This window comes from Canis lupus, chromosome 33 (assembly GCF_048164855.1).
Source record: "Canis lupus baileyi chromosome 33, mCanLup2.hap1, whole genome shotgun sequence".
Lineage (NCBI taxonomy): Eukaryota > Metazoa > Chordata > Mammalia > Carnivora > Canidae > Canis > Canis lupus.
This window is the reverse complement of record NC_132870.1, coordinates 8,187,792-8,259,880: the sequence shown is the minus strand read 5'-3', so window position 1 is coordinate 8,259,880 and position 72,089 is coordinate 8,187,792. Positions and strand designations below refer to the sequence as shown.

Below are 72,089 nucleotides of genomic sequence, written 5' to 3'. Positions count from 1 at the left end.
AGAAATAGTTATGATACCAGGGAACAGTAAGATATTTAAAACTCCATCAGTTTAAAATTCCAAATCCCTTCATTGTTCGACTGAGACTGCCTTTCCATTACACTGTCCCTGAGGTACTTTTGATACCTGGCTATAGGGGAGTTGAATTGGGAAATTATTTAGTCTGAATTTTAGTAGGATACATGTTGAGATTCAGAATAACCTGCATGCAGAATTAAGTTATTCTTGGCAGTCTTGGGATAGGAAAGGATTCCAGGGATACTCCTATAGCCAATTACGTGGATATACTTGGTGATGGGAACATCACCAAGAGATCATATGTCAGTATGATCATATGGCAGTATGATGTCAGAACACATCTTAAACAGATCCTGCATCTGAAAGTATGTGGGTAGTGAGGGAGAAAGAAAAGTTAAAATGTGCAGAACCAGAGGTCAGTTTACGGAAATTCTTCCAATCATCGGTTATGTAAAAATCTAAGTGAGAGTCTGGTTCTCATCAGTGCCCAAAGTGGAAGTTCTCCCTTATCAGAAATGTGTTCAATAATACAGTGCTTACAATTATAAACACATGGGGACGCCTGGGTGGCTCAGCAGTTTAGCCTTTGGCCCAGGGCGTGATCCTGGAGACCCGGGATCGAGTCCTGCGTCGGGCTCCCTGGATGAAGCCTGCTTCTCCCTCTGCCTGTGTCTCTGCCTCTCTCTCTCTGTGTCTCTCATGAATAAATAAATAAAATCTTAAAAAAAAAACAATGATAAACACACCATGAGAGAGATACATTTTTTGATGGTAATTGCGAAAAATAGTTTTTCACAGAATTCTTGTGTTATGCAGTTATAAACTGTAGGAAAACTACAGGCAGCAGTACCTATGCGTGTGAAGTAACATGTTTTATGCCTCCCCCCCATTGATTGGATCGTGTCTTAGCATATGTCACGCATCTTGTTGTAACAAAGTCTGTTGGTTCCAGGTTAAATGACACACAAAATAGCTATCAGGAAAACAGCCCAATGCTTTTAAAATATCGTCTCAATAAAAATATAGACTTCAAAAAAAGAGGTCCAGCAGTTTTTATTAGTGCGATTCCTAGATATTTTATACTTTGGGTCACCGTTATACGTTGGTTTGTAAACTGGTCCCTGTGTACAGAAGGCAAGGAGGGACAAAGGCAAGAGGCAGCCGGCCCCAGTCTAGTGGTGGCAGCTTTAATGTGCAAGGGAACTTGCGAGGCTTGTTTTGGGTGGCAGCAGGTCCTACAGATCTCTGCACCCCCCTGCCAGAACCATAAATGTTTATACAGAGGCCTGGACCAGGGCTTCAGTCACGTATACTGTACAGATGGTCTGAGCAACGCAGGACCCTCTCAAGGCTGCATCCTTGGCAACAATCCCCACCATGGGAATGATGGGCAGAGCCTAGAGCCCGAGGCCAGGCGGAGCGGTGCGCCCAGCAGACTGCCCAGGTCCGGCCGAGGCTCCACCAGTGCTGGTCTCTTCTCTGTGACCTCAACCAGTATGGTGTCTTTTTTTTTTTTTTTTTTTCCTGACTCGGTGGTCTCCCCTTCTGCACGGCTCCAGTTTGCCTTCTGCAGTTTTGGTTGCCCGCGGTCAACCGTGGCAGGCAGCAGAGGATTCTGACCAACCGGCTGAAATCCGGCAGTGGCCTGTGGCCGGGGCTGCCCTCGCGGCCTGGGCGCTCCATCAGCTCCCGGCGCCGGAGGGGTGAGCACCAACCACAGCGTGTTTAGAGAGAACACATGACATGCCTTAGAGTGTATTGTTATAATTATTATCTTTTACTATTAGTTGCTGTTCATCTCTTACTGAGCCTAATTTAGCAATTGGACTGTATCATGGGTACCTCCATGCAGGACCCCCCCTCCAGGATACATAGGGTTTGGCACTCTGTGCTTTCAGGCATCCACAGGGGGTCCTGGAATGCGTCCCCTGTGGATAAGGGGAAATACTGTGCTTACCAGATGTTTATTGTTAAGACACCAGCAATACTAATTTTTTTTTAATATCTAGCTACTTTACCGAACTCTCAAACTGATGTACCATTTTTTTCCCAATTGATTTTCTTAGGTTTTGTAAGTATTCACACTATTGTTACTTGTACATGGTAGTGATTTTGCTTCCCACCTCTGCCTTTCAAATGGTTATAGTATTTAGTTCTCTTTCACACACGATTATTGGTGGTGACAAGGGCTAGATTTATATGGCTAAGTGAAAGATAATTAAAATTTAAAACTGATCTTAGTCTAATTTGTAAAGCTGTCTGCCAAAATCTTTTATAACAAATAAACAAGCAATTAATTGTTTTGTGTTTTGTCTTTCACCTCATTTTCTCTGCCTAAGATAGAGGTTTTTTTTTTTTCTTTTTTTTCTTTAGAGGTTTGGACAGAAGAGAGAGAGTTGGAATCAAAATCATAGGGGGAGAGACAGAATCAGCAGTGCAATGGCACTGTGCTTTTATCTCATAGCTCATATATTTTCTTTGTTGTATTGAAGTTATTCGTGAATATGTCTCACCTTTCTTACCAGACTGTTAGATTTTCAAAGACTCCAGCCATATCATGTTTATCTCCTGTTTCCTGCTACGTCCAGCAAAGCATTTTGCACAAATAATGGGTTTATTGAATAGACTTTGTTTTCTTCCAGCTGCTGCCATTTACTATGTTTTTCCTTCCTTGTCCCCTGCCACTGTGGGTAAATTGCATAGCTTTTTTAAAAAAATGTTTTCAGTTTAAAAGTTTTTTTTGATTGTTCAGTTATAAGAACACTAATTTTTAGAAAGCCTGGTCTGGCACAACACTAGAACTTTCATTTCAGATCCAATCCAAAACTTGTCCATTTCTCCTTGCTCAGCCTGACTTGTGGCATGGGCACCTGGGTGAGGAAGAGAGACTGGCATATTATTTCACTGTTCATCCTGGCCCTGTCACTCCATCTCTAATCCTGGTGCTGCTACTGCTTCTTCCGGGGTTGGATGGAGAGCAGGGAAGAAAGATAAAAGGAGCACAGGTGTGGGTAAGGGTCTGGTGGTATAATTTTGTCATGGAGTCCTGGAGTACCCACATGCTGTGTCTCTCCCTGGGTGCATTGTGGGCTCTTTGGAAGCCTTCTATGGGGGATCTACCCATTTCTCTGATGGGAACTAAGTACTTCCAGGCATATTTCTTGTGGCTTTCCCTTCAATTCCTGCTCCAAAGTTAAATCCCTGCAAGGGCCTCTTCTGGAATCTGCTCACCCAAAGAGGCCATGCATAAACACAACTTCCTTTTTTGGCATCCACTTGGCTTATAGGAAATATAACATCTTTTGCCATGTAAAACCCTAGGCGTGTAGCTTGCCCAATTGCTGCTTCCCTTCCTTTCTTTGCTATAGTTGGCATGTGTTGATTACTTTCTCCCTTCCAAATTCACCAGGTGAGAAGCAGATATCAATCTCAAAATTTGCAATTCCTTAAACATGCTAATTTCTTCTTAGAACTTTCTTAGTGACTTTCTTTTACTCCTGTGTCGCTGCTGAGGCTAAAAATTTTGTACCTGGTAAACATTTCTATGAGTGAGAGTAGGTTGTTCTAGTGACAGGGATTGATAGTATTGGCTGATAGGAGCTTTTAGTAAGACTGGCCTTGGTAATGATTGTTCTTCTTTTTAGATTAGTAGGGTACTTATTGCCTATTTTTAACTTTGGGGCTCCAGTTAAAATTTCATGACGACAGAGATTAATCTACTGAATGTTCTTCTATATACAATATTCATTCAATTCATTCAATCAATAAGGAAATTACTTAATTGGCTAAAACTTAGGTGGTTTTTTTATTTGGGAAAGCCTGGTTGTCTGTTTGTGGCTGGTTGTTCTTAGGTTTCATTTTCTTGAATTGGAGTGCATTGACTCTGCCCTTAAGTTTTGATTTGCTTATGTAGACCACCAAAGCATCAGAGCCACTTCAGTCCAATTTCTTCCTTGTTTAATTACATTAACAGATCTGTACATGTGAAAACAAACAGAGAATAAAGCTTCACCGAGTCTCATGGTCTATACAAGCTAAGTGAATTGCTGTACCTTAGTCCCTCAACAAAGTCTGATTCAAATGCTTGCTTTAGCAAAACTTTGAATCATTATAGATATTAGACTGGTAATAGTTCTAAAAATAGTCAAAACCACAATTCTCAAAGTTGCTAATGTTGAAGTGAATTTATTTGGTGAGTCTACTATTTTTTTTATAATTCCTTTCAAAAAGATAGTGTAGTGGACCATTTATTACAAGAATGTAATTTGTAGAAAACAGATTTTCCATAATTAAACTCCTTCTTAAACAACCTTATATTTTGTCTTTTTTTTTTTTAAAAGATTTTATTTATTTATTTGAGAGACAGAGCGAGGCAGAGTGAGCATGGTGGGGGCAGTGTGTGCAGAGGGAGAGGAGGAAGCAGACTCCCCACTGAGCAGAGAGCCCCATGTGGGGCTTTATATCATGGTCATGACCTGAGCCAAAGTCTTAAGCAACTAAGCCACCAGCCAGGTGCCCCGTTTATATTTTATCTTAATAGGAACAGCCAATTGGTCAAAAATTGTAAGGCAAATGCAGATGATTTTGAAAGGTTGTTAACAATGAATCCAATGAAGTGTTAGAACAGTCCTGGAAGGAATTTTCTTTTTAAAAGATTTTATTTATTGGGACGCCTGGGTGGCTCAGCCATTGAGCTGAGCTGCCTTTGGCTCAGGGTGTGAGCAGGATCCAGGATGAGTCCCACATTGGGCTCCTTGCAGAGCCTGCTTCTCCCTTTGCCTATGTCTCTGCCTCTCTCTCTCTGTGTCTTTCATGAAGAAATAAATAAATCTTAAAAAAAGATTTTATTTATTTATTTATTTATTTATTATTTATTTATTTATTTAGAGTGTAAGCAGTAGGGAGGGGGACGGGGAGGAGGAGAGGGAGAGGGAGAGAGAGAATTTCAAGGAGGCTCCATGTGTAGCCCAATGCCAGACTGGATCCCAAGGAGATCATGACCTGAGCGGAAATCAAGAGGTGGATGCTCAACCAACTGAGCCACTTAGGCACCCCATGGTCAGAAATATTTAGATATATCTTTTTAACATTCCTCAAATCATATTAAGTTGTCATGGGCTGTATGGGTTTTGCTGTTCCTTGGAGCTGTCAGGCAAGAAACTGTAGATATTTTTGCATTTAAAACTATTTTTAAAGATTTATTTATTTATTTTAGAGGGGGAGGGGCAGAAGGAGGGGGAGAAAGAATCTCAAGCAGACTCCCCACTGAGTGTGGAGCCCAACACAGGGGGGTACTTGACAGGATGACTCATGACTTTCTTTTCTTTTTTCTTTTACTTGACTTTCTCATGACTCTGAGATGATGACCTGAACCAAAATCAAGAGTTGGATGCTTAACTGAATGAGCCACCCAGGTGCCCCCCAAACTATTGTTTTTTAAAGTAGCTTAAAATTCAGTTGTTTTCTTCATGAGAATTTTGCCCATGGATAACTACCGACTGCCATTAGGCCAAGAGAGCTTCATATACAATAGGAAATGAAGATCTTTTGAATCAAATCCAACTCTTAAGTAGTTTTGGCTCTTTAGGCCCTTTATTCAACAAGTTAAACAAATATATTTATTGAATGCTTATAAATATTAGCATTTTTTTTAAAGATTTCATTCATTTATTTGAGAGAGAGAGTGAGAGAGCACAGGCAGGGGGTGGGGCAGAGGGAGAAGCAGATTCCCCACCGAGAAGTGTGCCTGTTATGGGCACTTGATCCCAGGACCCCGGGATCATGACTCAAGCCAAAGGCAGCTGCTTAACCAACTGAGCCAGCCAGGTGCCTCTACATATTAATATTTTTATCAATTCCTGGGACAAAGCATGGATATCACCTTGACTTATTGCTAGGATTATTATATTTTATAACTTGGGAAGAAGGATTTTTCAACCTTACGTGCTGATTTCCTAAAATTATCTACTTGTTTTTTTAAATATATTTTTTATTGAAGTTCGATTTGCCAACATACAGTATAACACCCAGTGCTCATCCTGTCAAGTACCCCCCTCAGTGCCCGTCACCCAGTCACCAAATTATCCACTTGTCACCCAAAGTTTCCATTGGCCTGACTGATATTCTCCCCAGTTGTTCCTGCAAAAAAAAGAGAACAGCCATAGCCTTCTTCAGTCATTCTATCATTTCCTTTTTGATAGCATGATTTCAGCCCCTCAATTTTATTGCCCTACAAATATTTGTAAATTAACAAGTGAAAACAAAAAAATTAGGACTTCAGTTTTGAACCTGATGGCCACGTACTCCAACCACTAGGAGGAGCTCCATATTCCCAACATTTTACACACACACACACACACACACACACACACACACAGTCAAAAATACAGTTAGGCAGTTGGGATTTTTAGTAGAAATGATGAAAGTATTATATATAAACTTGAAAGTAGGCTATACCCTCTTCTTGGACCTCTCTTTGAAATTCTCTTTTCTCTTAGCCCCATGAAACTTGTGGGTTAAGGTAGAGTTTCTAGGCATCTTTCACTTGGGGAATGCCTCTACTCTTAGAAGACTAAGCTAGGACAGTCTGGGGCTCAGAGAGAAGAACATATTGAGAAGATGCTTTGGCATTTCCAACACTAGACCTTTGGAAAAAGGGATAATGCTGATTTGTTCACCTACCTTCTTACAATGTTACAGGTGGATTGGCCAAGATAAGCTATGTGGGTATGGGTGAAATTGGGCAAGAAAATGGTTCTATGTTCTGTTTTTGGTCTAAGTCTTAAGCTAAAGTGACAGAATAAATCTGCAGGCTCCTACATGGTCCAGCCTAGTTCAGCATAATTAGAACCTAAAGGCTTTGTCCAAGACTCTAACTGGTAATAAGTATCATGCACATACTCAGATTACCTTTTGTCCTCTACAGCTCTCCTCCACCTACTGTAGTAGAAGACAACTGTTCAGTTGTGGAGTGTTCTATCCTAGCATCTTCTCTTGTTAGGAAACCCAAATAACAGAACTCCTGTGCATTCGATTGAGCAATGATGTTCAATCATACAGGTGTAGATGGATAGCTAGTCTAGTTTATGTTAGCAATATAACATCAGGATATAAAAAAGGATAAAAAGTGTATAATAAATAATAATAAATGCCTGAGAAGCACATAATGATTAAACCATGGGCTTGCTCCTTTATAATTTATTCTAGTTGCAAAGGTAAAAATGGTGCTGTAAATAATTTAGACAATTTAGAAATGTTATAAAAAATAAATGACTTCCATAATTTTAATTTTTACAAAAATAATCATTATTCACAATTTGATATATGTATACACATATATAAAATATATTATATATGAAAAAATAACAATGTTAATAATATATCTTTTCATATAAGTATACATGGACCTGCATCATTTTTTCTAATAACTGCAGAGTATTCCATGATATGTAATTAATTTCCCAATCATTGTCTTAAAAACATTTTATTGCAAATTTTTTGGTACCATTAAATATATATATTTGTGCACATATATTTAAGTATATTTATATGATTAACTATTAGAAATAAAATCACTGAGAGGTCAAAGGGTTAGCATATTTAAAGTTTTAATACATTTAACCAAATTTCTTTCCAAATGGAAATGTAAAAATGTTTAGTTTTTCTAACCCACAACTGCATGGGCAATTTATTTTTGACAAAGCAGGAGAGAATATCCAATGGGAAAAAGATAATCTCTTTAACAAATGGTGTTGGAAAAACTGGACAGCAACATGCAAAAGAATGAAGCTGGACCACTTTCTTACACCATACACAAAAATAAGTTCAAAATGGATTAAAGACCTAAATATGAGACCTGAAACCATAAAAATCCTAGAGGAAAACACAGGCAGTAACCTCTTTGACATTGGCTATAGCAATTTCCTTCTAGATACGTCTCCTGAGGCAAGGGAAACAAAAGCAAAAATAAACTATTGGGACTACATCAAAATAAGAAGCATCTGAACAGCAAAGGGAACAATCAACAAAACTAAAAGGTGACGTATTGAATGGGAGAAGAGATTTGCAAATGATGTATCCAATAAAGGGTTAGTAACCAAAATATATAAAGAACTTTTCAAATTCAACACGCCAAAAACAAATAATCCAAATGGGGGGGGGGGAAAGAAAAAAAAAGAAAAAAAGAAAGGGCAGAAGACACAGACATTTCTCCAAAGAAAGCATACAGTTGGCCGACAGACACATTTCAAGATGGTGGAAATGCAAACTGGTGTAGCCATTGTGGAAAACAGCATGGAGTTTCCTTAAAAAGTTAAAAATAGAACCACCCTATGATCCAGCAATTGCACTACTGGGTGTTGACTCAGAGAATACAAAAATACTAATTCAATGGGATACTTGCACCTTGATGCTAATAGCAGCATTGTCTACAATAGCCAAATTATGGAAATAATGCAAGTGTCCATCAATTGATGAATGGATAAAGAAGATGTGGTATATATACAATGGAATATTATTCATCCATAAAAAGGAGTAAAATCTTGCTATTTGCAATGACATAGGTGGAACTCAGATTATTATTCTAAGTGAAATAAGCCAGAGAAAGACAAATACCATATACTTTCACTCATTTGTGGAATTTAAGAAACAAAGCACATGAGCAAAGGGAAAAAAGAGAGAGAGGCAAACCAAGAAACAGGCTCTCAACTTTAGAGAACAAACTGATGGTTACAAGAAGGGAGGCGGGTGGGAGGTTAGGTTAGATAGATGATAGGTATTAAGGAGTGCACTTGTTTTGATCAGCACCCAGTGTTGTATGAAAATGTTCAATCACTATATCATATACCTGAAACTAATATTACACTGGATATTAACTACTGGAATTTAAATACAAATGCAACAAAACAAAAACAAAAATGAAAATGTATACCTTTTCTGATAGCAAATGAACATTTTCTCATACCCTTAGACATTCTAAAACTTAGAAAATTTAAAAATATTTTAAATAAAAACTCAAGTATTTGTTTTAATTTACATTTAAGTGGGGTTGAGCCATGTTAATTGACTGTAGATCATTCTCTGAGACTTTTCCTGGTTATGTCCTTTGTCCACTTACCCATTTTGTTTTATCTTATTTGTATTGTTTTTTTTTAAAGATTTTATTTATTTATTCATGAGAGACAGACAGAGAGAGAGGCAGAGACACAGGTAGAGGAAGAAGCAGGCTCCACGCAGGGAGCCTGACGTGGGACTCGATCCCGGGTCTCCAGGATCAGGCCCTGGGCTGAAAGGCAGCACTAAACTGCTGAGCCACCCACGCTGCCCATTTGTATTTTTTTGTACTAGGATGCTTACTCTTTGCTGTGTGTATTAAATAGTTTTTCTCCAAATTGTCATTTATCTTTTGGATTTGTTTATTTTGTTATTGCCATTGTTGTTATTTTGTTATCAATTCAAGAATTTTACTCTATTCTTAAATCTGTCAGTCTTTTATCATTTTGATAGACATGTCAGGCTTTTATTATTTTTAGCTTTCATGAAATGTGTATAAAAAGACTTTCCTTATCATTCTAAGATTATGAGTTTACAATATTTTATCCTATTATTTTTATGATTTTATTTTTTGTGTTTCAATCTTTGATTCAGTCCAGAGAGCAAGTTCCAGGAGAGCAGGACTCTTGTTTCTTTTGTTTGCCTCTATATCTCTAGTGCTTAGTTGTCAAGTGATGCATGAATGAGTTTTGTGGAAAAATAAATCAGCTTTGGAAAATGAACTTTATGGAAATATGAAAGGTTTAGAAAGATTCTACTTTTATATTTCTTTTTTTTTTCAAAGATTTTATTTATTTATTCATGAGAGACACAGAGAGAGAGAGAGGAAGAGACATAGGCAGAGGGAGAAACAGGCTCCCTGCGGGGAGTGTGATGTGGGACTCGATCCCAGGACCCTGGGATCATGACCTGAGCCAAAGGCAGATGCTCAGCCATTGAGCCACCAAGGTGCCCCACCTTTATATTTCTGAAAAAATTTTTTATGTGATCAAGAAACATAGTCTTTAAGGAGTACAGAAAATAGGATAAATTACTGAATTACTGATAGCTTGAGAAGGAGGGACATCAACACGGATACTGTACTTTTTCTCTGAGGGACTGAGTACAGGTTCTGAAGCCTTATGATTTCTTGATCCAGGACTCAAAACTGTTCCTGAGGTATTCTTTGATGGGCATATAAATGGTGGGGGTATGACCACTGGTTTGAAACTAAGGCTGCTCTTCTTTTCTCCAAAGTTTATGGCTCATTCTTTGGATGTACATTAATGTAAAGTATTTGTGTAGAGAAAGATGCATGAAAAGCTGAAGTTTGATGACTCATGCTTTAGCCTTCATAGAGGACACTGGGTCATTTCTGTGGGAATTTGTGTTTCCCTCTGTGGATAACACTTTGAGTAATTTAGGCATATTTGTATGTCTCAAAGGGAAAATGGGGGCTGCTTAGTGTCCCAGTGAGAGCTGGAAACAGTATTCTCTCATATGGATGGATTTCAAACTTGGGATATTACTCAGGAACAAGAATCAAGGCATAGTTGTTAATTTTATTTTCTATTCCATCCGTGCTAAAATTAGAAGGACCCAAGACCTTGACAGTACACTTGATATAGCTATAGCTGGCTTGAACCAACACAAGTGCTTTCCTTCCCTGTTTTCTCCAGTTTTGCTGGTATTCTAGGAGTTGCACAATGATCCTTTTTGATGACATTTCTCTTTCTCTCTTGTTGTTGTAGATCCCATAGTTTCTATTTCTCCTGATTTTTCACAAAAGCAAACTTCTTCACAATGTTCTTTGTATTTTCTCTCCACCCCTACAAAAAAACCCAAAAGGCTATCTCTACTTATTTCCTCACATCATTTTAATTGTCTTTATTTTCATTTGTTAGTAGAAAAATTGCCTCTTTGCTGGGATGTGGGCAGCTGGAGGATGAGGTGGCTTAGGAGGACGAGCTGGGCTGGAGGACCTCTTGGCTGTAATAAACCAGAAGGCAAACAATTGGCCCCAAAGGAGTGAACAGAGCTAGAGTGGATTAAGTAAGTATAGACAGGAAGAGATTCAACTGGGAGAAATCAACTAAATTGGAAAGGCCATTCCATAGTTGTAGGTTTTAGGGTCTAGGAGATCAGAGTTTCAAAAGTAGTGATGCCTGTCTTCTCCCTCAAATCTTCCCATGACTCATTCTTTCACACCATTTGGGTTTTAGCTGGGAGACCTCCCCAATCACTTATTTAAAACAACTCTCCTCATCTCCCACAGTCTAAATCTCTTACTTTGCTTTATTATTCTAATTATCACTGGCCACTACCAGAAATCACTTGATTTGCTAACTTAGTCAGTGTCCTACTAAATATGACATACATGAAGGTAGCAGCTATGTTTTGTTCACTGGTGTCACCACAACACATACAATTGTGTGTACGCAGAGTAGACATTGGATGCATGTTTGTTTCATGTGTGAATGAGGGAATGAATAAATACAATGCTGTGTCTTCTTTAAAAGGAAGTTGCCTAATCTTTGATAACCTGTACAACATATTATCTTGAAGGTAGAGTACACTAATTATTATTTATTTTGTACAGTGGTATATAAGTTGCAGGAGTACAATATAGTGATTCAGCAGTTCCTTACAACATTCAGTGCTCATTACAACAAGTGCAGTCCTTAATCCCCATCACCTATTTAACCTCCCACCCACCTTCCCTTTGGTAACTATCAGTTCTCTATAATAGTCTGTTTCACTCTTTTCCCTTTGCTCATTTGTTTCTTAACTTCTATATATGAGTGAAATCATATGGTATTTGTCTTTGACTGACTTATTTTGCTTAGCATTATACTCTAGCTCCATCCATGTCATTGCAGTTTAAATTCTTACCAACAGTGCAAGAGAGTTCCCCTTTCTCCATATCCTTTCCAACACCTGTTGTTTCTTGTGTTGTTGATTTTTAGCCATTCTGACAGCTGCGAGGTAATATTTCATTGTAGTTTTGATTTCCGTTTCCCTAATGGTATGTGGTGATGAGCATCATTTCATTTAACTGTTGGCCATCTAGGTGTTTTCTTTGGAGAAATTTCTGTTAATGTCTTCTGCCCTTTTTAAAAAATGGATTGTTTTTGAGGTGTTGATTTTGAAAAGTCCTTTATATATTTTGGTTACTAACCCTTTATTGGATATGTTATTTGCAAGTCCCTTCTCCCATTCAGTAGGTCATCTTTTAGTTTTGTTCATTGTTCTTTTTGCTGTTTAGATCCTTCTTATTTTGATGTAGTCCCAATAGTTTATTTTTGCTTTGGTTTCCCTTGCCTCAGGTGACATATCTAGAAGGAAGTTGCTATAGCCAATGTCAAAGAGGTTACTGCCTTTTTTTTCCTCTAGGAATTTTATGGTTTCAGGTCTCATATTTAGGTCTTTAATCCATTTTGAACTTATTTTTGTGTATGGTGTAAGAAAGTGGTCCAGCTTCATTCTTTTGCATGTTGCTGTCCAGTTTTTCCAACACCATTTGTTAAAGAGATAATCTTTTTCCCATTGGATATTCTCTCCTGCTTTGTCAAAAATAAATCGCCCATGTAGTTGTGGGTTTATTTCTATGATTTCTGTTCTGTTCCATTGAATTATGTGTTGTTTTTGTGCCAATACCATACTGTTTTGATTACTACAGCTTTGTAATATAACTTGAAGTCTAGAATCACAATGCCTTCAGCTTTTCTTTTCTTTTTTTTTGAGATTGCTTTAAGCTATTTGGGGTCTTTTTTAGTTCCATACACATTTTAGGATTGTTTATTCTAGCTCTGTGAAACATGCTATTGGTATTTTGATAGGGATTTTATCAAATGTGTAGATTGCTTTGGGTTACGAGTTATTTTTTATAATAGGCTTAATGGACCACAGTTTTTTGTATTCAATATAACTATTCTATCCTGTTGGTCACAGACTGGTGGAAAGGTGAGAATGGATGATACAAATTCTGGAATCCTTCATGCTGAGGAAGACCTTCGAGTTATCTGGGAATGATTAAAGAGTTAAACCAAAGAAGTTTCTTTTGAATTGACTGGAAAGAGCTTTACAGGAGTAGGTCCATAATGTCTTGGTGGATAACCTGCAAATGGGAGAGTGCATGAAAGAAAGGCTCTTGAGCTAGCTGACAATTGGAAGAAATAATTTTCTCTGGGAGGGATTATGGGTAGTATCCTATTCATGACTGTAGATACCCTCTGGTAATACCTCATTCTGAGTAATATAATAGAAAGCAGCTTAATGGTTGAGAAAAGACACTTGAAATAGAATTAGAAGATTGATGTCCTAATTCCAATTTTGCTCTTTAGCAGCTTGTAACTTTAGGCAAATTAACCTCCTCATGCCTCAGTTTCTTCATTTGTAAAATATGAAAAAATAATTTCTTTCTCACGGGATTGTCAAGACTAAATGGTTTAGTTGTTGCAAGATTCTTAGGGAATTTCAATAAATACTGTCACTTGGGGAGCTTGGGTCATTATTTCACTTCTCTGAGCCCACAGCTGTTCCTTTTTCTTTTTTTCTTAAAAAAATGTGTTTCTTATTTATTTTTGTTTATTTATAAAACTAATATGTTTTGGCTATAGGGAATTTGAAACTATAGAAATACATAAAGGAAAAAATAAATATCAGCCACTGAAAAAGAATTACTCTTAATTTAGTTTTATTTCTTTTTAGCTACTTCTCTTGGCATGTATATGTACTTATTTTTTAACACACTTGAAATTTTTTTACTACTGTTGGAGAAGGTAATCAAAAGGACATGACCGCCAATTGACCTGTGAGCTGGACCCAGGCAGAGGCTCCTCACTCCCTCCCCTTTTCTTGGAATGTGTATTCTACATGTCTTCCCCATGCCAGAAGCTGCCCCAAGGACACAGTCTTAAGAGAGCAATGTGTTGTTGAGACCATCTGGACAATATATGTGACTAAACACTGTTAGGGCCCCTATATAAACTTTTAAGATTCTGGCAGACGAGTATAGAGATCTATTTGTCTTGCAGCAGCCTAAGGGGAGCCTCGTAAGTAAGTTCCCTTGCCTGTTAACCAGCTACCTACCAATCTGGAGTGGTCTCCCTGCCTTTCATGATTGGGGGCCAATTTAAGAAGCAACAACCACATATATAGATTTTTAACCTTATTGCTTCTAGGAGTATTATATCATTATCACTTATTAATGTTGGTAAGTATTCTTCAAACAATCATTTTTAATGCCTACATAATATTTCACAACACAAACATACCATAGTTTATTTGGAAAGTTCCCTATTTGGGGGGATTTAAGTTTTCAGCATTTTGCTTTTTCAGTAATACTTCAATGTTTAGCCTGTACATAAATCTCTTTCCCATTTCTAATTATTTCCTTAGGATAAATTGTGGAATTATTGGAGCAAAGGGAATAAACATTTTCAATTCAATCAAAAGTTTTTCTTCACAATGTCTTCAGCTGAAAAAAAAGGATAACGATATTCGTCCTGTTGACTTAACTGGTGTTGCCAGATGGTTTAAACTAATGTATGTAAAAGTGCTTTGTAAAACATATGGTGCTGTGCAAATACCAAGTATGTTTTTTTTTTTATTGTAATGTATATAGGTGTTGCTCTCAGAAGTACCATAAAACACTTTTTTGGAGGCTAGGCACCTTTGGATTATGTGGAGAAAAAGAATATATTTTCATTTAGGCATGTAACTGTGAAATAGTAAGGGAAGTATGGATATTTTGTTCAAAGTGTCAAAATGTTGATAATGTGTTATATAATGATATTCTAAAGTGAACACCTTATCCAGAATTCTTTCTCCCACTTACTCTTTTTAGTGCATCTGTACCAGACTGTAGACTTCCCTGAAGGTCTTAATGAGTGAATCACTAGCTATTTGGTAGGCATTTGGAAAGCTCTGGAATGAAAGGGTGTGGAGTTGCCAAAATAAGCTGATTATAATCAATGCTCTGTAATTAATGCAGGGACATGTTCTTTCATTCTTTTTGGTATTGATGGGAGGTCATGCTTAGTAATTGGAGAGATGGATGAACCTCTTTAGGTGCTTCTCTTGGTGGTGTCATAGATATTTCTAATTTCTGGTTATGCCCCTAGCTTGACATAGCAACATATTCCTGAAGTTTTCCCTGTTAGGTAACTAAGCAAAGTGACAGAAAAATTCTTCACTTTGCTAGATTGCACCACCAGTGTCTAATGACAGTACTTAAAAGCCATCCTTTTTTTTTTTTTTAAAGATTTATTTATTTATGATAGAAAGAGAGAGAGAGAGAGAGAGAGAGAGAGAGAGAGAGAGAGAGAGAGAGAAGCAGGCTCCATGCAGGGAGCCCGATGTGGGACCCGATCCCCGGTCTCCAGGATCGCGCCCTGGGCTGAAGGCGGCGCTAAACCGCTGAGCCACCCGGGCTGCCCCAAGAGCCATCCTTAATCTCTCTATTTCCTGCACTCTTATTAGACATCTTCAACTCTTGTCAGCTCTAATTCCAAAACCTGGAATCTGTCTACTTCTTTTTACTCTACTGTCATTGCCCTAGTCAAAATGGCCTCATTTCTACCTGGCCATGGCTGTAGCCTTGTCTTGTCTTCCTGATCCCACATTTATTCCCTTATAATCCATTCTCTACTCATTTGTTGTGACTGATCCTTTAAAAACATGAAACAGATCACATCATCCTCCTGCTTAAAACCTTTGGTGATTTCTCATTACTATCCAAATGAAACCAAATTTTATAAAATGGCCTGCAAGATCCTGGATGCTCTAGCACCAGTTTTCCTCTGCAACCTCATTTCATACCTCTTTTTACCTTCCTCAATGTACCTCACTTCCACACTGGCCTGTCTTCTGGTCCTCTGACCCCTTGGCTCTTTTGGGTCATGAGACTTTTCTGCATGCTATTCCCTCAACCTGCAACACTCTTTTCCAGCTTATTGTATGTTTATTTATCTTCACATTTCACTTCAGCTTGAATGACACCTACTTAAGAGAGTTTTCTCTGACCACCCAATGTAAATTGATTTCTCTTAATGACTGCCTCATGACTGACAACACTTATCTTCATAGCACTTACCATGATGTATAATTCTACTTAAATTTTTTGTTTACTTGATAATTCCTTTCTCCTCTACTGGAATATAAATGCATGAAGACAGGTCTGTCATACTCATGGTGCTGACCCTAATGCTTAGTAAAGTACATGGCACATAGTAAAATGCTCAATGATTGAATAAATTAAGTTCTAATGTCTTTTATTCAACCAGTTAACTTTGTTGAATGGGGAGTAATAATAAAAGCAATAATAAGTGATAATTAGCTAGAATTGATGAGAAAAAAATTTGGAGAAGTAGACAGTTTTGTGGATAGATTTGAGCTCTTGTTTATAGTCCAGGCTCTGTCACTAATAAACTTTGTGACTTCTCTAAACCCAACATTTTGTATCTGGAAAATGGTTTCTAACATGTCTTCAAGCTCTGATACTTATAAGATTTTTTAAATATTTTTTAAAGGAATTTATTTATTTATTTATTTATTTATTTATTTATTTATTTATTTATGAGAGAGACACACAGAGAGCATGAGCAGGGGGCAGGGCAGAGGGAAAGGGACAAGCAGACTCCTGGCTGAGCAGGGAGCCCAAAGTGGGGTTTGAACCCTGGACCCTGAGATCATGACCTGAGCCCAAGTCAGACACTTAACCAACTTAGTCACCCAGGTACCCTTAAGGTTTTTCAGATACCTTAGGGGAAATCTACCTGATTTAGATACCTTAGGAGAGAGTCTCAAAGCTCTTAAGCTTTTGCAAAGAGGATACCCTTAAGTTTTATGGTGGCCAGTCTGTGGCCTTTAGACAGGGAATCCTTTCCAAAAATCAAGAAGTATAATATAAAGACTGGGACTGGTGATTTCTAAATATTATTTCCAACTTTAGTCCTTTAGTGATTGTGAAGAAGAGATGTCCCTGTGAATTATTCAGGGATTCTGAGGAATGAGAGTTACACATGCTAAAGGGGAATGGAGGGATTGCCTAGAAATTTGGTTGTCTTTTTGGCTGACTTTCTTAGTGTACATCTAGAGAGTTTTCAACAAATTTCTTAAGATAAGTGATCTGTGAAAGAATTTAGAACCATTTTGTTTGTGTAGTGTGGAATTTGAGTGTGAAGAAGGGAGACATCCTCTTCTGGCATTCTTGATAGAGACACATCTTATATGATGAATTTCAGGAAAAAAAGTTGAAATATATAGTATCCTGGGAATATCTCTGAAGGGTATATCGGAATAATATTTTAGGAATATTTGTATGTTCTTGCTTTGCCAATTTTGCTCTCATTAGAAATGTAAATGTTATTTCTTTATCATTCTAGTTTAGATTTAATAAACTCTTTGAAAACAACTCAAACTGATGGCAAATAATTTCATTACGGCAACTGTGGTATTAATAAGTAACTAGACATTTTATGGTGACTTTATGATGATTGGGAAGGGATTGGTACATTATATATAAAACTGGTCCCAAATATTTAATTGCCCATTCTTTGCTAGATCTTTCATTATCCCATATCTACTAGTGTTTCCCCTGGGCTAATAAATTCTTAGATTACTAACATTAGCTGTAATGCTGATAATAATGTTAATTAGAGGCAACTTAAAGTCTCAAAGCAAGTTTCAGTCTCCAGAATAGATCTTAACAAAATCAGTGACTTAATTCTGTTGCTCCCACTCTATGAAAGAAGAAATTGAGGCAAAAAGAAGAGATGTGACTTTGTCATGCTCTTTAGAATATCAGTAATAGAGTGGGAGACAAGAAGTTAGCGCCACTAGTCCCCTGGGTGACTGAGTTGCTCTTATCAGACCTCAGATGTCTTACACTCATACAGTGAGGAATTAATTTTTTCACCAGGGAAGACTATTGTTTTAGATTTGTGGTCAGGACCAAGAGATGGAGGAAGAGAAGGCATGGGCAATGGTGTTCTGCTTCAAACAGGTATGATTAATCTTGGAGATGAGTCCAGAGGAAATTGTTAAAGAAGAAGTAGAGGAAGATGAAATAAAGCTTGAGGGGTGCACAAGAGTCCTTTTTTTTTTTAAAAAAGATTTTATTTATTCATGAAAGACACACAGAGAGAGGCAGAGACACAGGCAGAGGGAGAAGCAGGCTCCATGCAGGGAGCCCAACGTGGGACTCAACCCCAGGACTTCAGGATCACGTCCTGGGCAGAAGGCAGGCGCTAAACCGCTGAGCCACCCAGGGATTTCCACAAGAGCCCTTCTTAATAACAGCTTTGGATTTCTGGGTTGTAGTATAAAAGCTGTACATGCATGCACCTCCTCAAATACACATACTCCCTTCTGAACTCTTCAGGGGTTTCTTTTCCTGTTCTTTACTCATTTCAGTATGTTTTTGCCTCCTTAGCTAGTTGATGTGTACCCAGAGGGGTCTATGATTGTCATAATGTAGATGCCAAATACATGTTGCACTATAGAAAGGATAGAAGTCCCTCAACAGGCCCAAGACTTAAATAGTTTTTACTGGTTCCTTTGGAGATAATACAGCCAGATTAAATAACTTGATCTGTTTAAGAAAAAAAACTACCTCTACCCATTACCATGGCTATTAATAAAAAAAAAATCAGAAAATAACAAGTGTTGGTGAGGATGTGGAGAATTTGGAGCCCTTGTGCGCTGCTGTGGTAATGTAAAATGGTGCAGAGGCTATGGAAAATGGTGTGTTTCCTCAAAAAATTAAAAATGGCATTCCTTATGACCTAAAAATTCTACTTCTGGGAAAATGCCTCAAAAAATTGAAAACTGGGAATTTACAAGGAGATAAGACATTTATGTAATGAAAACTAAGACATTGATGAGAGACATTGAAGAAGACACAAATAAAGAGAAAGATACTCTGTGTTCATGGATTAGAAGAATTAATATTGTTAAAAGACTACTCAAAGTGATACACAGATTCAGTGCAATGGCATTTAAAAATATAGAAATAGAATCCTAAAATTTTTATGGAACTGCTATGGCTACCATGAGTAGCCAGATCAGTCTGAGAAAGAACAAATCTAGAGGCTTCACATTTCCTGGTTTCACACTATATCACAAAGCTACAGTAATCAAAACCAGTATGATATTGCATAAAAACAGACACATAGATCAATTGGACAGAATAGAGAGCCCAGAAATAAACTCATACATGTATGGTCAATTAATTTAAGACAAAGGAGCCCACAATATACAATGGGGGAACAGATAGTCTCTTCAGTAAATCATGTCAGGAAAACTGGGCAGCAAAAGAATGAAACTGTACCGCTACCTTATACTATACAAAAATTAATTGAAAATGGATAAAAAGTGAATGTAAGACCCCAAAATGCATAAAACTTGTAAAAGAAAACAGGGGTTAATTCCTTGATATCGGTCTTGGCAATGATTTTTTTGGATTTCACAGCAAAAGTAAAGGCAACAAAAGCAACAATAAACAAGTGAGACTACATCAAAAATTTCTGCACAATGAAGGAAACCACCAACAAAATTAAAAGACGATCTATGAATGGGAGAAAATGTTTACAAACTATATATCTAGTAAAGGGTTAATATCCAAGCTATACAAGGAACTCATACAAATCAATAGCAAAAAATCCAAACTCAATTAAAAAAATGGGCAAAGCACCTGAACAGACTTTTTTCCAAAGAAGACATGGAAATGGCCAAGAGGTATATGAAAAGGCGCTCAACATCACTAATTATGAGTGAAATGGAAACAAAAAACAATGAGATACTACCTCACACCTGTGAGGATGTCTATTATTAAAAAGACAAGAAATAACAAATGATGGCAAGGATGTGGAGAAAAGGAAACTCTTGTGCTTTGTTGATGGGAATGTAAATTGATATAGCCACTATGGAAAACAGTATGGAGGTTCCTCAAGAAATTAAAAATAGAACTACCATATGATCCAATTCAGAAAACTCACTTCTGCCTGTATATCCAAAAGAAACAAAATCATCTTGGAGATCTGTATTCCAATGTTTGTTGCAGTATTAGCCACAAAAGGCACGATATGGAAACAACTTAAGTGTCTGTTGATGGATGAATAGAAGAAAATAGGATTATTTTCTTGATTATGATATATATGTACATACATACATACGTATATAATAAAATATTATTAAGGCTTAAAAAAAAGAAATCTCTATCATTTGTGACAACTTAGATGAACCCGGAGGCATTATGCTAAGTGTAATAACTCAGAGAAAGAGAGACAAATACTGCACGGTATCACTTATGTATGGAATCTTAAAAAAAAAAAAAAGTTGAATTCAGAAACAGTAGAAAAGTCGTTGCCTGGAGCAGGAGAGTAGGAGAAATAGAGGTTAGTAAAAGGGCATAAACTTTCAGTAATGAGTAAAATCTGAGGTTCTAATGTAAAAAACATGGTGGCTAGAGTTGATAATGTCTTATTGGGTAACTGAAATTTGTTAAGAAAGTAAATGTAAACATTCTCCCCACCAAGCCCCTGCTGCCAAAAAAAGGTAACTTATGTGAGGTGATTGATGTGTTAATTAACTTGATGAGGGGAATCCTTTCACAATGTATATGTGTACTAAATCATCACAATGAGCACTTTAAATATCTTTCAGCTTTGTCAGTTATACCCTAATATAGTGGAAGAAAAGAATTGAAAGCAGGGATTTGAATAGATATTTGTATATACCTACTTTCATAGTAGCATTATTCATAGTAGTCAAAAGATAAAAGTAACCCAACTGTCCTCCAACGATGAATGGATAAACAAAATGTGGTGTATACATACAATAGAATATTGTTCAACCTTAAATAGGAAGGAAATTCTGACACATGCAACAACATGGAAGAACCGTTATGCTAAGTAAAAAGGAAAAATATTGAATGATTACACTAATATGTGTTCCACAGAGGTCAAATTCATAGAGACAAAAGTAAAATGGTTTCCCAGGGATGAGGGTAGAGAGGAATAAGGAGTTGTTCAATGGGCATGGTCTTTCAGTTTTGAAGGATGAAAAGTTCTGGAAATGAATGATGGTAATGGTTGCATGACAATATGAATGTACTTAATGCCACTGAATTGTACACTTAAAAATGGTTGAAATGGTAAATTTTATGTTATGTACATTTTACTAAATTAAAAAAAGAAAAATAAAAAAAATAAAAGCAGCTGGTGTGAGAGGGGCTGTTTACCTCTCCTTTTTAGGCTTCACATTTGATTACCTTCATAGTGGCAAGGGACTGGCATACTTACTAGAGGGATAATGATAAGTGTGTGAGAAGAGCTGCACTTCGAGAACTGATGTTATTCATTTTTGTTTCTGAAGAGTGATCTTGTTCTGGGTATTCAATTGTCATCCATGTTATGGTAAAAATCTCTCCCCAGTGTGCTTAAAATTGATCATAACACTCAAACCCATCATGATATCTATCACTCTTGCCCTGACAAAATCTGCCCTTACAATATTATTAGAGAAAGTGGTGATTTTTAGATCTTTTGTTTTTTTTTGTTTCTTTTTTTCTCTCTTTCATTTGCCAACAAAAGAGTTGTCAAAAGTAATGTTTATAATAATTTAACGGATTATTTGCGTATTAGATATTAATCATTCTGCTGTGCCTAGGGCCCATGCTGGTGCTTTGCTGCTAGAACAGTGATTCTGATCTCAATTAGATTATGTCTCTCTCCTTTACCTCCCCATAAATCATTCCGGCAAACTGAAATTAACAGCTACTGGAGCGCATTAATAATCTGCCTCACACATTGGAAAATGCATTAGCCGGAACCCTCCCATCGCTCTGACTGTTAAGCACATCATTTTGTTTATGAAATATAAACATTTCATGGAAGAGCTCTCCCACATTTCTCTGGGCCTGTGACAGCTAAAATGATTGCACACAATTGCCAGTCAGTCATGCGCCCAAATAAAGTTTGTTTAAAGTCATGGTTCTGTGACTGCCCCATTTTCTCAGGCATTTAAAAACCTACATTTAAAAAAAAAAATCCCCTGTGATCATGAAAATAATAATAAAAATACTTTAAAATTGATACCTCACATGTCTACAGTCCTTTGCATAGTTTACAAAGCGCTTTCACTTTGTTTTGCCCGTGATCTAGTAGGATGCTATCATTATTCACATTTTATTTTCTCCTATAGGGAAACTAAGGCTGAGAGGTGATTTGATCAAGGTCACATAGCAAGCATTGGATGGAGGTCTAGAATCCAGGATTTGACTGTAAGTCTCATGTTCTTTTCAATGTTGTACATACTTTTACTATAAGCCACACTCTTTGTATGTCTATGTTTACTCTATTTCTGTATGTTAAATATGTAATGCAGCCAAGTGTCCTTTCCAGAGAGATAAGTGATCTGCCTCTGTTCTTGCAGATTAAAGAGCAGAATGAAGAAAAGGCGGAGGTAAATGGACCATTTTCTTTATTTTAATTTACTGCAATTATTTATTTCTTCTGTTCTATCCTGCTGCACAATTTAGTGATGATGTACACAGGCAGAGTAACATGGAGATCAGACATGTTTTAAACAGCAATTTTTACTCTATAAATAGCCTCTCTCGATGATTCAAGCACTCAAACACCCTCTTTACCTCAATAGCAAATCTCTTGGTCTTAATTTACTTTGATGACAGGAAAAGCCAGATGACAGTAAAGTTGATCTGTACTTTTTGTTGTTGTAATGCCCAAGCAGTCTTACTGTGAAGTTAAACTGATTACTAGTCAAGCAGTAGCTAAGATCATCAGAAATATTGACTGCTGTGTGTTTTGGTTGGTTTAATTGTGGCAGGTGAATGACAGTCTCAGCTACTGAAAGGAAGAAACAAAAATATAAGTATATTGGAATGGTAAAAAGATTTGTTGGCAATCCAAACTTCAGAGAGATTTGCATTTAAACCCGATTATTATTATATCTTATTGTTTCTAGACTCCTGACTAGTCCCAGAATTGTCACTTCCTAACTGTGTGCCTAACCTCTCCAAACTTCAATTTATCTTGAAAAAAAGGGATAATACGCAACCTATCTCAGACATAGTGTGAAGATCAAATGGGGAAAAGTATGTAAAAATGCATTGTAACTAGAAAATTCTTCAGGATTATATATCATTTTTAGCAATTATGTCATGGTTAAGCAGTTGAACAGATTCTCACAAGATGTATTTTTTTCTTCCTAAGGAGTTCAGATAGCTGAGAAAACATACAGTCTCTTGACAGGTTATTGACTGACGTTACAGCCACCTTTCTCCTTTTGTTTGAACCCTTCCAAAGATTCACTCATTCAGTTATTTGTTGAACAGAAACAAGAACCGAAGTGTCTTTTGTCTAAATCTCATAGTGTCACGAGTACATATTATAGGTTAATGTGCATATGATTAAGTTTGAATATTAACTTAAAAGGACAAAAATTTATTGATTGTAAGCCATAAAATCTTTGAGAACATGACCAGTATCACCAGTTGGTGATCTCAACACCCAGCACAGTATTTGGCCTGCAGTAGGCATGTAATATTTATTTCATGAGTTGAAAAAAAGTCATGCATTCCCATCATGCTTCCATTCCAAAAAACATTTTTCCATACTACCTTTTTTATATTGTTTTCAGCTTGGGCTTAAGGGTCACAGGAAAAAAAGAATAAACCTCAAAACCAAACCAGTTTCATTGGCTATGGCCAAACCAACGCTCTTATGCTAGCTTTATTCACAAGTCTTGACTACTAATGTCTTTGTTTTAAAGGAGATTGTCTAAAATAGTCCCTATACTTGTGGTGAGCATAGCATAAATGTATAGAGTTGAATCACTACACTGTACACCTGAAACTAATATAAGATTGTGTGTCATCTATATTCAAATAAAGAAATTAAAAAATATTTTGTCGACTCCTAAAAGGATTTGGATTTGTCATAGAGATCATATTCAGATAACTTTATAAAAGCTTTTTGATCACACATCCTAAACACATCTTGTAAATGTATGTATTTTTATCAGCATTTTCATTAAGGGAAAGAAATACCATGTAAGTGAGAGTGAGAATGAATTAAATTTTATTTTAAAAAATGAGCCTATCCCGGTGCATGGAGCCTGCTTCTCCCTCTGCCTGTGTCTCTGCCTCCCTCTCTCTCTCTGTGTGACTATCATAAATAAATAAAAATTAAAAAAAAATGAGCCTATTTAGACTTCCTTGAAATCTGTATGTTTTCAAATACATTGTAGAGCATGTGGAACATAATATCCTCATTGAGTGAAACTACAATGGTTCATTCCGTGAGTGCTTATTAAATATTATTCTGATCTTAATTATTTTCTTTTATGCCTCTGGACCCTGCAAAGAGTTACCATTGTGGTTTTCCAAAAGTCTTCAGTGGCCAGGTATTTAAGCTCTTTCATCTAATATTAATTTGGAAATAAATAATTACTTTTAAAATAATGCATGAAATTCAGTAATTTTTGCCTAATCTATGCTACTCTTCAAGCAATCTTTAATGAGTGCAATATAATAAAACAATAATTGAATTGGTAGTATATTTGTCATTCCTGTTAAAAGCTATTTCCTCCTCCTAGCAATAGGAGAGGGTCAATTTGGAAAGTGGGTATTAAGTATGCGTGATACATACAATATTGCACAGTACTGCCAAGTATCTTTTGGAGAAGCAGCTTCTATGCATGTGTAATAACCAATCTTTAAATGTCAAAGTTGCAGCCATTTTAAGAAAGAAATCCATATTTTGGACTAAATGTCATTTCAGATAACCACGCTATTTGAAAGCTCCATGAGGGTTTTAAAAAAGGAGAAAAAAGCCAGATCCCTGTAAGCTTTGACTTATTTATTTTTGCATTTCCATAACTTGATAATGACCAAACCAAACTTCCTAGAAAACTGAAAGCAAAATTGTGCTTTGAGCTGGGACCTGGTGATTCTTGTTTCACCCTGAAGGAAATCTTCAGTTTAGTTATAAATCCCTGAAAATCAGGTTTTATAATGGAAATGCTGAGAGGCTCTCTGCCATTTTAACAGCCAGAGCTAGGACTGCTTTAAAAGGATGTATATGCATATTATACGGGAGGTTGTCCCTTTTCTACCAGCAATAAAATATAATAGCAGTCATAGAAATTAGTTTCATATAGTGCATGTGGAACAAAGTTTACCTGTTTTTCTTTAGACTGACTTACCTACTAAGGAGGAGGAAACAAACTGTTTTCTTTTGTACCCAGGAATAAAACTCTATGGGCAGTGTCTGTGACTCTCCTGACTTGTTTTTATTTCATAGAGCATTTTATTAGATACCTAAAAATATCAATGCAGACTAGGACTCAGCGTCTTTTTTTCTTTGCTTTATTCAACAATAATTGCTTGGTATTTATGAATGAAAGCTTACATAATTTTTTCTTAGTGTACATTCAGTACAAGCCCATATACAATATGGCTCATATGTGTGGCAGATTTATGCACACTACATTTAAAGAGGAGGCCAGTCTAGTGACAGGGACTATTGACAGTGTGGAAAGGAAACTTCACATAGGGAGAGGATTTGACTTTTAAATGTATCAGCTCCTATTGCCCGACAACATAACTACTGTTTGCTTTTGTCTCCAAATTTTATTTAATATTGTAGAGAAAGATTCACTGTATTTTGGGACCGAAAAGAATTAAGAATCTGGTCAAGTAAAGCTTTCCTTTAAAGATGGGAAATGGGAAAAAAAAACCCTATTATTTTTTATTTCTAGTACATCCCTTTTCCTTTTCAGAAGAGGCAATAAATCTTTGCTCCCCAAATGAACACAAAGGGGAAAAATAATGTTATGAGTGCCTACAACTTGTCAAATCAAATGTTAGTGAATCATATCTTTGAAGGAAATGATTTGCTGGAGAAGAGCTTCTTTTCTTTCTTTCTTTCTTTCTTTCTTTCTTTCTTTCTTTCTTTCTTCTTTCTTTCTTCTTTCTTTCTTTCTTTCTTTCTTTCTTTCTTTCTTTCTTTCTTTCTTTCTTTCTTTCTTTCTTTCTTTCTTTCTTTCTTTCTCATCTCTACCCCCTCCTTCCTTCCTCCCTCCCTCCCTCCCTCCCTTTCTTTTTCTATCCTGCTTGTTTTAAGGGACTGCAGAATAACAGTCATCAATTGTCATGTTGTTTATGAATGTCATACTTCTCCCCCTCCCCGGTCTTCTAACATATAGACAATGCTTGGGGATTACAGACAAGTGGCTTCTTGGGGGAGTTAGGAACAGGCATAATGACTGTGTGATACTGGCTGTGTGCCATGTATCTTTATGATGTCTCTAGAATCTTGTGCCTTCTGAGCAGAAAACAAAGTCATGATGGGACTTGGTATTTTTTCCCCTTTATTACTTCATGAACATTATCTTCATTAACTAAATAACATAACCCATTACTTCAAATGGTCCAAGATATGGGGACTTATATGCTTTGAAATTCAATTTTTCCATTTCCTTGCAATGCAGACAACCCATTTTATTTTTTCATAAAGAAAGGGATGCCTGAAGGTGAATGATGGATGAATCTTAAATGGGTGGTGTCCAGTTTGAAAAAGCACCTGGAAGTTGGGCTGTTTCACTGCATTCCTACAGATGTTTATTATTACTTAGCATTCATACAGCACTTGGTATTTGCAAAGGGTTTCGCACTCATTTTTATAAGCTATTCTTCATACCGATCCTGAGGGGCAGGTTCATTTTCCTCAATATGTGGCTGAAGAGACTTGGCAGAGGAATAATTAGCCTATTGCATTAAGGCGTATGCCACCCTAAAATCTGCAGGGTGTAGGACTGGGTACTCTACATCATTGTATTATTAGGGTGTATTGGCAAGTGCTTATTTTCATAGTTGAATTTACTCATAAAGAATATTTTAATTTTACTAAGGCACAGCTTCCAGGGAAGGAAAGGTTGATAAATTGGATATTGTACTATGGCAAAGAAGGCATCATTTCCTTGGAATATTCAAGGATCTCAGATATTTAATGCTTTACTTCGAGCTTAAAGAGTACTGGGAAACAATGTAGCTGAAACAGGTTTTAAAGCACATCATCCGGGATCCCTGGGTGGCGCAGCGGTTTGGCGCCTGCCTTTGGCCCAGGGCGCGATCCTGGAGACCCGGGATCGAATCCCACGTCAGGCTCCCGGTGCATGGAGCTTGCTTCTCCCTCGGCCTGTGTCTCTGCCTCTCTCTCTCTCTGTGACTATCATAAAAAAAAAAAAAAAAAAAAAAAAAAGCACATCATCCTTTTATCTCCCCCCTCTCCTTGTTTCCCCCCACCTTTTTTCTTCTTTCCCTATTTCTCTCTCTTTCCAGTCATTACCTTGTGGTTTGAACCAAATCATTAATTCCTCATTTCTAAAATGTTGTAAAGTCCTGCCTGAGGTAGCCCTGGTAAAATGCCTGGTAGGTTTATTGGCACACAGTAAATTGACATGTCTCATTATGTTGGTGATATTATGCGTTCTAGGATCAGTGTTATTTTCAAATTTCTGGTCCAAATTAGGCTTTAAGCAACAATGTGTATGCAAGATTTACACAAAAATAAATGGAAGACAGGGTGACCATCCTGGTAGCTTCCTTTTCAGTTATCTAGGTGATTTAGGCAAAAATCACTGCTAGACATTTCCATGAATTAATATATTTTGGGGGTGGAGGTGGTTTTCTAGAGAGAGGAAGGCTGAATTACCTTTGGCATTATGGAGTAAAGAATGAAGTCTGGATGTGAAGCAAGCATCTTATAATGCGGCTTCTAATACATCCATTGCTTTTCTGTCCATACATTCAGCATAAATTTTATCAAGTGGCCATTGATCAGTACTTACTTTTCCTTCTCCCAATCCACACTGTAACAGGAAGCTTTTGAGAAATGACCTACAATTTATGATGCTTTATCAATGTTTTTACTCACTATGGAGGAAAGTGTGAGGAACATATTTCATGATGAAGTGGGTTTCTAGTTAACAGGACAAAATGAAAGCAAAGTCATAGATCAGTGTAGTATGTCAAGCATGGAAAGGATTCAATTTATTGTAAATAATACCCAAGTTGCAAAAGAAATACAGCAACAGAAATCAGTTTATTCTATATGTGAAAAAGGAAAATTACCAGTAAGAGGTAATAGGCTCCATTAATCCCTTGACAGAAATTCGTATTGTTTGTGCTTATCCCCTTGGGAGATCAAGGACTCTATCTGTCTTTGGGATTTTAGAAGGGGGGCAAACATATTAGACTTCCTGTGGCAAAGTTGTAATAACTAGCACCTTTACATTCAAAACATTTTGATATACTTTCGTATATCGCAGAGCATTCTGACATTTATGATATGTTTCCCAAAGACTGGCTTCAAGTCTGTGTGCGCTGGAATCTTCCATAGAGTAACTTAAAAAGTAAGATTTTCTGACCCCATGATAGTACTATCAAATTTACATTGTAAACATCCACATAATGCTTATTTCTAGGATTGCTAGCTACATTTAGCAAACAAACAAAAAACCCACAGAAAACCCCAGGATACTGGGGCACCTGGGTGGCTCAGTCAGTTAAGCAGCTGCCTTCAGCTCAGGTCATGATCTTGGAGTTTAAAAAAACCCAGGATACTCAGTTCAATTTGAATTTCAGACAAACAACATTTACTTCTTAAAAGATTTTATTTATTTATCTGACATAGAGAGAGCACAGCAAGGGGAGCAGGAGAGGGAGAAGCAGACTCCCTGTTGAGCAAGGGAGTCCTGTCCAGGGCTCAATTCCAGGACCCTAAGATCATGACCTGACTGAGCCACCCAGGTGCCCCCAAACAATATTTTAAAGGATAAGTATATCCCATGTAATTTTTGGAACTTATTTGTACTAAAACACTATTGTTGATCTGAAATTCAAATAGAGCTGAGCATCCTGTCTTTTCTTTGGCAATCTAATTTTAGACACGTTGAGGTTTGAGAAATACTGATTTAGGGGGTTTCCCTATATTCTGAACTAGTGCAAAGCTCTGGCTCCAGCTGAAAACTTTTTGGGAAGATGAAGAGTGGCAGGGTTTTTTGCTGATCTGACCCTGACTGCCTCAGCAGCTTTGTAAACTCCTAAAGTGTGCACACATGGGGTCAATGAAGCCTTGCCTATCCTGTTTTACAAGGCAAGTATTTTCCCACAGGAAAATCGACAACTTTAGAAAATCTGAGTGTTATCAGCACATACCCCATTATCTTTTTAAACCTTGTCCTTTCAGTGTTGGGTGGGGTTAAGTGTGGGGGGGAGGGATGGACAGATGCTTCCTAGATGGACATTTCCCTACTTTCTTTGAGAATCTAGGATGATTTTTCTAAGTGTTGGGCTACACAATTTGCTAACTTTGTTCAGTTCTTTCCATGGTAGGGAAGTGAAGTTAATTTCTTGGTAAAATCAGGGTATATCTTTTCAAGGAAAGTTAACAGGACAAAATGAAAGCAATTTTAGAATTTGGAATTTTGGAATCTTTGTGCAAGTTCTAGTTTCTTTTAGAAGAGAATCAGGTTAAAAATTTTTTTTAAAATATCTGTCACAATTTAAAGAATCTTTCAGGCCAAAAAGTGTGCATGGTTATGAGAAAGTGATTTCCCTGGGATATCTATGCTCATGGGATGTTCTCTCTCTTCAAGAGCCTGCCATGTAACTCTGTAGGAATGAGGGCATCTTTTTACTGGGTTTGTATGATATGTGCTTGAAAACATATGTTGTGACTGGACTTTAGGAGAGTTCAATAACGTCTGCTCCATGGTGGGTTCAAGAACATTGATAGAACATTCCTTCTTTCGACCTCATTTTATTACAATTTCTTTCTAGTATAAGGGAAGAGTTTTCATTGATTTTGACTGGCTAGGAGCATATTTCTAATTTACATCTCCTGAGTTTACAATTCACTGCAAAAAAGCTCAGATAAAGTGGAAGCAAACAGAGCCTGCTGGAGAAACCCTCAGCATGAATAATATACTGTTTACCTTAATGAAAGTGCTATCAGAGGCAGGAGGGCTGACTCTTTTGTTGTTGCTAAACACAAGCAGTCTGAAACCTGAAGGAATAATTGCTGCTCCATGTTCTGTCTGAACCTTTCCTAATAATTTCAATTCTATTGACTTTTTTTGGCCTTTTAACCAAGCCATCAGCTTTCTAGACAGCTTTGCCTCCATTTCTAGAAATCTATACCCTATGGAAAGAGTGAGTGGCCCAAGACATTTTATAAACCTTACTTCATTAATCCTTTTCATAGCTGCGAGAGGTAAAACATCTATAAGTCCTAATGGTCCCAATTTTCACGTATGAAGAACAAGGTACAGAAAAGCCATTAAATGACATAGAAGCAGAGAGTTCTGAAAAATGAACAGACTTCATACATTTATCTGTGGTTGTTAATTATAAGCATTGGGTGGCTCTAGTACTAGGTAACCTGTGAATAAAATAAAACTACCCCTTTCCTGGAAAATCTATAATATATTATGAGATTTCTTTTAGAGTCTGTATTCTTATCATGTTAGACTGATGCACGGAAACCAAGGTCTGCCCTCAACATCGCACAAGTACTTTGACTTTCTCAAACTTAGGTGCTACGCTATCATAAGACGTTTATATCGCAGCTCTGGTGAGATGAGGGTTTATAGCCAAATGACCTAATCTTTCTTTGTGTTTCTTGGTCTGATCCAGGGGCTTTTAGAACCTAAATGATCAACCATTGTAAAGTCTTTTCTATCATTTGGATCCATTGGTGGGATGGCAAATATTTTCCAGGTTAAGACAGATATCCTCTGAAACTCAGACCCCTTTGATCTAAAAGTCACAAGTAAAATAGTGGATTGGGTATTGGTGATAATATACCATGAAACTGGTGAAAAGAATAGAAATGGAGAGGGTTGCATAAAGCCATGTGAATAAGGTGACACATGAGCCCTTCATCTCTGGAGGTTTGCAGCACACGAGTCTCACAGCAAGAGATAGTTTAGGTGGGAGATATATGTGTCAACAACTTTTACTACTTTTACTCCTTAGTGGTAAAATTAGAGGACTTTTACTACTTAGTGGTAAAATAAGAAGGGTTAACGGTTGAGTTGCAGAGAAGGTCACTCACTATTAGCTGAGTCTTCTGAACTCTGCTGTGTTTATTGTCTAAGGAAGAGACCTGTGTCTATTAGACACCTTTTGGGGAAGAGTGACAGGTCAGATTAGATGGGCTTGAGAGAGAGAGAGAGAGGAGTGGAGGACTAGATAGAGGAAAATGGAGAAGGCAGGCTGTGTGCAGGCCCAGCTAGATTTATTTTAGTACTTATAAATAAAAACATGAGCAGAGCCTGTCTGCAGAATTATTTACAGAAGAATTTTAAGCTACGGGCCCTTTCCAGGCTAAGCAGTGAATGCTAAAGTTTATGATGCAGAATGACTTTGGCTACTGTGGCCCCAATTTGGACAAATCTGCCATTAACACCAGCATGGCAGTTATTTTACTGGGGGTGACAGATTGTGAGGTAGGGAGAGTAATTCAGACTATTACCCAGGTGAAGGCATGAAAGCTCAGTGATATATGAAGACCACTTAAATTCATTGTATCTTGTACATCACATCTTTGATAGATTATAGCTGTGGCATTAAAATGGAAATGGTTTCTCTGAGGCCTGACAGGGGCTGGGGTGACCTGTGACCTCCCTCTGAGGAATGTGACTGACCGAATTATCAGTTAAGAGAAAAATCTACGGGGAATAGACTCACAGTGATGGCGAATCCACCATGCATATATATCTATATTTTTTAAACCTTTGGTTTGATTGAAAGCCTCAGTACTCAAACCTTGTTTCCACCTCCTATCCTTTGCCCTCCCCCAGTGCGCCCTCCCCAACCCGTGCTAACTTTCCCAGCTCAGATTTCATACGGCAAGGCTCCTAATATTGATTGAAAAATTGTTATTAGAGATAGTAGGCCTCCTGCACACTGCCTACTGATTTAATTTGGAAAACATTTAATTTTATGAAGCGGTAAATGATGGTGCCACGCTCCCCTGTGTTAGGGAGCAGCTGGCTCTTTACCTCCTCACCCGCCCAAGTCCCAGGTGTCCTCTTGGCAATCATGTGCTCCCTTCCCCTTTGCTTAACAAGTTATTTCAATTTCTAAACGAAGGCTGAACAAGAGAAAGACAACATGCAAATTGAGAGCCAAGCCGCCATTCACACGTGAAAAAGTTCCCCTGGAATTCCCTCAACTCAGCCCACCCCCCTTCTCTGCATCTGTCATGAAAAAAACAGAGCCCTTGTTCTCCTCAGATTGTTTTCACCAATGACCTGACACCACCATCTATAATTAATTACATCATTTACATTAGACTATTGACTAAACAAATACATAAATCATAGGCAGAGTCAATAGGTGCAGACATATTTAATCATGTTCTAAATAATGATTACTGCTCCCATAATGCAATAATTATTTTCAGCAGCTGACTTGAATTAATCTTCTGTCAGTGTGCCATCTGAAAAAAACAGAGACGAAGATGAAGAAGGCAATCTGATGATGGAGGAGCTGTTCCGTTTCTCTGGGTGTCTCTCCTTTTCATTTTTCCCTGCAGGCACCCTCTCTGTTCTTCCCTTTTTCTGTGATCCCTTCTCTACTTCTTTTTTCCTTTTGCTCTACTTTTCATGTCCCCCATTGTCTTTTCCCTTATTCATGCCCATGCCTCATACTTTGTCCTTTTTGCCACCTGTCTCTGTTGGTTTTTCTCTCTATCCCTCACACATAAGTTCCCCATTCTTTTGTCTTTCCATTTGCCATAGGGCTAGATGGTGACCATGGTGGCATCTAGTCCCTTTTTGTAGTCTCTGCCCGCTGCCCCAAGCTGCCTGCCTTTCCATCACCTTCATTTCTGAATCTCCAAGGACAGTTTAAATGTGAAAGACTCAAAGAACCAGTTTTCTTAATAATTTACCCAGATTAGATTTTCTTTCTCTTCTGTTTGACAGCTTTTCCTAAATCATTTTTTTTAGTTTGGAATGGCAAATTGATTAAAGAGGTGGGGGTAGTTTTTTTTTTTTTAAGATTTTATTTATTTATTTGACAGAGTGTATAAACAGGGGGAGTGGCAGAGAGGGGGAAGCAGAGAGGGAGAGAGACAGAGAGAAGCAGGCTCCCTGCTGAGCAGGGAGCATGATGTGGAACTCGATCCCAGGACCTTGAGATCATGACCTGAGCTGAAGACAGATGGTTAGCTGACTGAGCTACTCAGGTACTCTGGTGGGGGTATAGTTATAACATAGGACTACTCTACAAATATATTACTCATAATTTTTAGACTAATTTAGAATCAGAGAAGAGAATAAATCAGTGTTTATCAGTATACATTTTTTTTCTTTTAGCTTAGAAACAAAATCAACTCTCTGAAGTATTTTATGGGACAGAGCATACTATGGTTAGCAGGTATTTGCAAATAAAATAATGCCTCTCGTTCTACTTCATATTTGTCTTTCAATAGGCAGGGACAATTATTAAGTGACAACTTGAGGGAAATGCAACTATATCACAATTTATTTAAATACCAGTAGTTTGAAATGCTGACTCTAAGACAACATGTTAAAGATAAATGCAAAATAAAATGATATGTACTACCTTGTTTTTAGCCATCCCTTGGTTTCTTTGTAAGTTTATAGATAATTATAACAAAGAATGAAAAGTTCTTTGGGTCAAATAATATGAAGAGTTGAAAATGTTTGTTCCCTAAAGCTGTAGCTAGTTTTAATGTCCTCTTCTGAAAGCTCTTCTTTTTTTTTTTCTTTTAAAGATTTTATTTATTTATTCATGAGAGACACAGGCAGAGGGAGAAGCAGGTTTCCATTGAGGACCTGATGTGGGACTCAATCCCAAGACCCTGGGATCATGACCTGAGCCAAAGGCAGATGCTCAACCACCTAGATGCCCCTGAAAGCTCTTTTGCAGTAACCTTTTTAACTAATACTTGTCCTGAGGGATTTGACCAAAAAAGTACTGGATTACTATCCATAAAGTAGGGAATACATTCCCTAACCTCTTTTCTCTCTTCTCACGCCAAAGGATAAGCCATTTATTATCCTGTGAACATTCATGTGGTGCGTCTGGCTGGCCAGGTCCCTTTTATCCTTTCAAGCAATGACGTTCTTCCTGGTTGTTGTACACACTTGCTAATTTAAGGACCATGTAGTAGGACTGTGACTGGAATTTTTCCTCATTAGTGGTATAAGGGACGACAGAGTTGGTGGGGAATATTTAGAATCAGAGGTTATAGAATATTTATTTATTAAAAAATTCGCTGAGTGCCTACATGTGTCAGGTACTGTGCTAGATACTGATTATCCAGAATAACCATCAATTTATAGTCATTAAATCTTCTTTCTTAAGCTCCTGGTTAAGTTCCATACGGTAGTTTTAAATAAATAGAGTTCTTTTTAGAATAGCACACTCTACAATTATAATTACTGAATATGCCTGCTAACTTTTGTGGTGTGCAGTGAGCCAGGTATGTTCCAAATAGTTCAACAAATGTATGAGACTAATGGAAACTCAGTGGAAAAAATATTTGAAAGGGATAATTGTGGAGTTTGACTTTTTCCCATTTACCTGCCTGTTCTCTAATGAAAAAGCCAAAGAGGGTCAAGAAGGAGAGAGTTAGGAGACCTACTAAAGAGACACAGCATTTATAGTAAGAATAAAATAATCCGCTACTGTCCATGGACCAGAACTATAATATGGTGTGGAAGTGTTTACTTCAAATAGGTAGATTCTGCTCCTGAATAAGAGTACTAATTTATAATTTTCCCAAGGATCAAGGGGAAAGTGGGTACATAACTTACATGAATTGTTTGAAATCTTGAGGTGTCATTTGTATTGCTTATTGAGAACAACAAATATTTTAGTAAAAAAAGAAAAATTTGCAAAGTAAAATGCTTTCTTTATGTAAAAATAGGCAATATCTCTTTCATAGGGACATTATGAAGTTGAATGGCAACATATTTATGAAAATGCAATGCACTTGGCAATAGGCCTTACACATAGGAAGTTCTCACTTAACTGCCTTTGATGTTATTACAGAATGATCAAGTATAGAGTCCTAGGGTACTTGTAATTGAGGGATGGGTTAGTTCTTTTGAGGTAGCTTTGAGTAGACAAACCATTGCATGGTTCTGATTCACCAATAAAATGTTTTCATACATAATAATTCTATTGTTAGTGACTGGGTCTTTGATTTGCTACCAGACCCATTTGTTCAACACCTATGCATATTTTATGTGTTAAGGAAATTCATATTCTATTACTGGAGGCAAATGCAAAAACATATGAGTTTCATAAAACTATGATATGTAATGTAAATAATGTTTAATAATCATTGGTTCTTCAAGTGACTGGAATTTGCCATCTCTGTAGTGGTCCTGTGTAGTGCTTAGATTGAGTATACTGTTAAACCAGATTTAATGTTAACATAGAGATAAATACAAGCCAAAATTTTGAAATTCCATGGCTGATATTTCCTCTACTTGGTCTGTGGTTCAGTGGTTTTCTCTAACACATTAACCATGGTGCCCCATAGTTTGCTTGGTAGCAGTGATGTAGTATCTATGTATGAGCATCTTCTTAAGTGCAGAGACATTTGGGGAAATTATAATAAGCATTTCTTTTGGTGCCTGTAGCAAAGAATTTGTAGTACTTCATAACCTAGCACATCAAGGAGCTTATATAAAAATGGAGGAATTGTGCATTTTGGCTACCAGTTTGAAATATTTACAAAGGTAAATGAAACAGGAGTCTACCTTTCCATTAGAGCTCGTGTGTTATAGCCTGGTTAATATTGCATGATGAGTGAGCTATAAATAAACAATAAATAGAAATAAAATAGCGATTATAAAAATAATTATTGATATAAATAATAAATGAATAAAGCATAAGTGTGGGGCTAAGATGGAATGGAACTAGATATGAAATTTAATTGAGCTTGATTTTGAGTTTAAGAAGTCTTTCAGAACCAGTATTTCAGGAAAGATTTCAGATTTTTTTCCTTTTAATTTTAAATGAATGTGCTCCCAGCTCTTAGCTCTTCGGGTCAGTCAACCAAAGATAACTCTTACTGTAATTCCAAATAGCTGCCTGGGGAAAAATATTTGGCCTTTGGATGGGTTTGGACTACAGGGACCAGAGATTTCCTTTTTCAAAAGGATCATCCCCTGCTCAAACATTTTTACCTGTCTTTTTAGAAGTCTTTTGGGATTTGCACATTATCTCCATTTCTCAAAGAGAAAGCAGCAGGAAATTCTTTTCTTCTGAGTTGAAATTAGCCTGGTTGGGAGAAAGACTTATAGATCATTAACCAGATGGGCTGTCAGAACTAAATTTTCTAAAAGAAGTTGTTCAGGGGGAAAAAGAAGATTTTTAGTGCTTTACCTTCATGGATTCGTTTATTTAATTCTCCCAACAGTTCAATTCATAGAGGCTGGCTGTAAGAGTTTACATCCCTGCTGTAGAGGTGAGACCCAGGTTTCTTAACAGATACTTGCAATAGGTTGTAAGTGATGGAATCAGCCTTTAGTTGGGCAATCTCCAGATGCTACGCTGAAAGAGACTGGGAACATGGCTGAAGCAGAATGCAAATATTTTAGGGAATTACAAGTTTGGGCACCAAGAAACCTGAGAGATAACCAAAGATAGAACTCTATTCTTTCATTTCCCTAATTAGCTCATACTTCCCAGCCACCTCTCTCTTCTGCTTCTTTCCTGTGCTTTTTGGGATACAGTCTGCCTCTTGTCTAATGCTCTTATGTCTAGAGCTTGGCGTGAATTCTGGTATATGGAAGACAATAAATATTTACTTCATGAATAAATGACTGATAAACATGGTGCTTCTGGGTGTAGACATAAGGGTCAGATTGCTTGGATCCTAGCTCCACCATAGTCTTACCTTGTGTCCTTGGGCAAAGTTTCTTCTTGTGCCCCATTTCCTTACCTATAAAAGGGAAATAGAAGAATCCTGAGATCATAGGATGGTTGTGAAGACAAATGGACATTACATAGCAATAATGATTCAAATGATGTTGGTGATGACCCCTAATAGTTAAAAGAGACCTCTGGGAGAGAGTTCAGTTTAACTCGAAAAGATTTGTTTTATGGTGGAATTTTAGGAGTTGTAAAATATTTTTGGGGTAGGAAAACCTACCCAAACTATATAGGATGTACTTACTATTAGGCTTCTAAAACTATAACTTATAGTATATTTTCTCTTGTTATGAGAACTGCCACTCATTAGTATGTGTTTACTGAGTGCTCATTAGAACAGCTAATATCCACTGGCTGCTTACGATGCCATTGAGATATAGAGAGGTTAAGTAACTTATACAAGGTCACACAGCCATTACAGGGTGGTCCTGGGATTTAAACCTAGGCAATCCAGCTCTAAAGCCAGTGCTCTTAACCCGGGCACTACTGAGCAGTGTGGGTTTGAACAAAAACCTATTGTCTCCAGGGGCCCAATGTACTGCCAGAAGGAGAATTGAGACACTTCAGCTGGTGAGACACTTCAACAAGTCACCAGCAGAATGCTATCACTGATTTGTGTAAGACTATTTTCTTTCTTTCCAAAAAACCAAAAACCAAAACACCGCATTGGGACAGAGTGGTATGAGATGAGGATGATAGGGGAAATTTTTATGTAATTAATGAATTTTTAGTTTTTTTCTTTTTAGAATTTTGTTAAGTAAATTTTTTGAAAGAAAGCAAATTTCTATACTTTATTTTTAATTTGGGGTAAGAATTTCTCTCTGCTGGGCGTACTGTCTTTACAAAGACTCCTAGCAATTATTTATTCAGATTTCAAAATGACACTTAACGTGCAGCCACACAAAGAGGTGGAGTCAATCTCATGAATATCTAGTGCCCCACTTTCTCGTACCTGTTTTCTCCAAAACTTGTTGGTGTGGCAGTGTCAAAAATAGTCAATTTAATTCAATTTAACAATCATTCATGGAGTACCTACTATGTGCCAAGTACTAGATTATAAGACCTTGTTCCAATTTTCAAGGAGGATAGGGAAGAAAACAAACAAAAAAATTTATACATACATATATTGTTGACCGTTGAAGAGCGTGGGGGCTAGGGGTGCCAGTGCTCAATGCTGTAAAAAATCTGCATAAAACTTTTGACTCCCACCAACTATTAATTGCCTACTATTGACCTGAAGGCTTATAACATTGACAGTTGGCTAACACATATTTTGTGTTATATGTATTATATACTGTATTTTACAATAAAGGAAGCTGGAGAAAAGAAATATTAAGAAAATCATAAGGAAGAGAAAACATATTTACATTGCTGAACTGCATTTATCAAAAAAATCTTTCTTTAAGTGGACCCATCCTGTTCAAACCTATGTTGTTCAAGGTTCAACTGTACATACATACATATGGATATATGAAATTATATGTAATTTTAAAATATATGATATAAAATTTTACACACACATACATAATTTTATATATAACAGAGTAAGACTGATAATAAGTATAGAAATAGTTTAGAGTCTGGATGGATTGACTCCTCTGACTTGGTAGGGCATCAGAGTAAGCTTCTTAAAAGTTTACCGGGTAAGCATTTCAGGTTAAAGAGTAATAAAATAGAAGTATAAGATTTTGCATTTTCCTGAAGATTTCAAATCAGCTGAAGATTGGAAACCAGAAATCTGACACCTATGCACACAGATGGGGATTCTCACCATATACTCTTGTTGCCTGAGTATAAAGCTAGACTGAAGATGAGAAATTATAGAACAAATCTATTGTTGGATATTTGTCAGAAAAATTCTATAGCAAAATTTCATGTGAGAAAATAATTCAAGTGATTGCTCATGGAGCCTAGGATAGAGAATTTCATTATTGGTCAATGTAGAGATCTAGAGATTAATCTTACTTGTTACCCCAGGATCAACCCAGAAGAGAACAACTCAGAAATACTCATACACACATACATATATATTTTTGAATGACCTCACTGAGATATGATGAACACTAAACTGTATACATATATATATAATTTATAATTTGACAAATATATGCACCCATGAAACCATCACCATAATCAAGATAGTGAACATAACCATCATGCCCAGAAGTTTCCTTGAGCTCTTTTAAATCCCTCCATTCTTCTCCTCACCTTGGTAAATGTTCTGTGAGCACTTGATAAGAATGAGTATTTGTTGTTTAGGGGATTGTTTTGTAATTGTCAATTAGGTCAAGTTGGTTAATAATATTATTCAGGTGTTCTAGATCCTCACTGATTTTTCTGTTAACTTCTTTCATCAGTTATTGAAGTAAGGGTATCTGACAGCTCCAACTATAATTGTGGATTTGGCTGTTTCTCCTTGTAGTTCCGTTTTTGTTTTATGTCTTCAGAGTCTATGATATCAGGTGCATAAGCATTTAGCATTGTATTGTCCTCTTCTGACTTGACCTTTATCATCATAAAATAACCTTGATATTGCTAATATATTTTGCTCTGAAATCTACTTTGTTTGATATTAATATAGTCACTCTACTTTTTTTTTTGGCTTAGTGTAAGCATGGAATATTTCTCCATTTCTTTTCTTTTGACCTGATTTATTTATTTATTTATTTATTTATTTATTTATTTATTTATTTAATTTATTTATTCATAAGAGACACAGGGAGAGGCAGAGACTTAGGCAGAGGGAGAAGCAGGCTCCCTGCAGGAAGCCTGATGTGGGACTCGATCCTGGGACTCCATGATCACGCCCTGAGCCGAAGGCAGAGGCTCAACTGCCGAGCCGCCCAGGCGTCCCTATTTCTTTATATTTAAAATATGTTTTTTTGTAGCAGCAAGTCTTTAAGTCTCCTCTTTTTCAAAGCAGTTTGATAATCTTTACAGTGTTTAAACCATTTACATTTTATGAAATTAGTGATATTAGTTTAAGTCTGTCATTTCACCATTTGTTTTCTGTTTGTCCTGTGCTTTGCTTTTTTCCCCTCTTTTTCTGATTTATTTTGGCTTACACATTTTTAAAAGATTATATTTTATCTTCTCTTGATTTATTAGTTATAACTCTTTGCTATTTTAATAGTTGCTTAAACATTTACAACATATATATTTAATTTATCACAGTCCACCTTTGATATTATACCACTTCATGTATAGTGTAAGGACCTTAGTTCCGTTTCTCCCCTTCCTGCATTTATTCTATTGTTGTCAAAAGTTTTACTTTATCAACAAAACTAAAAGACAGCCTATGGAATGGGAGAAGATATTTCCAAGTGATATATCCAATAAAAGGTTAGTATCCAAAAGATATAAAGAACTTATGAATCTCAACAGCGCCCAAATAAATAATCCAGTTAAGAAATGGGCAGAAGACATGAATAGATAGTTTTCCAAAGAAGACATACAGAGGACTAACAGACACGTGAAAAAATGCTCAACAGCACTTATCATCAGGGAAATGCAAATCAAAACCACAATGAGATACCATCTCACACCTGCCAGAATGACCAAAATGAACAACCCAAGAAACAGCAGATGTTGGTGAAGATGTGGAGAAAGGGGAACTCTCTTGCACTACTGGTGGGAGTGCAATCTGGTGTAGCCACTGTTGAGAACAGTTTGGAGGTTCTTCAAAAAGTCAAAAATAGACCTACTCTATACCCAGCAATTGCACTACTAGGGATTTACCCAAAAGATACAAAAATACAGATTTAAAGGGTTGTATGCACCCTGATGTTTATAGCAGCATTATGAGCAATAGCCAAACTGTAGAAAGAGCCCAGATATCCATTGACTGGTGAATGGACAAAGAAGATGTGGTATATAATATATATACATACATATATAATATATTCATACATATGTATACATATATATGATGGAATATTACTTAGCCATCAAAAGAATGAAATCTTCCATTTGCCACAACATGGATAGAGCTAGAGTATATTATGCTAAGCATAATAAGTCAGTCAGAGAAAGACAAATACCATATGATTTCACTCATATGTGGAGTTTAAGAAACAGAACAGATGAACAGAGGGGAAAGGGAAAAAAAAGAGGAAGAGACGGAAGTAAACCATAAGAGAGTCTTAACTATAGAGAATGAACTGAGGGTTGATGGAGGGAAGGTGGATGGGGGGCATGGGCTAAATGGGTGATGGGTATTAAAGAGGGCACTTGTTATGAGGAGAACTGGATATTATGTGTAAGTGATGATTCACTGAATTCTACTCCTGAAACCAGTTTTACCCTATATATTAACTAACTTAAATTCAAATAAAAACTTGAAATGAAAAAAGAAATTCTACTTTACAATAACCCCACAATACATTGTCTTTCTATTTTGTTTACACAGTTATCTTTTAGCGTAATACCTTCTAGTTCCATAGATGTCATTACAAATGGTAAGTATTCATTTTTTGGTGGCTGAGTAATATTCCATTATATGTATGTATGTATATGTGTGTGTGTGTATGTGTGTACACACACGTCTTCTTTATCCATTCATCTGTCAATGGACATCTGGGCTCTTTCCAGTTTGGCTATTGTGGACATTGCTGCTATAAACATTGGAATGCAGGTGCCCCTTTGAATCACTACATTTGTATCCCTTGGGTAAATACCTAGTAGTGTAATTGCTAGGTCATAGGCTAAGTGAAATAAATCAATCAGAGAAGGACAGTTGTCATATGATTTCACTCGTGGGATTTAAGAAACAAAACAGGATTATAGGGGAAGGGGGGGAAAATAAGATGATATCTAGAGAAAGAGAAACCATGAGACTCTTAACTATAGGAAACAAACTGAGGGTTGTTGAAGGGGAATGGGTGGGAGGGGTGGGGTAATTGGGTGATAGGCATTAAGGAAGGCACATGACATAATGAGCACTGGTGTTATATACAATGAGTAACTGAACTACACCTTTGAAACTAATGATACAGTATATGTTAATTAATTGAAATTAAATAAAATTTAAAAATAAACATTTACCTTTTAAGATTTATATCATAAGAAAAAAGCCATATATATATATATATATATACATATATATATATACACATATAGTTATCATTTCTGATGCTTTTTATTCTTTTAGGTGGATCCATATGTTCAGTGGCTATCATTTTCTGTCTGAAAGACTTCCTTTAGCATCTTTTCTTTTAGTGTGAGTCTGTTAATGATGAATTCCTTCAGCTTTTGTTTGACCTTCACTTTTAAAACATATTTTTGCTGGTATAGAATTCCAGGTTATTGCTTATTTTTCTTCCAATACTGTAAAGATAGTGCTATCTTCCTCTTTGCATATTTCCTACAAGAAATCACCATCCTTCTTATTTCTTTTCCTCTGAATAGAAGGTGACTTTTTTTCCTCTGGGTGCCTTTAAAGTTTTTTCTTTATTACTGATTTTCAGCAATTTGGTTATGATGTGCCCTGGTATAGTTTTCTTCATGTTTTTTGGGCTTGTGTTTCTTTTAACTTCTTGGATCTGTGGATTTGTAATTTTTATCAAATTTGGAAAATTTTTGCCACTATTTCTTCAATTTTTTTTCTGTCCTCTTTCCTATCTTTTGGGCTTCCAAGTATACATATATTAGGCTGCTTGAAGTTATTAAAGTTCACTGATAGTCTTTCATTAAAAAAAAGTCTTTTTGTATTTTCTTTTGGGTAGTTAATATTCTTATGTCTTCAACTTCACTAATATGTACTTATGTGATAGCTAATCCATCATTAATCCCAAGTGTATTTTCAGTTTACACACTATGGCCTCTAGAGGCTGAATTTGGATCTTTAAAAGATATCTTCTATGTCTCTACTTAAATTTAAATTTTGGATAATTGTAAAAACTGTTTTAATGACCTTATCTGTTAATTTTAACATCTAGTTCAGTTTCAGTTAACTTATTTTTTCTCTTATTATGGAAAGAATACATCATACTTTATGACATATTTTTTTGTCATATCAGTATACAGCATATTTCCATGCTTTTTTTGCATGCCTGGTGCTCTTTGGTTTGCTAGATATAAAAATACCATCGAACTTTGTTCTGAGACACAGTTAAGATCAATTCGGGTCTTGTTTTCAAGATTTGGTAGTAATGTGACAAGAGTCATATCTAGTCTGGGGCTAATTATTCTTCCCTACTGAGGCAAGATCCTTCTGAAAACTCCACCTAATACCCTATGAATTATGAAGTCTTTTTCTAGTCTGGCTGATAGGAACAAGAGGTATTCTTGGCTCTGTGTGGGTACCAGGCGCTGTTCCATCTAACGGTGAGCAAGATAACAAGGGAAGACACGGTGATTTCCCTCATAGTCTATAAGGAGTTAAGGTTGATTGATAAGTGCTAAGTGTTGAGAGAGCTGTGGTGGTATATTGGAGGGAACCATAACCAAGCTAGAAGGATCAGGGGAGTTTTTTTCAGGGGAAGTGATGTCTAAATTAAGTTCTAAATGCTAAATATGTGTTATCCAGGCAAAGAACAGGGAGAAGAGCTTTCCAGTCAAAGAAAGTGATATATGCACGCATCTAAAGCAAAACAGATCAGGGTCAGTTTGGTCTGAAGGGTTGAAGCAAACCCTAGATAGCTCTAGTGAAGAGTGTGGGGAGTAAGATCAGGAGGCTTCCATTTCAATTACTCTTAATAAACAATGTTGTATTAAGAATAGAGGTTCCAGAGTCAGACAATTTGATTCAAATTTAAGCTCTGTCACTTACTAGCCTCAATTTCCCTATCTCTATAATGGGGCTGATGATAACGTTTACCTCTTATATTAGGATTAGTTTTCATTACATATAATAGAAAATCTAAAGATCAGTAGCTTAAAAGAAGATGGAACTTTATTTTTCTCCTTGTAAGAGATCTCATCAGACTACCTAGGCTCCTTCTGTCTTCCTCTTCTAATGTCCTAATGCATGGTCCAAGATGGCGGCTGGAGCTTAGCCATCATATTTGTTTTTCAGACAGAAGAAAGGAAAAAATAGGGAAAGGGCAAAAGCAGTAACTACCTTTAAGAAACTATCTCTGAATCCCGAACAGTTCTTCTGCGTAAATCTCATTGGTTAGAATTTATGTCCATGGCCATTCCTAGGATTCCACAAAGGAAGCTGAAAATATCTTCTTAGCTGGCAATATTGTCACCATACCATGGATAAGATTAGTGTTCTATTGCTGAAGACAAAAGGGAGGATGGATTTTTTTCCAAGCCTATGTTATAGATGTGTACTATAAGGATTAAATTTAAAAATGTACATAAAACATGTGACATAGTGTCTGTACTGTGCTGATTGCTCAGTAGATGTTATCTTTACAAAGCCAATTCAAAACAACCACTTTTCGGAAGCATTATATAAGAGTAATTAGCTGTAAACTAAAGGGTCTCTTACCTACACTTGAATGAACTGGTTTTTCTCCCTCATTGCTGTGGTGTAGATGGAGTCTATGACACCATGCATATGACTAACAGCACAGGATCAAATAATGAGTCTCCTTCACACCGTATTGGTATAATGTACCCCACATCTAATTGTCCTTTGTTGACCTGAAGAGTTATTAATCACTGTTAGAAAGACATACTAATTGTACCTGATCAACCTGACAAAATAAGCAAATCATAAAGCCAACCAAGTAGAAATCAAACAGAGAGAAAATGAATTTTTTTTGTTTGTTAAGCTACCATGTTTATTCACGATACGAAGTAAACAGTCATTTATTGACTCGAGTTCCTTCATTTACATCTTATCTCAGGCTATTGGCTTTAATAGTTTAGCACCCATCAGTAAGTAGAGAAAGCTGTCCACATCCATCTCATATGCTAGCATCAGCATCAGCATCATCGCCAACATCATTACCTTCCCTGTGGTCATGATTACCCTCATGCAGAAACGTTTTCACTAACCTACAATTAGCTTAGCCCAGGATGGTAAACAACGGGAGCACAGGCCGACTTCCCCTTGGTCTGTCTGACTGGGGGTAGATCTAGCTGGAGTGTTAACTAAGCCCTAGGAGATAAGGCTATCACCAGCTGGGGAAGTGAGGCTGGGAGACAAGTCCATTAAAAACACGGGAGGCTTGACTTATCACTACACGTGACTATGTGCTTTTAAATGTCGACAACTTCTATAAAAATTCCATCTTCCTCACATGTGGTCAACTTGACTTACTGCAGTGAAAACTGGCAAGGTTCTGACCCTTCACATTTATCTCAGTCAGAGCCAGATAACCTTGCCCTATACTCTAAAAATATCCTGCTCTCCCTGGTTTTCTTTTTATCTCTCTAGCAATCATGACAGAAATGAGCCTGGGCCTTGGAAACGACATGTAGAATTGGCAAACTGTGCATTCCCACCCCTGCAACCCAAACACAGTAGACCTTTGTTTTCAGGAATTGTGAGCACAGAACTTTGTGCGAAGGGGTGAGGTGAGGACACCTGCAGGTTTTCTCAGGCTCCTGTGCCGCGGATTGTAGCTGCTTCTTAGATCTGCTGATCACGCTGCAGCTTGGTGGCATGTTCAGTTGCTTGTTCTTCCTGCATATTCTTCACTGGGGTGTTAGAATTAGGGTCATAAGACCTTGTTCCAGTCCTATTCTGTCACCAAACCCTGTTGGCCTTGAGAAAGCTACTCAGATTTTGCGTTCTCTATTTGCTTATCTGTAAACGAAGACAATTAATAAATCATTTTTAAAAATTTCCCAACCTCTACATTAATGACTCTTTTCTCTTGCTATAAACTCCTTGGCTGGTGGCTTTCCTTTCCTTATTTAATATCTTCTTGTATTTTCTCCTCCATCTCCATCTGGGAAGCCAATTACATGTACTGTGGGATGGTCAGTAATTCAATGTGGTGAACACCCCGTATCCTCCATGCTGCATATAAGCCACCTGTAGTTTTTTGTTGATCTGAGATAAACAAAATGGTGTTTTTGGCATAAGGTGGTTGGGACTACTGGTATGTTCCTGGCAGTGTACAACATTATGGGAACAGAAAAGCTTTCCAAGGTTGTCTTAGTAAATATTCCAGGAAACACAAAACCATCAAGAAAGAAGCCTAGGTTCCTGATTTTAAATACAATAGTGAGGCTTGAGTCTAATCACCTGGGCAGTACTTTCAGTCATGTTAGGAAAAGGAGAAGCCACACTGTGCTTACTATATAGTGAGACTTATAGGCTTTTGGAGGCATTATGCTTGTTTGACCAACCAAGTTGAACACTGATTTGGTTCTGGGGAGTGCAGTATTGACCTGACTGATGTGGAGTGTGTCTCCTGAATTTTGTTCCTCTGGTCACAGCTGATGTACACTTGAAGTGAGTTGAATTTGGCCTCAAACTGATACTGTAGATGGAGCCCAAATGTTTTAAATGGTCCACAAGCAGATTGTTATTAATGAACTTTGTTAATTATCACCTTAAGCTGTATTTAAAAATGACCTTTTAAAGTGATGTTTCAGAAGCACGATCCATACCAATGTAAGCAAGCCTTTGACTTGATTAGATCCCAATACCTTTTTCTTGATGAAATTGCAACTTATTAACATTCTCAAATGAGATAGAGCTATAAATGTAAGTGGATTTTAATACAATCATTTTTGAGGAAATGTCAAACTTCATTGCACACCTCTCCCTCCTGCCTCTTCCTTTAATGGCAGAGTTCAGTGAAGGACCGAGCCAGATTAATGAGCGAGGGACGGAGGGGATTTTGGAGCCAAGGAAAAGACCACATGGCAAATCAGTCTTTAATTTAATCATCTCAGTAGCCTATTCAGTGAGTTAGCATTATTGAACTACACTGATCGTATTTATGTACCTGTGGAAGGAAAAATGAGGGAGAAAGTAGGGCTGTGTTTATGGACATAAGGGAGACAGGAAAAGAGCAAAATTGTCAGCCTGAGAAGTCTGTGACCTGGAACGAAAAAACATAATTGGCTAAGTAAATCCACGTAATTGAATTAAATATGAATAGCCACTGATTGAGAATTGCACCACGGACAGAATATGCTCCCTGTTAATGACCCACGATTTATTTACACCTTAAACACCGTGTTTCCTTACTGCTCTAAAGTAGTAAAATTGCCTTCTTCCTGGTGAAATTTATTGCCATTTAAACATGCCAAAAGGCCATTCTGGCAGTCATTACAATAATCTATCATTTCTGCAACTGCTGGTATCCTGTTCTGTGGTCAAATTCAATCTGAGAAGGGTCAACAGAATTTTTCCACCAAATGCTTCCCTCTTGACTATCATCAATTTACTTTTGTCAACAAAAAGGGCATTACTATGGAATGAAATAGAAGATCCCCTTAAGACCTCTGGCAAACACCATGAGCTTCTCTGCATCCAGTGTCTTTTCAGCCTGCAGATCTCTCTGCATGTGCCTGTGTGCAGAGTTGGACCATCATGTGCAGAAGCGTGACCAGGAAGCCTGCCACCTGTCTGTTTTTGTCTCCAATGACAAGATGAAACATACTTGACAGTAGCTGACATTCTTTATAGTTTCTGGTTTCCAGTGGGACTGGCATTTTCTCTGCAGGAGGAACTTTTTGGGCTTTAGAGACGAACTGTTGCCATACTTAGTTGCACCTCTCTTTCACTCTGCACCCCCCCCCCACTGCTTTTTATCTTGTATTATATGACATTTTTTGCTCAAGTTTCAGGTCACATAATTCCAAACACTACACAGCAGGGGATGCTGGAAAGGAAAAAAAAAAAAAACCAACCCACTGGTGTTGAGGTAAGCATTGAGATTTTCTCCTCTCAGAAAAAAACAAGATGGAAAATTAAAGGAAAAATGCAGTAAATTCTGGCTGGCCATCCCCTGACAAACTTTTTTTTTTTCTATTTTTCTTTTTTTTTTTTAAAGATTTTATTTATTTATTCATGAAAGACATGAGAGAGAGAGAGAGAGGCAGAGACACAGGCAGAGGGAGAAGCAGCTCCATGCAGGGAGCCAGACATGGGACTCGATTCCAGGTCTCCAGGATCATGCCCTGGGCTGAAGGCGGTGCTAAACCGCTGAGCCACCTGGGCTGCCCTTTGACAAACTTATTGAGAAAGGGTGTTGTTCCTTTTTATGGAAGCAGGGAGAGTCCATTTCTGTATTGTCTCTCTTGGTTAATGTTTGAGGATATGGCCCCCATTCCAGCTTTCTTCCCATGAGGTCAGTTGTCGCCTTTTCTGTGGATGGGAGGAAGCAGTAAAGGCAGAACAAGTGACTCCCCTCTACATGATAACTATGTAGTGGTAACTGCATCACCCCTCAGCCATCACCTCTTCAAATAGGCTGGAAATAGGTTATGATTTATTATCACCAGACCTAATCCCGAATGGCCAGACTGCAATCTTGATGATGGTAGAGTGTTTACATTTTTTTGGGGGGGGGGTGAAGGGGAATAAAAACTAACTTTTTTGATGTTAGCAGCACTTTTTAAAAAAATTTCTTTGAGCATATAAAATATGCTTTCACATTTTATCACTTAAGTATTTTTACAAGTCCAAGCAGCCTTTTTCTTTCTAGGAAAGCGGGATTTCCCCCTTAGTTTTTTTTTTTAATTTTTATTTATTTATGATAGTCACAGAGAGAGAGAGTGGCGCAGAGACACAGGCAGAGGGAGAAGCAGGCTCCATGCACTGGGAGCCCGATGTGGGATTCGATCCCGGGTCTCCAGGATCGCGCCCTGGGCCAAAGGCAGGCACCAAACCGCTGCACCACCCAGGGATCCCTTCCCCCTTAGTTTTATTGAGATATAGTTGACTTTTAATTATGTATAAGGACCTTGATAAGCAGAGGGTTGCTCTTTTTTGGCCTTTGATATCTTTTTTTTTGTCATTGCTTACTATTTATTAGGTTTTAGTTTATGTATCGTTTTGTCTACTTTTGACTCTATTGTTTGCCCAAATTCAGAAATTGGGTTAATAGATACGCCTGCTACTTTTGGTTAAAGTCTAGCTTGAAGTTAAACAAAACAACAAATTCATGAATGTTCTATAGATTGGATTAAACTAAAGGAAATAGCATTATGTCAATTTTACAGATATTGATGCATATTTGACTATTTTTCATTATTTAAAAACAATGCCAATCTCCTAGCATTTTAAACTTCTTTTTTAAAAAAGTTTATTTTTTTTGGGTAATCTCTACACCTAATATGGGGCTCGAACTCACGACCACTGAGAGCACAGTTACATGCTGTACTGATTGAGCCAGCCAGGTGCCCGAACATCCTAGCTTCTTAGAAAATATTTTTGTAACACACAATGTTATAGCAGTTTCAGGTGTACCGTATAGTGATTCAGCAATTCCATACATCACCCAGTGCTTATCATGACAAGTGCACTTCTTAATCTCCATCACCTATTTCACCCCTCAACCCCTGTAACCATCACTTTGTTCTCTATAGTTAAGAGTTTGTTTTTTGGTTCATCTCTCTTTTTTTTCAAAACTATTTTTCCTATTACAAAAAACACATGTTTATTGAAAAAATGGAAAATATAAATAAGGAAAAGAAGACAATCATTATAATAATATCACTAAAATCATTAATAATCAACAATGTAGAGATAATCACTGTTAATATCTGAGTGTACATAATTCTATTTCTTTCACTTGCAAAAAAGAAAGATACTATGAGTTTTATATAAGATGTTTTTGGGAGTGCTGTTCATAATAGCAAACACCTGCAGACAACCTGAATATTGATCAAAATAAATTGTAGTTCATTTATATCATGTAATAGTATATAGCAGTCAAAATGAATACACTGCGGCCAGCAGCAAAAATAGGTAAATCTTAGCAATAGAATTTGGAGTAGAAAGTATCAGTCCCCAAAGATTATATCATTATAGATTATGTCATTAAGTCACAAACAACAAAATCAAAAATATTCTTACCTCTGCTTTAGGAATACAGAGAGATGTAATAGAAGTTGGAGGGTTTACTGCAAAAGTGGGACTAGCAATGGCATAGTTGCCTGCTGTCCAGATCTAAGGAAGACACCTGGAGACTTTCAAACCAGTTTCTTTCTTTTTACTTCGAATTCTTATTTCTGCTTGCAGGCTATTTGTATTTCAATCTTGACACCGTCGACATTCTTGACAAGATAACTTTTTTTGTAGGGGGGGGCTATCCTGTGCCTTGTAGAATGTTTAGCAGCAACCCTGGCCCCCACCCAGAAGATTTGGTAGTTCCTTTTCTCCAGTAATGATAACAAAAAAAATATCTCTAGACATTTCCATAGATCTCCTGCTGGGCAGGATTGCCCCTGGTTGAGAACCACTGTTAGGAGAGTATGTATCAATTGTTATTGGCTCAAGAAGAATATAAATGGTAGAGTGGATTTTATTTTTAAAATTCTATGCTTTTAAAAAGTAGTTAATCACCACTTAGGATTAATCATATTATAAACACTACAAAATTTAGTTCCTATTTGGTTTATTTTGGTGTTGGTAGAGCCCACTGAAATAATATAACACAGACAACTAAAATGACTTGGTACAGAAATGGATTTTATTGTTTTATTAAAAAGTCCTTTGTAAAACCCACTGACATATTTTTGTTGGCTCCCATGGAGCTATGTTCTGCAACATCATTGATTCTCTAGGCAGCACGGAAACTTCTGGTAGGAACCCCATCCTGCTGGGTGACCTCAGGAAAGCCACTGTGCTTCATCAATCCCATATGAGAGAGGAAAAAAAGAGCAGTCATAACAATTAAACTGGCTAGCCTAGAAGGTCTTCTGAATAAAGGTCTATGTGAGGACAAACTTGTAATATTTATTGTGATTATCGGCCCTTCAGGGGCCTTTTGACGAATCCTGTCTGATTTATCAGGCAGCTGCCCCATGGATATACATAAAGTGAGAGGAGAAGGAGTGGGTGAGGGGAGAGAAGTGGCGAGCATGGCCAGGTTTATGGCAGTGCTCCAAGGGTCACCTCATATTTACCCTCAGGTGTTCAGAGCATTTCTAAATATCATCACAGTCTTGGTGTGGCACCATTTTCTGTTCTTGCTAAACTTTGGGAAGCAAGGAAGACTTCAGAATTTTAATGCTCACTTTAGCCTGTGAAAGACATGGTAATGCTCAAAAGTAGCCTGACCTTTTCATTGTTCATTGCTGATTGGTTGACTGACCATTCCTATTCCCTATTCCAACTGCTTCAGCAACTTCCTTGTCTCCTTCCCTTCTTAGCACCAGGTACATAATTCTATTGAGACCCTGGCCTTTTTCACTATATTTCTTTGCCAAGATCTCGTTCATCTTACTCTAGCCCATGAATTTTCTTCCAAGGTGAGAACTAAATGGTGAAATTAAAGCTTAGCAGAAAAAGCAAAATCAGTGAATGCCAGTATCTGAAATCACCCATTCATCAACAAAAAAGGAACTATGTGATAGGCTAGCTTGTATTAGAAGCTGAGCATTATTCTTACCATCAGAGAGGGTAAGTAATTAAAATGGCTTTGAGGAAGAATACTCCTGATTCTAAGCAATTCCAAACAAGAAAGGGATATGTATAAAAAATACCTTTAAGTGTTTTAACCATCTCTTTTGCCATTATTATGCTTATTTGTTATTTAAGGAATTCTTAAAGTTCCATTTATCAATATTATTTCCACTGTGACTTGATTTCCTATCTATCCTGGCTAAAAATTGCCACCACTAAAGTCATTCCTGCCCATTAAGGTAGGAATATTTACCCTAGAGGCCATTACTTGAATTCACATCAATTATCTGGAAGGGATAGAGGAATTGGGGGAAGAAGTGGAACCATCTTCTACAAACATACTTAAAAAAATAGCATTAAATAGTTGATTAAATTATCCACTTTGACATCAAAAGCAGAGAACTAATTCTGGGCTCTGGAATAGAGGAAAGACAAACTTTAAATAAACCTTCCTTATCTGATATTGACTCTAAGAATGTGATATTGAATCCATTGTCTACTGCTGGCTAAATCCATTCTCAAACTATTCCTATTTCTCAGATACAGAATAAGACGTATTGGTGAAAAGAAGCTGTGGTGTTGAATCCATCACCAAAGTAGTGACAACCCTGTCAGCTTTAACTAGACAGAGGAAGCAATCGTTTAGTATGATCTTCACCACTTACAGATTAAGTAATCACTAAACACATGTTAGATGACACAAAGATGTCTCTTCGATGACACTTCCCTGAAAATGAAGAGCAGAGGCTCACCAGGCAATATGAAACACATGAGCCAATACAAATCGAGGCTTTTCCTTCCCTACGTTACACACTCTTTCCTGACACTTAACAAGTAGACTTATCTCTAAAGGGATTAACTAAGAAATAATTGCGTGCAGCTTGTGCCCTGCTGAGCTATCTTAGATAGCCTTATCAAAGACCACTTTGAAATGGGCAGAGATCTACTGGGTGCTTTATAAGCAATTAGTACATTCAACTAAAGGAATTATAGTCAAGAAGTCTGTTTGGAGTGACACCAAAAAAATAAACGGAGTTAATAATTTTTCCCATTCATTTTAGATGGAATAAAGACTGCTCTAGATTGTGAACTACCAGAAGGCAGGGACTGGATCTGTCTTCCTCATGCTGTGTCCCCAGCCCAGGATGTGCATGTTACAATTTGTAGGATGGATAAATTAATGAACAAAAAGGTTTGCATTATATCAGTTTTCATGTGTAATTTCAGTGATAAAGGGAATAATGGTCAAAAAGTGCTCTACAAATATAAACACATATAATCCTTCAACAATCCTATACTGTGGGCACTGTTTTAATCACAATTTATATGTGAGGAAATTAAAACTTAGAGGTAAAGTAATTTGCTCAAAATCATGTAGTTGGAATCAGAATTTAAACTCAGGTCAGCAAATTCTGATAATCCACTATACTCTTTGAGTGCGATTTAATTTACTAAAATTAATCAAAACTGAAATTAAAGAAAATTTTTAAAAAATAAAATAAAACTAAATTTTAGTTTGCTAAAATTAGTTCTAGACTTTGGGATTCTGTTACTCCCATAAGGTGCAAATCATTCTCTATCCCATCATTTCTCCTTTCTCCTTTCCTCCTCCTTGCTTTAATTCTTTCTTTCCTTTCTTTCTCACCTTCTTGCTTTTCTCTGGATAACTTTGAGGAGTAGAGTCCAGATTGTCAAAGAGAGTGAGGGAAGAAATCATTTAATTCCCTACATACTATCCCTTTTCTCCTTTTTATGTTGCTGCTGTGGTAATAGAGGATGTGCTATAAGTAAATAAACCCCAAGAAAATAACTTAATTTTTAATGTCTAGGTTTTTATTTTTATTTTGGGTTTGGAACCCTAGCTCCATCACTCACTGTCTTTCCACACTTCTCTTAGCCTCTCTGTCTTCATCTGTATCTAAGGGTTGTGGTGATGAAACAACAGAATATATACAGTACTGCCATATGTTTTGCTCAAATTGTGAGAATTCAGTCAATGTTTAGTTCTTTATCCCACTGTGTCCCTTCTTGGAAAATAACGATCAAGCCATGCTGTCAGAGAATAGGGCAATAGAAGGAACTCAAGAACGAGACAAGAAGTTAGGTATAGATCCACCTGAACAAGCCTCGTGTATTTAATGCCACTATGCTGTGTTCTCTTGAAGAGTCTAATAACACCACTTTTTACTCAGGAAGAAGCGTCTTTCTTAGCCAGGTTCCACATGATGGCCCATTTCAGTTCCTCAGTAGGAGTCACTATGTTAACCAATGGCCTGTCTTCAAAGTCTTTGGGTGGACTCTGAAATTTGACTTCTTTGGTTCATTGTTTGAGTCACCTGATCCAGAACTCCCTGGAGCAGTGCCCAGTCTGGGTTTTAACATTCCTGGAAGGAGCCATCTAGTTTCTGGTACTGCAAAACAGTAACCTGACCCTTTCTCCTTGATCAAGCGCTGGTGTCAAGGCACTTGAAAAGCAGAAAGCCAAATGAAGGAGACATCTGCCCACAATTATATCAGCATTGACTTTGTTTAGTTTTTAAGGAGTTACAAACAGGGCACCATTGCAGGAACAAATTCAAGTTTTTGGGGGCCTGAAGCTTAAATAATTCAGGGGAACTCTTTAAGAGAAAGTATCAAAGTACTCCTTGAAGGTATTGGTAGGGCCTCTGGCAAGGCTTTGAAAAGAGCCTATGCAATTGAGAGACTCTGCAAATAGATTTCATTCGCTTTGTGTTAAATCCACCCATGGTCATATGACTCATTAAATCAAGTAAAGCCTTTTTGGATCCTCAGCCAGGACCTCAGCTAGGCCCATTTTATTGGAGTTTATGCTAACTTACTGTATGAAAAATTTTTTTCTCTTTCCTTTTCCATTTTACCTGTTTGAAGGCAGTTCGTTCTTCCTGTCTTGGAATTATCAGAAGCTTCCAAATAATCACTATAAAGTTACCCTTGTCAGGTAGATTATAGTTACTGATGTGTAGCAAAAGCTAATAATTTTAGGCATTTACCATGTGCCAGACTCTCAGATAAATAATAAGTATTTAATTTTTATTTATTTTATCTATTTAATTCTCACACAATCCCTAAGGTATTTGTTCTATTATTTTTCTCACTCTATAAAAAACTTGCTCATTCTCATGACCAGTGGATAGATGAAACAAGGTTGAAACTTAGGCCTGTGTGATTAGGTTAGAATCCAAGTTGTCAACTATTTTGCTGTAATTTTAGAATTGAATGTGTATGTGGCAAAAAAAAAAAGATGTGTATGTGGTAGGTAAATGATACCAGCTGTTCTATATGCAGTGGAAGCAGTACACTTTTTAAAAAGCAGGCAGTTTGGGATCCAATTCTCCTCTACCTCATTCTTCTTTCTCCCTATCTTCATTAACCAAATTATTGCTCATCCATTAACAAATGAACTTACGTTTTCTATACCTCAAGAGTCCCGGCTGTAAAGTGGGATGATAATACTTTATCTGTTTGAAAGCTGCTGACCAGATCATATGTCTCTTGAGATTCCTTCTTGATTTAAGCTCTATAATTACCCAACCACTGCTCCAGTTCCTAAACACCTGTCTCACTATTTGCCTAAATTCAGATCTTAAATAAATAACTGACATCCAAATGTTGTCCCAGAGTTTAGGATGGAGCCAGCCATCAAACAGAAGTCTCCAGTGGAATGAGCCAGTGTTGAGACTTTGAAAAACAAAGATCAATCTGAAGTTCAAAGAGGGGAAGAAAAAGGTATGTTCCTAGTTAAATGCACCATGTTGAACTGAAGACTCAGAAAAGTTCTTTTCATTTTATTTTATGTTGGACTGACTTTTAAGAAAATAATCTTGGAAGTGTTTATTTTATAACTCTAACAGCGTCCAAGAAATTGTGGACAGCCAAACTCTGAAAGAGCACAGTTGTGAATAGAACTTATTTTCAGTAAGTAGAAAGCCCTTTCCTGTCCTGGACTTACATGACTATAGTGAAACTGTCCCCCTAAAAGAGGACAAAAGATACTGTCAACTGGGTAAGGTCCCCTGAGCTAAGAAGTCCTTCCTCTGATGCCTCTTCTTGAATTTGACTATTTGAAAGCTCATTTTTTTATTGAAATATGGGGGAGAAAGCATATTTCTTGGCTAGTATTACAGCCTAGATTATGATTTGGTGATTTGGGGAAAAGGATGTTACCTTAGACCAGAATAGACAATTTGTGTTTTGTGGCATTGATGACATGTATTAGCATGGTATTTGTACTCTCTGTGTGACTTGTTTGATGTTTAAGAAGTTTTAACCCAATAAACATTCTGTAGATCTTTGCTTCTACTATCTAGATTTGTCCAAGATATAACTTTAGATAGTATAACAGTCAATGTATGTGTGTGTGTATGTTGTTGACATCTAAAAGGCACAGAAAATATCTGGAAATGAATGAAGTGATAACACCATTAGTTATTAATAAATATATGCACCCTAAAATGTTTGTTGATTCTTTTCAATACTTCAATATGATATTGAAGGGAAAATCCTATTGCTGATAATCTGTATTTAAGTTTTTGATGAAATCTAGATACGGATACCTAAAAGTATTTATCAGAGTTTAGATTGGAATTCTTTTAGACTTGTTTCCAGCTTGTTAAAAAGTGACAATGCTTTTGATATTGTTTGATAAGAATATAAGCTTTACATCATTTCAAAAAATACTGCCATGACTGTCTTACACATATTTAAGCCTGAAAATTTGAAGTATATTTTCTTTCTTTCTTTTTTTTCTTTCTCTCTTTTTGGTTTGTTTTTGTTATTGATACTAAATAGCGTAATCTTTGTATAGTGGAGATTATTCTGGAGTATTTATTGCCTTACCAGAAATGTTAGTAAGAAATGTTCTTTAGAGTAGAAGGATAGACTTGAGAAGAGTTATTTGTTCCTGGGGAGAGGGTGGTGGGGAGTGAATTTTACTTTTATCTTAGTTTATTAAAAATCCATAACTGAAATATATTTTATTTCAGAGATCAATAATTTTAGAATTTCAGATAGTACTCGCTCAGGAGTACATGCTACTCAAGATACTAAGAGAACAAAAAGGTAATGTAGATCTGCTGTTGAATCAGAATCTATGTACTGAGAGTTGCTGGAGGGGAGGGGGGTGGGAGGATGAGTTAAATGGGTGAGGGTATTAAGGAGAGCGCTTGTGATGAGTACTGGGTGTTATATGTTTTAAGTGATGAATCACTAAATTCTACTCCTGAAACCAGTATTATTCTATATATTAACCAACTAGAATTTAAATAAAAACTTGAAATGAAAAAAAGAGAATCTATATACTTGAACAAATGTGTGGATCTTACATATCTCAAAGTAAAAGTGTTTTAGAATGTTGTTGCTTTAAAAAAAACACTTAAGGTCAGAACAAGGTATGTAGTTTTGTTCTAACAAAGACATTTAGGTTAATCATGAAGATAAGGAAGGCATTGTGGGTCAAAATCAAACAATTCTCTCATGTTTTACATATTTTGTTCCTGTTCTATTGGTTTCATTTTCAAAATTGTAGTTGCAGTATTAGTTTCCTTTTATTGGTATTCTTGTATATACTATTCTTTCAATAAATATGTATGACTTTCCCTGAAAAAGTGACAATGTTTTGACACTTTATTTTATTTAAAATTTTTTTTATTTTGAGAGAGAGAGAGAGAGAAAATGGGGGAGGGCAGAGAGAGAATCTCAAGCAGACTCCCTGCGCAGCACAGAGCCTGACATGTGGCTTGATCTCACAACACTGAGGTCATGCCCTGAGCCAAAATAAAAAATCAGATGCTTAACTGACTGAGCCCAGGTGCCCCAAATATGACAATGCATTAATGAAAAAGAGCATCAGATGAGTACATTCTGAAGAACAGTTCTAGTTTGAATTCTGTTAGTACCTAATGGGACTTTGCGCAAGTTTTACAATATCACTGAATCTGTTTCTCCATCAGCAAATTAGGAATAATAATATCTCCTTGAATCTCTGAGAGGTTGAAACAAAGGTCAAGTAAATCAATGTATCTATGTAATTTAAGTGCTATGAAAACACAAGACAGCCTTATTTCTTCAGATTTTAGCTTTCCCTCATAAAACATGTAAATAACACAATTACATGGCACAAATGCGACAATGTTTATCCCCATAACAAGAATAGACTATTTCTTTAGTTGTCTGTCTAGACTGTGCACAAGCCTATGGTTATGATATCTGTTCTGTAGATAAGAAGGGCCACTTAGAGATATAATGTCTAAGGAAATATATGACTTAACTGAAACAGGGAGTTCTGTCAACTATTAAACCAATTCTTAAAAGTGCAGTTGACTGCTAGATGCAGTTTAATGTAACACATAGAGGCTTTTAAGTAGCTTATGCCTCAAAAGATGTGGGGTTTTCTAAAACTACACACCTGTGGGTTCCTCTCTGGGAGATTTTTGATTCAGAAGTTCTGAGTGGGGTCTGAGCATTTTTAGAGTTGAGAACCAATGCAGTACCTTAATATTTATAAAATGATTACTCTGGAATGCAGTGAGGTTAATGTTTTCCATTGGTTCTAGTTGAGTTTTGCCAATGATATCACCCACTTGGCATGAGTTGTCATTAACACCCAGTTCTCCATCTTAGTTAGGTTTTCTTGCCTTTGTGTACCAGCTGGTTAATCTTTCTTTCTTCCATTTTCTGAACTTTCAGTTTCTGCTCTAACCATGTTTATGACCTACCCCACTCATGATTCAAGCCATCATAGGCTCCATCAACCAGAAAGACTTCCTTTATAAGTAATCTCTTTTAAAACCAGTCTAAATCTTAGCCTTCCATGACACCTTTCCAGACTGAGTAGGAGAGAAATATGGATACCTGCCACCCTATCCCCATGGGTTTTATGAATAAGAAATAGTATGATAAAGCAGTATTTTGGAAAGAGTAATCTTGGCTGTGTGGTGCAGAATGGATTTGAGGGAGGAAAGATTGGAAGAAAGGCATCAGCTGGAGTTTCAGTGCTTTGATCTAGAGGACGATGAGAAAAGGATGTAATTTCCTAGTTGACTGAAATAGGGATAATTGGGAGTGAGAAACTCAAAGGATGGAACTGGTTTGGAGAGAAAAAAACTTTAGTTTTAAACATTCAAGGAATTTAGTGATAATCATACTCTTGTGCAATAGTGGACCACAAATGCAGGGAGAGAACATTTCCAGTCTTGATTCTAATCCTCACTAGCTGTCTGTTCTTGTATTCCTCATTTACCATTTCTCTGCTTCATTCTCTTCCTCTGAGGATCATAACACCTGCCGTATCAACTACATATGAGAATAATACGTGACATATACGTCCCACTTCTGGTTTTCTTAGGTGATAGGTATTTGAATAAATCCCACTTGAGGAAGAAAGGATATCTGCATATGGTCCAGCGCATAGGCACTTTGAGTACTGCAGCTCATTTCCACTTCCAGGTTATGCATTTTGCTCCTGGATTTTAAAGGCCTTGTCCTTGCAGTCAAATTGCACCGGACTTGTTAATAAATGACATCCAGGGAATCACACTGGCATTGGGATTTGTCTGTTCAGGCAGGGTTTCCTGGAGTGAGGCAGTACACTGCCCTCGGCAGAGAACTCTGTTTATCACTTTGGAGATGCAATAAAAATAACAAATGTCCAGAGTAAACCTAATTCAGTATGCTACTTAGTATTTGAAATACATAAATATGTCAAGCAAAAGACCTCTAATAGACCCTTTTATCCTGGTAATAGTGTACATATAATTTTCCTCTCATTAGTACAAAAACTACCTAGGGAACTCTTGGCCCATCCTTCATCCATTTAATCTGCATTAGCTTACTTTTACCTTGTGTTTAATCTGCTTTCCCTCAAGGTATTTTGAATAAATCAATAGGAATACATGATTGTTTAATGATTTTTAGAAGAGCTCCCTTCGACCACAGCTGCATGATTTAGAATGACTAATTCCACTTTTTACAATTGATCCTTCCCTGTGTGGACCATCCATTTCTGCCAGGCTATTGTGAGAGAATTCTACAGCAGACTGCTCCCTATTCCCGAGGCTCCCGGTGGGCTGGCTGCTGGCTGGCTAGCCTGGCAGGGCCCAGGGCCCCTCCCTCATCACCATCTGATTACGCATCACATAAAGGCTCACTCTCAGCCCCCTGCTCAGCTGCTGCTCACAGGCAATTTTCTGGGAGCTCAAATGTGTTCAGTCTCAAAATTTCTTTCCTCCATTTCTCTTTTCACTGTGCATGCTTGAGAACTGAACTCCCCTTCAAATACACTAAGAATTTCCTGAGTATTCTGATAGAATAATGGGTGAAAATATGACAAAGTAGCAGCAATTCATTTGCTAGAGGCTTGTGATAGCTGTCTAGGTTTACCTGTGTGTGTGTGTGTGTGTGTGTGTGTGTGCGCGCATGCACGCGTGCCTTGGGATTTCTATTCTATTTGGTTACTTTTGGAATTTGAATTGGGACCGAGAGAGTCTCAACCTGAGTCAGAATGTGAATGCTCTGAGTAAGGAACTGCAGATGGGGATGTGCTTTGGAGAAGCAGAGAAAGTTGGTCACCAAAGGAAGATGAAGCAGAGAGAAGCAGACACAGGAGACTATGTAGTTGCTGCTTTCCTGCCAACTTCATGAGTCCTGGTTCTGGTCCCCTGAGAACTGGTGACAGAATAATGGGGTTCTCTCTTTGTTTTTTTTTTTTAAAGATTTTATTTATTTATTCATGAGACAGAGAGAGAGAGAGAGAGAGAGAGAGAGAGAGAGGCAGAGACACAGACAGAGGGAGAAGCAGGCTCCATGCAGGTAGCCCAACGTGGGACTTGATCCCGGGTCTCCAGGATCACGCCCTGGGCCAAAGGCAGGCGCTAAACCACTGAGCCACCCAGGGATCCCCCTCTCTTTGTAATATGTAATAAATGTCCTTTGCTTTCCTTAGGTAAGTTTGATATTTTTGTTACTTTTACTCAAGGAACTCTGATTGAAAGATGGTAATGTTGACTGGAGTCTGATATAAGACTTAAAGTGACCATATTAGCTTAGATTCCTATTCCTAGTAAATCATGGGGATATTCTTGGAGACTTTCAAGTTTACAGAAAAATAGCTCAACAAACTTTATTCACAATTTTCTAAAGTGATACCCAGTTGTTAGAGAATGAAAATGAAATAGCTGATTGTCTACATGTTGTTTATTATATAAAAGTACAATGTAGCATGTATTATTACTTTGTAGGTAATGCTGCATTTTAGCATGGATTTGGGTGTTGACTATCAGTTTATTCTGCTTCCTGAGTCTATTATACCTCCTGGAGTCTGTTTTCTTATTTATCGTATAAAGTGGGGATAGCAGTTTCTTTTCAGGGTCGTTGTACAATTAAATGGATAACATATGTCAAGTGTCTGGCTCAATGCTGATCTTCATTTCAGAACAGTGAATATTTTTTGAGAGCCTCTGATGTATCCCAACGATAATAGCAAATACTTAAGAAGTGCTCAGTCTGTGCCAGGCATGACTCTGTATGCACCCTTTTTAATACTGGCTTATTTAATTCTCATACCACTCCCATGAGGAATGTAGCCCAAATGCAGGTGTCCTGTCCAGTACCCTCTGCACCCACTCCTCCTGCCCACACAGACCTTCCTGCTTCCATTCCATGAGCTACTACTGCTTTCTCTGGCCACAGGGGCCTGCTGAGGCTGCAGGTGGGGAGGGCAGGAATGGCAAAGCTGAGTCACACCTGGGCTGCTTAACCACCATGCTGCACCTCCTTCCTTCCTTCCTTCCTTCCTTCCTTCCTTCCTTCCTTCCTTCCTTCCTTCCTTCCTTCCTTCCTTCCTTCCTTCCTTCCTTCCTTCTTCTCTTTCTTCTCTTTCTCTTCTTTTCTTTTCAGATTTTATTTATTTGACAGAGAGAGAGAGAGAGAGAGCATGAGCATGGGGAAGGAGCAAGGAGAGAGGGAGAAGCAGGCTCCCCACTGGGCAGGGAGCCCCATTGAATTCCATCCCAGGACCCTAGGATCATGACCCTAGCCGAAGGCAGATGCTTAACCTGCTGAGGCACCAAGGTGCTCACTGCACTACCTTTCTAAGAATAAACCGCATACACGGAGGTCAAAACCAAACCAGAAATGTCTGCCTTCTTTCTTGGGTATAGGAGTCAGGAAATTGTGCATCATATAGTAGTTTAGAATCTAGATCTAAAGGTATACGCCCCCCCTTTTTTGTAGGGTAAATTTAGCGCTCAGAGACATGGAAAGACTTGACTAAGGTCGCAGTTTTCTTTTTTCATTTTTAACATTTTTTAATTTAAATTCAATTTGCCAACATATAGTATAACACCTAGTGCTCATCCCATCAAATGCCGTCCTCAGTGCCCGTCACCCATTTACCCCATCTCCCACCTACCTCCCCTTCCACAGCCCTTTGTTTCCCAGAGTTAGGAGTCTCTCATGGTTTGTCTTCCTAATTTTTCCCACCCAGCAAGAAATAGTGAGAGGGATTATAGTAAGGTCACAATTTTCAATGAAGATTAGGAATAGAACCAAAGATAAATTCATTTGGGGCATTTTAAAACTTCAAAATTTACATGTTATCATTTATATGATTTTATAAGAAAGTCCTTTGTTAACATTCTATGAAATGGCAAGAACTTGGACATAGAAGTCACCTGGGCTTCAGAACTGTAACTGCTCTGGCCAGGGAGGAAGGTTGGTGATGGAGAGGACTGGCTAATCTGCTGGACAGGGTTCTCTTCCATTGCTCCTGTGGTGCCTAGGACTAAGCTGCCTCAAGCTAGAGTCAGGTGAGAACTCAAAAAGGACAGCTTTAAAATATAAGGATGAATCTTATTTTCTTTTAAGATTATTTTAGAGATATACTGGGAGGAACAAGTAACAAGTGACAGGAGAGAGTATCCATGGGAGAAAACATCAAAGAAAGTCAGTGTTTCCCCTACTGCCCCACCTGCATGGGTAGACCCATGTTATTGATTTAGGGAGCTTGCCCTCTAATGGACACGTGTAACTTCTGGCCGCCCGAGACCAACAATGCTCCTTTCTCTCACCTCACCCCAATTTTGTTCCTTCTTTCCAAACCTTTCCACAAGGTTGCAAATACTTTAGTGACCAGCCATGCTCTGGTTCCTATTTTCAGTCTGCTTACCTTAACTAACGTCAATGTTGTAGGTACTTGGCTAAGCATTTTCTGAGCACTCTCTCGTTTCAGCATCTTCACAACCTAATGAAGTAGGTAGTTATTAACTCCATTTCAGAGATGAGGAAGCTGAGGAAGCTGAGGATCATATAGGATCTATAGAAGGTAAGTGGTAGAGTTGGGGTTCATACCCATGCAATCTAACTAAACACCTTCATGTAAACCTTTTACTTATACAAATTCGTCTCATTGAGACAATTGCTGAGCATGAAGGTTTTTAAAAATTTTTGTCCTGCAGCCATGAAAAGGGAAACATATGCTACACTTTTTTTTCTTTTAAAAACTTCATTTTTTTTTCAAGCAGTTTTGGGATCACAACAAAATTGAGAGGAAGGTACAGAGGTTTCCTATATACCTCCTGCCCCCAGTAATGCATAGTTTCCCCCATTATCAACATTCCCCACCAGAGTGGTACATTTGATACAACTGATGAACCTAAATCAACACATGATAATCACCCAAAGTCCATAGTTTACCTTAGGGTTCACTCTTGGTGTTGTACATTCTCTGGGTTTGGACAAATATATAATGACATCCATTCATCATTATAGCATCATTCAGAGTATTTTCAGTGCCTAAAAAATCCTCTGTGCTTCACTTAATCATCCCTGGCCCTGACTCCAATCCCTGGAAACCACCGACTTTTTTTTATCTCCATGCTTTTGCCTTTTACAGAATGTTGTATACAGTTGACTCCTGAACAACTTAGATTTCAGCTGTGCAAGTCTACTTATATGTGGACTTTTTTCTGATATGTTACAGTATACTATAAATATATTTTCTCTTCCTTATGAATTTCTTAATAACATTTTCTTTTTTCCAGCTTACTTTATTATATTCATATAATATATAAAACGTGTTAATTGACCATTTTTGTTATTGGTAAGATTTCTGGTCAACAGGAGGCTATTAGTAGTTAAGTTTTTTGGGAATCACAAGTTATACACAGACTTTCAACTGTACAGGATATTGGCACATCTCCCTACTCCTGCGTTGTTCAAGGGTCAACGGTAGATTGGCTTCTTTTGCTTAGTAACCCACAATTAAGATTTCTCCATGTCTTTGCATGGCTTGATAGATAATTTCTTTTTAATATTGAATGATATTTCATTGTCTGGGTGTGGCACAGTTTATTTATCCATTCACATACTGAGGGATATCTTGGTTGCTTCCAAGTTTTGGCAGTTGTGAAAAGAGCTACTTTAAACATCTGTGTACAGGCTTTTGTGTGGATGTAAGTTCTGGACTCTTTTGCACACACAATATTTAATCTGTCACAATCCTGTGAAGTACTTCCTGTGAAGTATTTCCTTCACATTTTATAGATGAAAATACAAAGCTCGAACAGATGCGGTACTTGCCAGGTGCTGCCTACCTGATAGAGCCGTGCTTGCCTGTATACCCAAGTTTGCCTGACTCTAGAAGTGGCACTTTTTTTTAAAAAAAAATATTTATTTTATTTTAGAGAGAGAAAGCAGAAGTGAAAGAGGGGCAGAGGGAGAGGGAGACTGGGAGGAAGAGTGGGAGGGAGAGAAGCAGACTCCCTGTTGAGCATGGACTCTGATACAGGGCTCAATCCCATGACCCCAAGATCATGACCTGAGCTGAAATCAAGAGTCAGATACTCATCAGATTGAGCCATCCAGGTGTGCCCATAAATGACAACTTTTAACCACTCTACAGCACTGCTTTTTTAAAACAAGTGTTGACTCTGGATTTCTTTGTCTTTATAATTTTAAGAGGGCTTGCATATGTTGCTGATTAAATAGGCATATACAACACTTCAGTTAAATTTAGTGGAGGAAGGGATCCCTGGGTGGCGCAGCGGTTTAGCACCTGCCTTTGGCCCAGGGCGCGATCCTGGAGACCTGGGATCGAATCCCACGTCGGGCTCCTGGTGCATGGAGCCTGCTTCTCCCTCTGCCTATGTCTCTGCCTCTCTCTCCCTCTCCGTGTGACTATCATAAAAAAAAAAAATTAGTGGAGGAAGGCTTTGTAAACACTACAATGAAGGGGGGTGGGGGGAGATTGTATACTCTAATGCTCTCCTGATCATGGGTAATAGCATAAGAAGGTACAGAACTCAAGGAAGGGGGCTTTGAAGAAGTTTGCTCAGCTGGAGGAGGAGAGTGAAGAGGAGAGGGAGTCATACTGGCAAATCAGGTCAGAAGAACCTGAACTGACAGAGGGGAGACCCTGGCTGAGTCTTTGTTAGTGTTTATTAGTCTGGAGGGTACTTCTCTGCTTGTGGGTTTCAGAGAGGATTTGGCTATTTCTGGAAGCCGTTTATTCAGTAAAGAGCTAGGAAAGGCCTGTATTATTTGTAGCCCAGGGATGGCATCTATTTTAACATTTCTTGGTGCCTCTGTAACCCTGAACTTCAGTGTAGAACACATAAGACTTGGGATCAACTAGAACATAAGGGCTGGAAGTCACTGAGATAGAACAGTATTTGTAATCTTTCTTTTGAGGACAAAAGAACTGAAATCCTGCTGCCCCTTGCCCTGCCTTCTCAGGCTAGTGCATCACTCTAACTTAGGAAGTTGCTCTCCTGCTGTTTGACTTTCCAGCTGGAGGAAGCCTTAGCTGAAAGTCATCTGACCACATTTGCTTACTATCATATCCTGTCATAAGCCAGTTTATTCATAGTGACTTTGTTAGGAAAACTTGGACCAGTGAGCCAATGTATGTGTGTATGCATGTTTTTTAAGGAGTAGTTTGGAGCTAAGGTACTATTATTCTTTTAGAATGGATGAAATGATTTTTTATTACAAAATAGAACTCTTTACACTGATCAGGTCCATAAATAGAATCCAAATGACTCAAGGCAGACAAATATTATTTAGTAATTTCTTTAAAGTACAGGAGCCACACCATTAAACCTCCTGGCTGCCTATTTCATAGTTAGAGATCTTGCCAGCTGCTCTCTCCAGCTAGCTCACTGAATCAATTTTTCAGGTTGAGCAAGACCTCAGGGTCCATAAAGGCTGGCATTTAATATGTGTGGTGGGGCATGATTTCTAGCAGCGATTTTCTTGTAATAATGTACAGGGTATTTATCAGATTGGCAAACACTGGGGAACTCAATAAGAAGCAAAAAGATAGAAATGATCATTTTGGATATTTTAGAGCTCTAAAATTATGTGATTTTTATTCTAAAAATCTACTCTGTGAAAAAATTTACGGTCTGAATAGACACAAGTACAAATCACCCTTTCGCATATGATGGGTGAGTAGAATATGATGTCCATTTTACCTTTTTGGGTGGGAATAAGTGTGAAGTTCAGTGAAAGAAGTGTTTAATTTTTTCTTTTCAACTTTAAATTTGCAAATAAAGAGCATTTCCTTGGATTCAAAGTGAACATGTTTAATAAGTACATGGCACTGTTAATAGACTATAAAAATGTTCTTTTGCAAAGAAACATGCATGAGTAGGCATATATGTATATACGTTTCTACATGAGATTGTTAATGGACTGTTTTAAACCCTTACATCAACTGTTTTTTAAACAAGCTTCTTTGGGGCATCGCTTAAAATGTTTGCATTTTGGTAGCTGATCAAAGTCTTGAAGGTTTTGTGTAAATCAATAGAGCTGGCATGACCAGTGTAGGATCTGAGTCCAAGGGAGGTTTTGTTTGAAGAATGGCACTGTTGCGGGGCTTGCCAGCCAGACTGTGAAGAATGCACTTCTGTTTTTGCCTCCCTACTGTACCTTCTTTTATCCTCTGCCTGCCCTCTAAGGACATGTGGAATTCTTCCCAGCCCCATTCTGTTTAACCTTGCTTCTGATCTTTCTATTCAGTCCTTTAAGACTCTCACACACATAAACATCTTTCTCTGACAACATGCCTGTATAAACTGATTCTAAGACCCGGCCTGGTTTGCATGCAGTTAGCTTGGCTCATGTATCCTGAAGGGGGCTGCCTTGGATTGGACACATAAAACCCTTGAAGTCATGCCAAGCAAAAATGCTGGCAGTGTGACAAAACCTAAAAAGCTGAGTTGGCTACCTGTATAGTAAAATGTAGATGCATCAAGCTGCCTCTCCACTGTTAGGCTCATTAAAATTTGACACTTCCCAGAGTGGAGAATTGCTAATATTCATTTCTCGCTTTTTTGAAATGAAACTTTTGGGATTAGGGGATGCCTGGGTGGCTCAGCGGTTGAGCGTCTGCCTTTGGCTCAGGGGGTGATCCTGGAGTCCTGGGATCGAGTGCCACATGGGGCTCCCTGCATGGAGCCTGCTTCTCCCTCTGCCTATGTCTCTGCCTCTCTCTCTGAATGTCTCTCATGAATAAATAATAAATAAAATCTTAAAAAAAAGAAAATAAACTTTTGGGGTTAAATTCATTTGGGCCACAATTCCTAATTTTATGTATGGAGCAAGATTTAAATACAGAAGTCTACCTTTTCACCAATTTTGTGAGCAAACCATAGTAAAGAAATACATTTATTGTTTTTTTAAAAGATTTTTTATTTATTTGAGAGAGAGACACAAGCAGGGGCAGGGGGGTAGCAGAGGGAGAGGGGAGAAGTAGGCTCTCTGCTGAGCAGGGAGCCTGATGCAGAGCTCAATCCCAGGACCCTGGGATCATGACCTGAGCCGAAGGCAAGTGCCTAACTGACTGAGTCGCCCAGACACCCCAAGAACACTTTTTAAAACCAACAAAAAACCACCCTGATGACACAATAATTATAATATTTTTTCTAAAATAATGTCTAATACTTGTAGAATGATTCTTGCTTGTTAAGGAAACATTTTCTTGCTTGTATTTAATAAAGTAAATGTAGTAAAATGTGGGTTGGAAACTAAATCCTCTAATGCAATTTTATGGTTGCTTCTCAAAAAATCATTAGAGACAATTCATTTGGATGTGAATTGGAGTCTCCATGATGGGAAAACATCACAAAAAAGGTAGCAAAAATAACAGTTCCCATGAAACAAATCATTGCTTTCTCTCTTGACACAGATACCAAGGACCCCTGGATGGATGAAAGGAATCTTTCTTTAACAGAAGAATAGGATACCTCTTCAATATGTTAAAATGTGAAAAAATTCATGCATCTAAAATCCTGGAAATCTGGTTAGTTCATCTTGGTATAATATTTGAATGCTTGTAGCACCTTGACAGATCTTGTTTTTATAATGAAAGATCTTTGCCATCCATCCAGGAGTACCTGGTAGTTGTATCTAGAGAAGAAGTAATATTTTCCAGGGGTTTTTCAAAGTGTTGGTGTCTTCAGTGGTTCTATATAGTCAGAAGATCATAGGTGATGATTTTGATCAAGAAAAATGGGAATAGCAATATTTACTCCTTTGTATTGATGTAGAAATTAATTTGGATGAATCTAAAACGTCTGATGCCAAGTAGGAACTCAATAAATATTAATACCTATCCCCTTGAAACTGCAAATAAGGAATATTGAGAAACTTCACATTATTTATTTATTTGCACATCTATCATCAATCTCCACCCTTTGCCTCAAACCACGCCATCGACATCTTTTCCCCCCAGTGCCTAGAATATTGCCTAGCATACAAAAAGATGCTTATAAAATAATTGTTGAATTGATAGTGGAAAATGATGTAGGATATATAAAAATATATATGTAGGATATATAAAATGAGGTTAAATTATGGAAGACTAGAGAGCAACAAAAAGATGCTTTTTCATTTCCTATTTAGTAAATATTCATCTTCTTTCTCCAAAACTCAGTTTGCAGAGTTACTCACGTTCCTCCACTAGAAGCTTAGAAGCTGTGTTGAAATCTATCCTTTTCTAGCACCAAATCTTGTCATTTATACCTTTAAATTTGTGGATTCACATTTTCTTCTTTAAAATTCACACTTGTTGAGAGTTTTACTCTATGGTTTATTTCAACAGTATTAAATTTTCAATCCAGGCCTTTGGTCTCTTTTTCTCTTCAACCTCTCCATGTGAGTTGAAAGACTAATCTCTCTAGAACACTCATTTGGTTATTTTTTGACCAGGTTCAAACTTATGAATTTGTCCTTATGACCATGTCTTTCTTCTGCTTAGCAAAACATGTCCAGATTTTTAATCTGGTGATCAGAATCTTCCATTGCATGGAGCCCATTATTTTCATCCTATCTTATTTCTTTCCACATACACCATGAATGCTCTACTCCAGGAAGACAACTATGCCTATGTTTTCCCCCACATCTTTTGATTCCAGCTACTTCTTCCTGCCATTTTACTGTGGTCATTCTTTCCTCTTTTCTGAAATCTTCTCCCTTCTCCCCCACCACACTTTCTTACATCCTATTCATACGATCAAGTCCATCTCCACCACAAAGACTTCTCCAGGTTTCTTAGCTGGTGTGTTATTTTACCTTATTTAAAAACCTCTGGAGTTAAATGCTTTACAATGTTAGTTTTCCCTTTCCTGCTTAATTGTAAGGCTCTTGAGTCCAAGTACCAGAGCATTTATATCTTTTGTGTTCTTCTCAACATAAATAGGAGTTGAAAAATTCTTTTCTTGTTGATGAACTGAATTAGAGAACCATTTAAAATGACTGGGCAAGAAACTCTGTCCAATAAGAAAAGTAGTTCTTAAGGAATATATCATGGTCCAGTGCAGACAATGGAATGGAATGGAGTGAAAGGGGAACTTGTATAGGAATAAACCACTTTAGGTAAATTTGTGAATTGTTGCTGAAAGCTACCTGAATTTTATGTCCAAAATGTGCAGATACTCAAGGATATGGTGCAGAAATACTATTAAAATCTCTTCAGTGTCTCAAGATATAAATCATATAATGGTGTGGATCCCTTGGGCAGCCCGGGTGGCTCAGCTGTTTAGTGCCGCCTTCAGCTCAGGGCCTGATCCTGTCGGGCTCCCTGCGTGGAGCCTGCTTCTCCCTCTGCCTGTGTCTCTGCTTCTCTCTCTCTCTCTGTCTCTCATGAATAAATAAATAAAATCTTTAAAAGAATAAAAAAATGGTGTGGATCCCAGTTTTGAGCTTTTCAAAATTGTTACATGAGACGCTGTGTTCTGTAAGAAAGCAACATTTTAAAATTTTTTTTTTGTAAATTTTTATTTATTTATGATAGTCACACACACACACACAGAGAGAGAGAGAGAGAGAGAGAGTGGCAGAGACATAGGCAGAGGGAGAAGCAGGCTCCATGCACCGGGAGCCCGACGTGGGATTCGATCCAGGGTCTCCAGGATCGCGCCCTGGGCCAAAGGCAGGCGCTAAACCGCTGCGCCACCCAGGGATCCTGAAAGCAACATTTTTAAAGAAGTGTTTTAGGGTCAATATATTTGGGAAATGTGATTAACTTAAAGGTTTTTTTAACTGTAGGGGCTCTCAGTCTTTTGAATGCTAATCTACCCTATTAGTCTCCAGATTTATGACTATGAACTTCTCCCCCCTTTTTATGAGGAATACAAACTATATCACAATAAATGCTGATGTTCCACAGAACATACTTTAGGAAACAAAGCTGTAAAAGTCAAAGACTTTTCAATTGTTTGAATAATGCTAGTCATTTTTTGTAATTTAATCTAAGTAAATTTAACCTGTCTAATTAGGATATGGTCCCTTCAAATTTCCCAAATGTGTATGACATTGAGATGGTTAATGAAAGTCACTTTACTCAAAGGTAAATTCACAGTAAGCTCTTGAAATGGGCAAGGCATACTCTTTCTACAATTGTGCTATCATCCTGGCAGCTCCAATTTACAAGCTTAAAATATTGCCAATTTTGCTGTTCAAATCCCTATCCTACAGCAATTGGATTTGCAAACCGGGAACTGGTAAATGGATCTTGGATAAAGTTCACAATGGAGACATAAATGCTTTTCTGGCATCATTACTTGGCATGGATGTATGTCAAAGCTTATTTGCTCATTTTTTCCTAAATTGGAGGCATTTTAACCTATTTAAAGTTCTGGATTTTTAGAGTAAATTTTCTATGAGTTCATTATAAAATTGTACTGTAATAACCTTCTGGAAAACTCAAGTTTTTCTAATTCAGTATTCTAGGTCTATTCTTGTTTAAAGTTCCGTGTTTCATTATTCCTTTAGCATACAACCATGACCCAACAGTGATGACCACCATCATTACTTCTATTTATGGTGTTAATGATAAGTACTCTTACTGTGAGCCAGGCACTGAATTAAAAGTACTACATGTATTATTTCACTTAATCCCCAAAATAATTGTTTGAGATAAAGTTTTAAACATGTGAGGAAATTGAGTTTGTGAGAGATTGTAACATTTGAACTCAGTTCTGTCAGATTTCAAAACATATACACTTAACCACTGTACTCCGTGAGTTTAGGCACAGTCCCTAATGGGTGTACACACACACACATGTGTATAAAAAAAATCACATACATTCTTTGGTCCTTTGGGTATTTCTTGGATAAGATGGTCACATCTTGTGTTTAGCTAGGTTCTCTTAACAATTCCAGAAGGCATGGATATCAAATATAGGCAGTCATCACTTTACAAGGCTCTGATATGAGTATATTTCAGTTACTTGGTTTACATAAACAATAACAGTACCCAACAACGTGGTTCAAATTTTAGTTACCATGGTATATTAACTGTGAATAATTGCATAAAATATAAACTTCAGTGCTAGCTCTTTAGTCTATAAATCACTATGTAAATGATGCATGTGTTATGATCAATGACCAATCATCACTGTTTTCAAACTCTGTCACTGATTGGTTATTGAACATCTGTTATTCAGCTCATGCACAGACTACAAAGTAGTTGTTGTGTTGCCTACCTGTTCTTTTTTTTTTTTTTTTAATTTTCACTATTTATTGAATACTCACTATGTATCAGGCATCATGCTGAGTGCCAGAGACAAGTTGAAGGGTAGATGCATGATGGATCTGGGAGACCGACAAAGCTAAGTGGCATTTTATAGAAATGGACAATAGAACAAAGGGAGTTGACCAACAAAGATGAAACTGCAGCAAAGAAATGAAAAGTGATAATCCTGGAAGTGAAAGTCAAATCAAACTTAAATGGGGTTATAGAAGAAATAACTGATAGAGAATGTTGACACAGTCCTTAAGGAAGAGCCCTCGAACATGCAGTCAGAGGACTTAGTGAAGGGAAACTCACCAAAATAAATGAGGAAAGTGGTTGTAATAAAAAGAATGAACAAGTACTGGATGAACTGAAATTGGCAAAAAATGTCAAATTAAAGGAACTCTCAGAGATAATTCATGTCATTGATATCAAAAGGACAAAAGATTGGAAGCTGATCTATACTTAGAGGGGAATATGACAATTTATCAGTTATTTAGAACGTATCA

At 37.4% G+C, this 72,089-nt stretch overlaps 1 long non-coding RNA gene across 1 annotated transcript; it reads left to right on the top strand.

The window, feature by feature from the left end:
- The first annotated feature begins 22,259 nt into the window (after positions 1–22,259).
- LOC140623974 (uncharacterized) lies at positions 22,260–56,010 on the top strand. Its single transcript, XR_012023544.1, has 4 exons — positions 22,260–22,333; positions 22,486–22,515; positions 52,610–52,740; positions 55,188–56,010. It is a non-coding gene; the product is annotated as an uncharacterized lncRNA (long non-coding RNA).
- The last annotated feature ends 16,079 nt before the right edge of the window (positions 56,011–72,089 follow it).